The sequence below is a fragment of the Salarias fasciatus genome, chromosome 17, assembly GCF_902148845.1.
Source record: "Salarias fasciatus chromosome 17, fSalaFa1.1, whole genome shotgun sequence".
Lineage (NCBI taxonomy): Eukaryota > Metazoa > Chordata > Actinopteri > Blenniiformes > Blenniidae > Salarias > Salarias fasciatus.
Genome location: NC_043761.1, coordinates 11,693,081 through 11,754,028, shown reverse-complemented (window position 1 = coordinate 11,754,028; position 60,948 = coordinate 11,693,081). Strand labels below are relative to the sequence as shown.

The window sequence follows — 60,948 nt, the reverse complement described above, 5'->3', positions numbered from 1 at the left end:
ATGGATTACAGTAAAAGCTGATCACAACAACACATGTTTTGGAAAAAGAAAATTATATCTTGAACCAGATTAACTGGACTTTTTTTTAAAAAAACTGAAACATTGTCTCCTGCATTGGTTTTGTGTTCAGCTCTTCTTTAACCTGCTTTCACTGCTATGAAATATTTCCTAAAGCGCACTGTGTTAAAAACACATTACAGTCTAGTAGCTCATAACAGGGTCATTTTGTTACCCAATAACGTATAATCATGTCAAGTCAAAGTTTGTTTAATCAGTGTATTAAAGGCAAATGTCAATGAGGTTGTTTCTGAACTATGTAAGCTATGATAGTGTATAAATATTGTATAATTTTCATCTTTAAATAACCAATAGCATCAAATAAAGCCAATAAAACAAAAATTACTGTTGTGAAATGTAAAAACATTTGGAAATCTGATATACGGTTAATAGAATTGCTTGAACAAGAGTAAATAAAACCTATTATTCTTATTAAATTCAGTTAACCGGAGCACATCGAGATGAAGATAACGCGACAGCCGCAGACTGTCCGTGTCCCGCTCTCTAACCTTAAAATACCTGTTCGTCTTCACTGTGTTTACCAACCAGAGCAGCCTTTTCTGGAGCAGGATTCACTGTCAAACACATCACAGTGGAAGTCTCTGTAAGCCGGGAGGGTAAATAAAACTGTTTGCCTTGAAACTGGAACCATTTTATCTACATTCCGTTCCAGGAAAAAAAGAAAAAAACTGGATAGAGTCACTCTATAGCATAATTGGCATCTTCTGAAGACTCACTGTTTCTAGGAAGCAAAGAATGAAACGGTTTGGCTGATAGATGGCGTGTCTCATGTGAAGCCTTGGTTTCTAGGAACGGTTACAAGAGAGAGGAAAGAAAAAAAAACTCTGCGGGCAGGATAGTTTGTTTAAACCTCCAATTTTGGGATTAACTTGGAAGCCGTTCCTCAAATAGCTCAACAAACGGCACAACAGTCATGAAGCCCGTCACAGGCTGGTAAACAGTTACAGTACGGCAACGATCCCCAAAAGAGGGTGAGGACAGAAGCTGTCCAACCCCACCTGGAACAGGAGAACTCCTTGGCCGGTATCTGGAAAGATTAGAGGAGTTCTGGGAAAGCTTGTCAATGCATCACGTCCTTTCAAACACATTCATCCTTTGTTCGGGAGAAAGCCTCCAACATGTGTGCCAGTAAATTCTGCGGTAAATGGACAAATTGGATACGTTGGCAGGACAAACGTACACAGATTTCTTGTTCATTTTGCCGACTGTCACAACAAATTAGTCTCCCTCATCTGATATTATGGGATGAGACAGATAGAGGCCCCAAAAGCTAACCGACCAGTCTTTTACTTTTGGTGGAAAAGAATGGTGAAATATTGAAACAGAAGTTTGGTGACGTAGACCTTGGAGCAAATCCAACCCTGAAGGACAGCATTTACACTGATCTGTTTTCTAAGTACTATGATCACCTTCGTCAGTTTCCAAACTAGGACAGAGGTGTCAGTACTCTGTGTTCCCTTCACTTTTTCTGAAGAAATGCCCGAGGATTCGTCCTCACAGAGTGTTTCTTCGTGTCTGACAGGTGTCTGCTCCCTTCTAAACAAATTGTGTCCTAAAGCGGCGCACTTCTCAGGCTGTTTCCTCAAATAATCCTCCCCTGCATGTTTTGGATGGTTTCCCTGCTCCTGCAGACCCGATTTGACTGAAAGGGTCATTGGCAGGTTTCTGCGGGGGCTGATTGATGATCTGTTTATCTGAATGAGGTGATCCGGGGAAGGGGGACACCTCGGCTATGCGAGACAGGTGGACCCAGAAACACCGCGGATGAGTATTTGAGGAAAAAGACATGACGAGTGCGTGAGGAGGAAAATAAATCAAGCACGATGTGACACACCTGTCCTTTATCGTTGGGTCGCTGTAACACAGTCTGGAGTCTCCCGCTTTACAGAGCTGTAAAGTCTCAACAGTGGAGCCTCAGTACTTTAACGGGAACGCGTCTGACCTCAGTTAATGGGACAGAAATACGGCGAAACTGTTTTTGTTGAGCAAGCAGGCACAAATAGACACAAGTCTGACTCCACAGTGGCTGCTGATGGTTTGCCGTCGGTCCGTCGCCCAAAAATAGCCAAGGCTTTCAGCAAGTTTTCACATTTGGACAATATTTGCCTGGTTTTCAAAATCATGCTGGGTTTATTATACAGAGTGCTGTTGGAAAAAAAGGCTGAAAGAGTGCAAAGTGAGAGACGGGGTGGAGAGAGGGAGGCCGGCATGGGGTGAATAAGGCGTTTGTTTGTCCCTCCGTTGTCGTCCCTGGCCTTGCCTGGTGCTCGGTGCCTGGCGTCCAGGGCGAGTTCCCTTCACAACGACCCCTGCCATCCTTGCATTAGCATTTTCGCTGCCGTGAGGGCAACGCTCGAGCGTGCGAGTGTGTGTGAGTGAGTGTGCACGTTCGGTCGCCTGTTTGCTACGCGCCTTATTATGCAGGGAATGGGGAAAACGGAGCGAGGAGAGCAGGGCCGAGACATCGACCTGACATCGCTGAGATCCACCATGCCAGCCGGCGGCCCTCTGCAGGTTAGTGAAGCCAAAAAGACGGGAAATCGGTGTGAAAACAGGCAGAAAGGGGGGGGGGGGGGGGGGGGGGGGGGGAGAGTCAGGTGAGGACATGCACTGAAAGAGGACCGGTTGAAGGGAAACAGAAGGAGGACGATTTCTTTTTTTTGGTATAGTCGTGACCTCTCCTACCTCTTCCCTCCCTTCTCTCTTAACTTCACTCTTTCATCTCCCTTCTCCGCCATTCCTGGTGTAGCTGTTACCCTGAATCACTGCTCCCATCTCTGCTTCGCCACCCAGCTGTGGTATGTTCTGCCTACGTGAGAGCTGAGGATCAGAGGACTCCTCTGAGGCTCTCCGAGCTGGGCTGAGTGTCTGGACTCTATTCGAAGACCAAAAATACGATCACGACATCCATCAAATATCAATTAGGGCCTGGGTGCGAAGGCTAATAAAGTCCTCCCATGCAGTTATGGGTTAAAGCACCGAGGATTCACCGATGCCAAGGAAAAGGGGTCAACGCAGGGTTGGAGACCTGAGGAGTGGGTTTTCCTTAGCGGGTGCTTCTAAAAAACAGGCATTCACTCATTTTCAAGCCATTTTGTTGAGTCTATCAATGATTTTCTTTGGTTTTGTTCCACATTGTGTGAAAGGTTTCACACTGCTCTCTCGCTGAGACATTTGCTCCCGCCATTGGGATGCTCATCGCCTCCACACACACACACACACACACACACACACGTCCGCTGCTAGTCGCCGTGTGTATCAGTATCAGGGGCAACAGTGTCCCTGCCTGTCAAACAGTGGGACTATCAGTTACTGGTATATTTAGCTGCACAGTCTCAAAGTGAACAAAGTGCGATTGCTCAAGACTTGTTCCAAGTGTGTGTGTGTGAGTGTGTGTGTCATGGTGACAAAATCAACAGAAAAGGGTCAGGCTAAGTCTACATGTACTTGTAGATTTTCAAGTCAGCACTACACGCAGATATAAATATATTTATATATTGACTCTAGACAGCTACTTTTCTTGTAGCCGGCACAGACGCAACAGAGAGTCACCTTTTTATAAATTCTAAAACAGGGGTGTAAGACATTTGGCCCGCGAGACACATCCGGCGCTCTGCTGTTTCTAATTAGTTCACTCGGGGCTGCTCAGTTTCAGGCAGGACAGCACACACAGCACAGCACCGAGCCAGACGCTTTACTCGAAAGGTCGCAGAGAGCCGTGACTTTATGGAAACACGCGGAAGGACACAGGAAACCGCGTTCTGAGAAACGACGGGCGAATAACAATCTTTTAACAGATTTGTGGCCTAAATACTAAACATTCTAGCCGTAGAGGGAATAATGTGTTCATAATCAGCTACCTCAGTAGCTGAGTTTGATATTTTAAATATTGTAGTAGCAGTTATCAGGAATGAAAGCGTCTGACTTGGACTGTCAGCGATGAAGCGACGGCGGCGGCCTGAAGAGAAACGGACTGCAATCTTAAGCACAGATAAGCGGAGGACCCACGCTGCCATTTGGCCACAATTTGCCACGAGCTCAGGCCATAACGACCATATCATGTGACTCAGAATGTAAATGTTTACACACACGGATGCCAAGTCGCGGCCGCAACTATTCATTTCCACCCCAGCGGCGTGGGAGAGATGTGCGATCGGAAGAAAAAAAGGAAGCGAGAGCGCGAGTGTGTGTGTGTGCACATATGTTGTCGTGTCGGTCTGGGAATCGCTCCATCAGCGTGGTGCGCGCCGTGCACGGCTGTGCCTGCTCACAGCTTGTCCGTGCATGATGGATTCTATCATCAGATGGATTTGCAGTGTGGCTTTAGCAGCCAGATGAGGGTCTGGTTGCAGAAACAGTCTGATTCTGAGGTTCAGCAGGTGCTGAGGTGTATATGTTACAGAAATGGCGTGAAAAGAAGTATTCCGTGTTACACTATATAATAAGATGTGGTTCTGCTGTTTGTCACACAGGACTTCCACTTTATCATATTTTCTTCCTCAAAATCCAGAAAAAAAGAAAAAAAAAAAAATCTGCTTCGAACCAAATTCGAAGAGAAGCATGTAATTTGCTGAAATGGGATTCGTGAGGTTTCCACGCGGCGTCCGTGTGAAGCTGTCATGATGAATCTATTTCCACGGCGCGAGGGCTTTACACCTCCGGGCCGCTCTATGTATAGAGCACGGCGGCAGGGTGCGGAGCGGCGGTGCAGAGTTAGGAGGAATCACACGGGCTCTCTAGGCTTTACAGCCGTGTTCAAAGACGGCGAGTCTCAGGAGAGGCTCGCGGCCAAGTTTGGCATCTCGTTGCTATTTGACATGATCGGTTTGATGTTTGCCATTTGATCGCGGACGTCACCTGAGATCATGTGAGGCGGCATGGTTATACAAATGTACCATCACATGTAATCCATAGGTAATGCGTGTAACAGGTCGTTTAAGGTTGCTTCTCAGAAATGTGCAGGCCCGGACGGGCCGTGCTGTAAATTTGCCAGCAGGCCACTTTTGCGGCGCATCTCACATGTCGCTCACAGCCAACATCAACAGCAGTGATAGATGGCTTAATCCCAGCGATTAAACTAAGAACACAGGCTTATACGAGTTTGAATAACTCTATCAACTGTACTTGACTGGATGCTCAACTGTACGATTCTTTGTTTTACCCGAAAAGTTTATCAGTGGTTCCTCTGCTTCCTCCGTCTGTGTGTGTGTGTGTGTGTGTGTGTGTGCGTTTGCATGTGTGCGTTTGCATGTGTGTAACCTCTCCCTGGCCCCTACGAGGCAAATGCCACATTCTGAGTGTAGGTGTGACGTACGAGAAAGCGTGCGTGCGGGATTCTGGGAACTTTCATCTGACACCCTCATCTTTAAATGACACAAGACGTTTAAGTAATAGTGGTTGCGTAACGACTCATGCTGCGCTGTGCCACCGGTGTGTAATGTAGTGACTCTTTGAAAGCTAGAACTGGTGCATGAGGCTCGTTTTTTATCAGTTCTCATGTGTTATTCTTGTTTTAGAAATATTAGCTAATATAGGTAAAGAATATCTTATGAACTTTCTGCAGCTGTTTTGATCTCGTGCATCTCGTTTGAAGGAGTTTTTCCTCACTTGGGTTTACTGACGGTACGCATTCAAGGCAAGTTCTCATCTTAGAAGCAGTAGTTTCAAAAAGCTCAGCTTTTATTGCAGCTTTAGAAAATAGCTGAAGCCCTGCTATAAAACACTTCGTTAAGTGCAGAAATTATATGCTCTTTCTAGCTGGTTATATATACGTATACACACCATACATCTGCGTTTGTTTCTGCTCCTGTTGACACTCCAAAGTGTTTGGACTCTGTGTCTGTTTAACAGATGAAACCTGGAGTAGGAAATAAGAATCTGAAGGCATTGGGTGTAGAAGGCACAAGTCCTGCTTTTTTTTCTTCTTCTTCTTCTTTTCCTCAGCCAGATTTAAACAGTGAGTTTGAGAATGTAACCTTCGACCTTCTCACTTGCTCATCTGTTCCCCTGTCATCCAGCTGCAGTAAAACATGGCAGCTGTAGAGAGATCAATTCACCTCAGAACATATCATTTGACTCTTTTACGACTGGGAGGCCCAGAGCCATTTTGATGTAGAATATTCAGAATGGGAAAGAAAATGCTAACAAATGACTCGATATAGTATGAACGTGTATTACGAATATCTTGTTTTCACTAGTTCACACTCCATTTATCAACTTTTCTACACACCTACGACACTGATTCCAGATCACACATGTGATGACTTCATTAAAATATCTGTATTATTATGGGCTGATACATTTAAAGCATAATTTTTTAAGTCTCTTTTTCTGTCTTTTCTTGACTCAATACACCATCTTGTGGTTGAAACTGGTATTACTGAAGGATCAGCACTTTGCTGTGGCTTTATTGTAATTTAGAAACAGTATAATTTTTGCAGTTTCAACTGAAATTAAAGTGCTTTGTCTCCAATTTTCAACACATTGTTTTGATCTCTTTTCTTGCTTTATTTTATTCCATCCATCCATCTTCTATAACACTTTCTTCATGATTCTGCTCCCTTTTCTCCTTCACACACTTTGTTTTCCTCCCTCCCTCTTTTCTTTATAACTTCATTCCTATTTCCGCTTCGCTGTTTCTCTTTTTTTTTTCTTTGTCTCTTCTCCGTCCAGGGGGGGATTTTGTGTTTTCTTTTCATTTTAGTGGGGAAATGACAGCCGACTCCATCTAAATCTGAAACAGCTTTATAGGAGTTGTCTCCAATTTGTGTGCGCATGAGTGTGCGTAAGTGTGTGGATTAAAAAAAAAAAGTGAAAAAAAGTCTTTAAAGAGTTTAAGGAGAGTGCATGTGCAAATAAAGAATAGATGAGTGATACCAGATGAAGCTTTAGAGGATCACACACACGTGAACCAGTCTCTCCTCAATCTGTCACAAAAATCCTGTTCCTTTTTCATTTCATCCACTCGCCGCATGAATGTCACAGCATCCCCAGAACTTGATTCCCATTTGAAATAAATCACTCGGAACAGCCTTACAGGTAGACAAACTTGTGTCGCACTGCTCATCTAGCTTGTTCCTGTCGTGTTCGCCAGGTAAAAGCAGGAACCCCTCACTGGGACTCCATCACACACACACACACACACACAAACACACACATGCATAAATCACAAACACAGCAGACATCTAAAATCCCCGTGTACACGCCCTTCTCATAAAACGACGTGTAGCTCTTTAAATCTTTTCATAAAAATGGATTCATTATCAGATTGTGTGAACTGAATCCTTCAGAGATTGAAGCCAAACACTCATGAAGCGACGTGTTGTTGAAGTATAAATAAAAAAATAAATACAAGCGTGCTCAGTGTCCAAAGATCCAGCTTTTCTCACTCTTTTTTAATTACAACAGCTCCAATAAACGATTTGTTTAGAAGCGGAAAGTGATCGAAAGCACAGGAAAAGACAGGTTGGAGGACAGGAGGGGGAAACGTTGTCTGGCATGTAGGAAGCCAGCAAGAAAAAAAAAATGTAATCAGACTACAGCAGACACTCGGCGAAGTGAGGCCTCGTGTTTGTTTATGGCGCTTGGCGCTATGCGGCTGATAAGCGGCCAGAGAGGAGCGCGCATGCACGCTGATTCTGGGGTGACGTGGAGGTGAACACAGATACACTCCGGGTCTATCTGCAGTTTCTCTCCCTCCTCAGACAACGTGAGCGTGGGAAAGAAGCCCTAATTTTTTTCTGCCATGTGTGTGCATATATATGTGTAAGAAAAGAGCGATATCATGAATATTGTGAATATCGTGTGAGAATTTCACCAACTGTAAGTGTTTAAAAGGACACAATAGTGCTTCTATGTGCTACTGGATCATAATAGGGCCACTTTAATGAAGCTGTTACAGTGGCATGAGGTATCCATGCGAGGTCACGTGGGATTTTCAGTGTGCTTAAAGCAGAAGATGGAGCGAGACGGTATGGATTCAGAGAAAGTGTAAATGTGTGAGGGGGGAGTGTCTGCCCGGCCTTACCTCATCCTGTCCGCCCGGTGCCTGCGGTGCTCGTGGGACTATTGTTGAATTCGACACAATGAGATCGTGCTGAATGCGAAACAAAAGCCGCCCTGTTATTAACTGTTCTCCGTGTGACAGTGACACACTGTTAACCCTTGAGGGCCAAGTGCCTGCAGCCCAACTATTATATCAGAGTGAATCCAATTTGTAGTTATAAGAAAGGGGAGCAGCTACTTCGCCAGCTGTGGTCAATTCAACACGATAGAAAGTTGATATTTCTCATTTACTTTATCCTACTTTACTCAAAGTATCAGATCCAACTGTCCAGGGTCTGGCTCTCTTGTTTTTGAGTATTTTCAGTATGCAGTTACATTCTTTAGAATTACATTTTAATCACAATGATACATTTTTTTATGAATAATTTTATCAGGAATAAAATCTGTTGACCGCAGCTTTCTGCCTGAACATTAAGTTGTCAAAGAAACACAATTGCCAGTAAATAAAAGTATACGATGCTGATAAGGGCTTTTCCTGCAGGCTGGACTCTGGGGTCTTGTATTCTGACGTCTCCCCAGCGGCGAAACGTGAACAAGCTCCACACGATTCCTCGCTCATGTTTTCTGTCTACATAAGCCGACGCTCAACAAACAGCTATGCATCATATTTATGAGTGTCCGGGGAGGGGATGATGCTTGCCCATATCCACGTTTACTCAGCTTTACTGTTGTGCGCTCATTGTGTGTCCAGCCGTGTGAGTGTGTGTGTGTGTTGCCTGTTCAGGAATATCCTTCAAAATTAACTCCTGAAACTTTTACCTCTTTGGAAAAATAAACATCTATTAACTTTGCTGAAGTAGTCATAAATACACACACACACAGGAATGAGTGATTGTAAACAGCTCAGAGCTGCAGCAGGGATATACTGTGCACAGCAGTTCGATTCCAAGAAAACGGGGGCAATAATATCTGAACCAATGAAGAAAGTGAATTAAAGATCAAACTAATGAAGACTGGAGAATTATAGAAATGATTTCATCAAAAAAAAAAAATCTGCTCATAACAAAGCAGCTAAATTAGATCTGTATAATGAGCCTTTAATGAAAGAGAACAGAATCTTTTGAACAAGCTCCGTGCCGATCACTCTTTCTGAAGCAGCTCTAATGCAAACGCGTATTGTTCCTGTTTTTTTTTTTTTCCCAATTTTTTTTAACCCTGCACATGCTGACAGAGCAACAATCTTCACAGTCGTTTTGGTGATTACAACACATTGTCACACTGCCTGCTATAGCTACTAACATGAAATGAAGAAATTTGCAGTCGTGAAAGCATGATTTAAAAAGACGAAACCCGTGTGTGCATACAGGCTTATATGCAAATACTCATCAGCTCAGCTACAGTTTGCACAGTTATGTTCCAGGTAAAACCGTTCTTTTGTTCCTGTCTGTTTTCCATGGATATCTTTACATATGTGCTTCCACCGAACACGCGTCAGGCACACTTTTCCACACATATCACTGACTTGTGCTTTCGTCCTTCCAGAAATACACAAAAAGTCAAACAGTCTCAGTCGACAGGTGCGCGTAAACACGGATCGGGACCTTTGCTGCAGGGCCGGTCGTGTCTGACTGGTTCGACAGGCGCCCGCTGGCTCGGCGACACCGTTTTAATTACGTCCTCAGTAGATTTCCACATGTCACATCTTGAGTAAACAAAACATTGGCAGAGACATAAATCTGCTCGCCGACTATACGTGGACACGCCCTGCTGGAGTTGTAGCTCCTCATTCATAATGTGTTGTATCCTGTCAAAATTTTGGATTCAGTTTCATGGGTTTTCACAGGCTCTGTGCAGATTATAATCCTAATTAACTTAATGCAATGGAGTGTTTTTAATGCTATTTTTTCGTCCTGACATGGTCTATGTGCCACGTTTTTTTCATTCAAAGTCAACACGAGCTCTGTAGCTCCGACTAGTGGCAGGGAGCATCATGGTGGCCTCGATAAACAAATATTTCTGGGTGTGAGCAGCGAGGGAGTGGATTTGTTTACCTGTTTTGTTGCTGCAACTGTCAAAGTTCAGAAGAGACATAAACAGGTTCCTGATCACACGCAAAAAAATGAAGCTCAGGCGATGAAAATAGTAATAATTTCATTTTGTGTTTTGGTTTCGGTTGATTTCTGGAGCGTTTCTCTGACCTCGGTCCGTGTTTACCTCGGCCTATCTCTTCGTGTGACTCACGTGTTGCAGCCTCGGCACAATAAAAGCCGCTTTCGTGGAACTCAGGAAGCGGGCCGTGCCCGCAAAGCGCTCGCACACTCGGAGGAAGGAAGTGTGCGCTGGGGACGGTGATGAAGGGCGAGCCATTAAGGCCAGGAAGCCTCCGGGAGGAATGTCCTGCGCCGCCACACATGGCCGAGGCCTGAGAGCCCGACGGCCCGAGCGGGGGGGAATTCAACCCCCAACATCCGTGGAAAAACACTCTTCAGAGAGAGTGACACGACAGAGGAAGAACACTCTGAAGTGTCACTCTCCCATCTTGAGAGCTTTCCTTTTATTTATTTTCTCTTTTTTTTTTTGGGATACACCTGCTCACACCCTCATCCCTCCAGGCGCGACTCGAAAGTGTTTTTACTTTGCAGGTATTTACAGTATACACTCGCGTATCCTGCATCGCCGCGTCCCTCCCGCACTCATCTTTATTTGCTTTGGATACTGATACACCGGTTTGACTGCAAGCCAACATCGTATTGTGTCAAATTGATTTTTCTGATTCGGCGAATTGTAATTGCGCAAAACCGCGAGAACCGTTTCGGCTTGTCGTGCAGTCGCAGGCTCAGACGACTCACTGGTCTTTCTGATAAATTTCAACAACTCTGCTGCTGTTTGTGATGCTTCGGTGTCTTTGTACTCTTGCCAGGTTATGCCACACACAGAGCGCACGCTTTTTTCTATAGAAAAAAGATTTGATTCCAGTGAATGAGTCACAATCGGGTTCTCAATGAAGATCTCAGATAAAGTTTCACGGTTCATGCTGTCCTTCCGCCTGCGGGCGGTTTGGTGTAATAAAACGTTTTAGCTTTCAGGGGAAAGAGAGAAACCAAACAATACATGTAGTTTATTATTATTTTTTAATTTATTTCCTTTTTCTATCTTTTTTTTTAAATTATTTTTAAAGGAAATCTAATTATATGAATATTAATTTATTCCAAAAGGTTTGGAAATGGCTTAAAAAGAGTTTGCAAGATGTGAACATTTTTGCACTAAAATATAGGGAACATTTTCAATTTGTCATTTTGTTTGTTCATGATTTTTTTTTTTTTCGGCTGCAGATTCGGCTGAATGTGGCCTCTGAACTCTTTTGAGTTTTCCTTTTCTGCCATATATGGACAAAAGCATCGGAACACCCCATAAAGAATGAACCCAGGAGTTTCGTTCGGTCCTTCTGACACTAGCATGTATATATATATATATGTGTGTGTGTGTGGACTGTTTTCAGAAACACTTATGAGAGAATGACAACACAACAAAGTGGAAGTTTCATTCCAAAAACCCTCACGCCTTTCTCTCGAGTGTAAAAACAAAGACTCGGCAGCTTCTTCAAACTCTCACGTGAATGTTTAAATCTGAACATCGCCGGCAGAATGCAGCACAGCCGCATTGCTGTGACGACACCATCCAGATATCAGTCTCACCGAGGAAAAACACGCATATCGTGAAAACAGTCCACATATTGTTCGGCGGAGCGCCGGAGTCTCGAACATCCAGCGTCCTGCAGCAGCAGCCGTGAGCTGGCACGGCGTCTGAAGACGGCATTCCTCTGAACGGAGGGTCTGAGAAGCTCCAGCAGTAGCAAGCATCTGCTCCCCGAGGGGCTCTTGCACAACTCGCCGCCGACCCATGACCCCGTTAAACATGCAAAAAGATTTACCTTTTCAACGTGATACCCAGGTCTTTTTCCGATGACAGTTAATTTAAAAGATTTATATCGACACTTCGTCTGCTCATTGATGTTTTCTGCTTCTTCCTTTTTTTTTTAACCAAAAGCTTTTTACGACGTGCTTCACTGAGATAGAATTCCTGGAATTGAAGGTTTACGTTCACCGATGTCCATCCTCCCGCCAACCTGTAATAACCTCAAGCAAACGCTCAACAATGAGTAATATATTTTTAACAGCTCTACAAATCATGCAAAGGGGCGAGCGGGTCATTTTACACTCCATTGTGTATAAAGTACAAGTGTGTTTCCTCCAGTAATCACACATTGTGGAGTATAACTCTGTTTACATACATTACGGGGGGGCCAGCCTTACTCTTAGAGATCAGACAAAAATCCCCAGACTGTAAATCATCCAATTTTAGTAAGGGGAAACCACTGAACAAAGGAGAGACATTTCACTGAAGGTGTGTGTCTGTGTGTGTGTTACCTTCAGGAAGAAAGATGAGCAGTCACTCCAAAGAAAGGAGAAACTGATCGGAGAAACAGATGGCTATTTTGCAGTGTCATGTAGAAACAAATTTCAAGTGTAAGATATAAAAAAAATTAATCAAGTAAGTTTTAATTAACTGATGGAATTTGAATCGAATTCAGTTTTTCAATTCAAACTGATTTTCGTGGCTGAATGAATCCTGTGATCGATCTGACTGAAGCAGGCGATCAGAGGGGTTCGCCCCGCCTCTGCATACCTGTCGTTCCCGCTCCTCAACGCTGAACCTGACCTCAGAAAAAAGCCTTGCAGAGAGCGCCAGCGAACTCCTGTTTACGTGTGTGTTTGCCGTGTTGCTATGACAGCGTGTAGGGGGGCTTGCGAACACACACATACACGACTGCATGTGTTACATACCAATATCTCTCTCTCTCTCTCTCTTGCACACACACACACACACACCTGGCCAACATTTTTTCTCAAAGGTTTCTGGCATTACCGTCCTTTAACAGTAAGCTAAATAAATCTACCCGTTATACAACAGATTGTTGCTGAGGGACTGACGTCAGAGGAGGGCCAGCTGTTTATGGACACTTTTTCACACCATTCCACACACACACATGCACACACGCACGCACAGTACCTGTAGAGACCATCAAGACCTTCACAGGACATTCGTACTCTGGATGCCTTAAAGAGACCATTTGATTTTAACAATATACTCAGTTTACACGGCTTTTTCCTTCTCGCCTGTAAAGCCTAAAATAATAACCAAAAGTTCTTGGTTGCAGTGATTTCTTCATGCTGCGGCCAGGTATTAAGTTTCAGAAGCTTTTTCCCATCACTGAATAACCATCTTTGTCAAACTTGGCCATTTTTAAATATTAGAAATTCAAATACAAGAGGTGTTTGTCCAACAGGGGGAGCACTGTTTCATAAAGTAGAGATCATAACATATTAATTTGCAAGAAAAAATTATCCATAAAAGCTGATTTTGCCATGCAACCTGAGGACTTCTTTCATATCAGCCAGAAATAGAAACGCTTTTATGAGATGGTTTTGAGATTGCACTTTTTTATTTGGAAAATTTGAGGTTGTTCATAATAGATCTTGTTGGCACTGCAATACTACTGAGGAAAAACTTTTTATATTACTTTAGAGTTCCAGCCCCTCAAGCTAAAATGGCTTTAACAATCCTGGTACAAAAAGCACAAAAAACAGATTTTCTTTTGAATTCTAATCGCATAAAACCTGTTCATTTCACATTGCTGCCATCATGTTTGAATCTCTACACTTTACTCCAATTCTTTAGCTTCTATTGTGAAATCAAGGGCCAACGTTTGAATACAACACAATTATCCTGAATTATTCCTGAAAGAGAGAGCAGACGTCTCCTAAATTCCTCGAATCTGTGAGCAAAGTGCCACATTTCTGCACTTCACTGTGGTGAGCCGGTCGCACCAGAGTCTGGGCTTTGCATCCAATCTGCGGTGAGGTTTGAGCAACAGAAACTTTGGCAAGCTAAGAGAAAGGCCATGGTTTTGGCTTGATATAAATTTGTACAGCGTGTCTCAAGTCACTGTGGACTTCCTCCGTTCCAAACTGTAACCACACTGTGAGCGCCAAAAAAAAAAAACAAACAACAACCAAAAAAGTGCACCGCTGTGACTAGAATTAAACATTTCACTGCTGGATCAAATACTGATACAAAGATTTAAATAATGAATTTCAGAAAAAATCCTGCTACAACCAAGTTTATTTCAATATAAAAAAAAAACAGATTTATTTAATCTGTATTTATTAAAAGACACTGGTGGTCAAGTGCAGGCGCTCAGTGACAGCAGTGTAATGCATGTTGTCTCCAACTGTGAGTAACAAACACGCATGCACTGCGCGCGCGCGCGTGTTTGTGTGTGTGTGTGTGTGTGTGAGATTTCATAGTTTACATCTTGAACATTGTTTCCTCTCATGCGGATGTCTCTGGAGAACTGTGTGCAGGGTTGGGATGCGGTTCTCAGGTTGCCTCTTTTTAAAAAAAAAAGCTTTGCAGCCTTTAAATGAATGAAAATTTGTTCATGAATCTTAAGGTGTGAAAAACACAAAGATAATCTATTTCATAATAAAAGTCAGTAATGAGCAATGATTAATTTTTTTGGTAGCACTTTATAATACGGCCCGCGTCTTACAGAGTAACTTCCCTTCTCTTACAGTGTAGTTTCCTCAACTGTGAAGGTAACTGTCGAACATGTACAAGTTATTTCGCGGAACCCGAGGAGTACTTACACTTGTGTCTGACAGCGTAAGTGCGGTTGTCTTACAGTGTAGTTTGATGTGTCTTAATAGGTAATTTCCTAAAGTGTGGGGGTAACTTTCATAAATGTAGCATGACATTTTACAGACTCTTATGGGGTACTTACGTACGTGTTTACAGTGTAAGTTCTGAAGTCTTACACGGTAGTTTCCTGTGTTTTACCATATAGCTACTTGTCAAGACAGTGTAATTTTCCTGAACATATGTGTTGCTCCCGTAGTCCCCGGCAATGAAGATCCACAGGATGGATTTTTAATAGATAGATTTTATTTTCGATTCCGAACAAGATTCATGACGTCTCCTCAGCTTCAACTGCTCTCCGACACTCTCAATGTGTAGTTCAAAGACGCTCGTTTTTCTGTGAGGCATTCAATGACATTCAGTGCCTCCAGAAACAATAAAATAAAATAAAATAAAAACACAGGATATGAATTAAACAAATATGGGGTGCCTACGAACAGCAAAAAACATTAACAATGGTTCACCCACTCTTGAAATAGCAAAAACTGTTCATATCTCTCACATATGCTTTTACTGTACAACCTTGATGTGCCACTTCCTCCTAAGAATCACCATGGACCCCTACAGATTGTGTGACCAATGACAAACTGAAATACTGTAACGTACTGATTAAAATGTGTTTCACATAATAATGACAAGACATGCAGACGTGCAAAACATCTTTATTTAATGTCTTCATTTTTCAGATACACCAATTCACCTTCTAAAGTTACCCAGCCCTGAAGATCACCCCTGTCTTTCCTTACTGTCTAACTATCCGGTACTTCCACTGCAACTACCGAGTACTTATCAGGTACTTCCACTGCAACTACCGAGTACTTACCTGTAACTACTGCTCAACGACAGGGAACCGGGCCGTATTCTAAAGCGAACACTTGTGTTCTTCACTTACTGTGCAACTACCGAGTACTTACCTGTAACTACTGCTCAACGACAGGGAACCGGGCCGTATTCTAAAGCGAACACTTGTTGGCTTCACTTACTGTGCAACTACCGAGTACTTACCTGTAACTACTGCTCAACAACAGGGAACCGGGCCGTATTCTAAAGCGAACACTTGTGTTCTTCACTTACTGTGCAACTACCGAGTACTTACCTGTAACTACTGCTCAACAACAGGGAACCGGGCCGTATTCTAAAGCGAACACTTGTGTTCTTCACTTACTGTGCAACTACCGAGTACTTACCTGTAACTACTGCTCAACGACAGGGAACCGGGCCGCATTCTAAAGCGAACACTTGTGTTCTTCACTTACTGTGCAACTACCGAGTACTTACCTGTAACTACTGCTCAACGACAGGGAACCGGGCCGTATTCTAAAGCGAACACTTGTTGGCTTCACTTACTGTGCAACTACTGAGTACTATGCCAGTAACTACCTTCCCTACCTATGCAGGTACCGGGTACTTACACTCAAAGTACCCAAGACTTACCTGTACGGGTTCTGTGATATTGCTTCCATTATTAAAGACATTTATTTTCAAAATAACCAATTCACAAATCAGAGTAAAATAATCAAAACATGATGCACTATTGATAACTTTTACTTTTAAGAAATAATATTATATTTATTTAAACTAACAATTGGAAACTACTACAAAAGCTAAACCACTATATAAATAATATTCAACTACTATATATTAAAGTACTGCTAATTTTCACAAAAAACATTGTTGTGCCCAATTCAACAAAATAAAAGTGCCACACAAACTCCACTAAAACATAGAAAATTACAACTGCAACAATAGTTTTTCATTCACATAGATAGTCTACTTCTTAGACCTTTTCTTTTTTGATTTCTGCTTTTTCTTCTTTTTTTTCTTGGGCTTCTTCTTCTTGGCTCCTTCTTCTTCTTCCTTTCATCCTCTGATGAGAAAGATATTGACGACGATCTAGTTGAGATGTCTTTTGGTTTTGCTGTTGTGAGTAGAAAAAAACAATACATCTTAATTAATGTCATCAATGTATTACAGCCTGATCAATGACCACATCACATGTTTAAGGCTTACAAGTATGTGTGCTTCTGTTACATCCTGTAAAGGGATAGTTAAGGAAAAACACAGACACGCTGCTTCTTGAATCATATCCAAAGTATCTTTATAATGACTTAAGTCAAATTTAAACTATACAGTCTGAGTGTTTCCTATGGACTGACATTTTACATCTGCTAAAATTTACATATACCGTACTGAAAATATCAATTTTAGTCATGTATAGCTGTCATAACCAAAGTAATATCAGCATTTTACCCATAAAATATAAACACAGAAGCATGAAACACATTTTCTTATCAAATATGTACTCATCAAATGCTTAACAGTTCACAGCAAAATTATAAGCATTGCTCAGAACGCTGCTTGTGCCGCCAAGCAGTCAGCAAGGACTCTACAATGAGTGTGACGTTCACTTTGACTCTGAAAGTTACTGCAGACACCAGTATCTTACTTTCCACGTTTCTCTTAACAAACAGAAAACATAAATACTTCTACACATGCATTATCATGACGCTTCTTACCTGTAAAGGGGATAATAAAGGAAAAACACAGACACGCTGCTCCTTGAGTCATATCCGGTGGAATCATGGATGAACGGAAGCAGCGCGCTTCCCTCCACAGTTGAGCTCAGACATAAACAATCAAACCCCGATCATTGAGCACAGAAACAACTTTCAAAGAAAAAAACTTGTTGAAACTTCAATTGCTTGAATTCATGAAAGTACCTGGTTAAAAATAACACTTCATCAAAGGTTGAAAAAGATTAAGGTAAAAATCATCGTGACCTGTTGATTGAGTTATCTGTCTTGTTTTACTCTGGTCTCCCATTCAAACAAGCACAGTGTTCAGCCAAACAGGGATAATCTGTGTTTTAGCATAATTTAATGTGTGAGATAATTTCGAAAGATGTATTCGGTTCCTATTTAATGATGTTTTCTGCAGTGTTTCCGTTTCCACAATTTTATTTCTTTGAAAGTTATTTTTTTGTGTGTTCAATGATCGGGGTTTGATTGCTCATGTCTGAGCTGAACTGTGGAAAGAAACGTGCTGCTTCGTTCATCAGCAGCGTGTCTGTGTTTTTCCTTTATTATCCCCTTTACAGGTAAGAAACGTCATGATAATGCATGTGTAGAAGTATTTATGTTTTCTGTTTGTTAAGAGAAACGTGGAAAGTAAGATACTGGTGTCTGCAGTAACTTTCAGAGTCAAAGTGAACGTCACACTCATTGTAGAGTCCTTGCTGACTGCTTGGCGGCACAAGCAGCGTTCTGAGCAATGCTTATAATTTTGCTGTGAACTGTTAAGCATTTGATGAGTACATATTTGATAAGAAAATGTGTTTCATGCTTCTGTGTTTATATTTTATGGGTAAAATGCTGATATTACTTTGGTTATGACAGCTATACATGACTAAAATTGATATTTTCAGTACGGTATATGTAAATTTTAGCAGATGTAAAATGTCAGTCCATAGGAAACACTCAGACTGTATAGTTTAAATTTGACTTAAGTCATTATAAAGATACTTTGGATATGATTCAAGAAGCAGCGTGTCTGTGTTTTTCCTTAACTATCCCTTTACAGGATGTAACAGAAGCACACATACTTGTAAGCCTTAAACATGTGATGTGGTCATTGATCAGGCTGTAATACATTGATGACATTAATTAAGATGTATTGTTTTTTTCTACTCACAACAGCAAAACCAAAAGACATCTCAACTAGATCGTCGTCAATATCTTTCTCATCAGAGGATGAAAGGAAGAAGAAGAAGGAGCCAAGAAGAAGAAGCCCAAGAAAAAAAAAGAAGAAAAAGCAGAAATCAAAAAAGAAAAGGTCTAAGAAGTAGACTATCTATGTGAATGAAAAACTATTGTTGCAGTTGTAATTTTCTATGTTTTAGTGGAGTTTGTGTGGCACTTTTATTTTGTTGAATTGGGCACAACAATGTTTTTTGTGAAAATTAGCAGTACTTTCATATATAGTAGTTGAATATTATTTATATAGTGGTTTAGCTTTTGTAGTAGTTTCCAATTGTTAGTTTAAATAAATATAATATTATTTCTTAAAATAAAAGTTATCAATAGTGCATCATGTTTTGATTATTTTACTCTGATTTGTGAATTAGTAATTTTGAAAATAAATGTCTTTAATAATGGAAGCAATATCACAGAACCCGTACAGGTAAGTCTTGGGTACTTTGAGTGTAAGTACCCGGTACCTGCATAGGTAGGGAAGGTAGTTACTGGCATAGTACTCAGTAGTTGCACAGTAAGTGAAGCCAACAAGTGTTCGCTTTAGAATACGGCCCGGTTCCCTGTCGTTGAGCAGTAGTTACAGGTAAGTACTCGGTAGTTGCACAGTAAGTGAAGCCCACAAGTGTTCGCCTTAGAATACGGCCCGGTTCCCTGTCGTTGAGCAGTAGTTACAGGTAAGTACTCGGTAGTTGCACAGTAAGTGAAGAACACAAGTGTTCGCTTTAGAATACGGCCCGGTTCCCTGTTGTTGAGCAGTAGTTAAAGGTAAGTACTCGGTAGTTGCACAGTAAGTGAAGAACACAAGTGTTCGCTTTAGAATGCGGCCCGGTTCCCTGTCGTTGAGCAGTAGTTACAGGTAAGTACTCGGTAGTTGCACAGTAAGTGAAGAACACAAGTGTTCGCTTTAGAATACGGCCCGGTTCCCTGTCGTTGAGCAGTAGTTACAGGTAAGTACTCGGTAGTTGCACAGTAAGTGAAGAACACAAGTGTTCGCTTTAGAATACGGCCCGGTTCCCTGTTGTTGAGCAGTAGTTACAGGTAAGTACTCGGTAGTTGCACAGTAAGTGAAGAACACAAGTGTTCGCTTTAGAATACGGCCCGGTTCCCTGTTGTTGAGCAGTAGTTAAAGGTAAGTACTCGGTAGTTGCACAGTAAGTGAAGAACACAAGTGTTCGCTTTAGAATGCGGCCCGGTTCCCTGTCGTTGAGCAGTAGTTACAGGTAAGTACTCGGTAGTTGCACAGTAAGTGAAGAACACAAGTGTTCGCTTTAGAATACGGCCCGGTTCCCTGTTGTTGAGCAGTAGTTACAGGTAAGTACTCGGTAGTTGCACAGTAAGTGAAGAACACAAGTGTTCGCTTTAGAATACGGCCCGGTTCCCTGTCGTTGAGCAGTAGTTACAGGTAAGTACTCGGTAGTTGCACAGTAAGTGAAGAACACAAGTGTTCGCTTTAGAATACGGCCCGGTTCCCTGTTGTTGAGCAGTAGTTACAGGTAAGTACTCGGTAGTTGCACAGTAAGTGAAGAACACAAGTGTTCGCTTTAGAATACGGCCCGGTTCCCTGTTGTTGAGCAGTAGTTACAGGTAAGTACTCGGTAGTTGCACAGTAAGTGAAGAACACAAGTGTTCGCTTTAGAATACGGCCCGGTTCCCTGTCGTTGAGCAGTAGTTACAGGTAAGTACTCGGTAGTTGCAGTGGAAGTACCTGATAAGTACTCGGTAGTTGCAGTGGAAGTACCGGATAGTTAGACAGTAAGGAAAGACAGGGGTGATCTTCAGGGCTGGGTAACTTTAAAAGGTGAATTGGTGTATCTGAAAAATGAAGACATTAAATAAAGATGTTTTGCGCGTCTGCATGTCTTGTCATTATTATGTGAAACACATTTTAATCAGTACGTTACAGTATTTCAGTTTGTCATTGGTCACACAATCTGTAGGGGTCCATGGTGATTCTTAGGAGGAAGTGGCACATCAAGGTTGTACAGTAAAAGCATATGTGAGAGATATGAACAGTTTTTGCTATTTCAAGAGTGGGTGAACCATTGTTAATGTTTTTTGCTGTTCGTAGGCACCCCATATTTGTTTAATTCATATCCTGTGTTTTTATTTTATTTTATTTTGTTGTTTCTGGAGGCACTGAATGTCATTGAATGCCTCACAGAAAAACGAGCGTCTTTGAACTACACATTGAGAGTGTCGGAGAGCAGTTGAAGCTGAGGAGACGTCATGAATCTTGTTCGGAAACGAAAATAAAATCTATTAAAAATCCATCCTGTGGATCTTCATTGCCGGGGACTACGGGAGCAACACATATGTTCAGGAAAATTACACTGTCTTGACAAGTAGCTATATGGTAAAACACAGGAAACTACCGTGTAAGACTTCAGAACTTACACTGTAAACACGTACGTAAGTACCCCATAAGAGTCTGTAAAATGTCATGCTACATTTATGAAAGTTACCCCCACACTTTAGGAAATTACCTATTAAGACACATCAAACTACACTGTAAGACAACCGCACTTACGCTGTCAGACACAAGTGTAAGTACTCCTCGGGTTCCGCGAAATAACTTGTACATGTCCGACAGTTACCTTCACAGTTGAGGAAACTACACTGTAAGAGAAGGGAAGTTACTCTGTAAGACGCGGGCCGTATTATAAAGTGCTACCATTTTTTTTTTCTTACAATGATTCATATGATTTTCTGCAAGTATTCGGGATTCACTGTGAGGACCAAAACTCAATATTATATTCAAAAGGTAGTGCAGTATGAACAGAAACTGCAATAACTGTTTCTTTTTTTAGCAAAAATGTGAAGAGTTAAAGACCTTTTATGTAGCAGTGGTCCCCTTTAACAGAAACCGTTGAAAGTCATCTTTAAAAGGCACCATATTGATTACATTTTTTGCTGTTTTTTCATCTTTTCTTCTGGGTCTGGAAGAAACATCTGTTTTATAAGCATTCAAAGATTTTAAAAAGCTTCATCTCAATAACTTTGAATGATAGAGAGGGTGGTGGAGCAGGCAGAACCAACGCATTAGAGAAGGATTAGATCTGTCCAAGGAATACACTGAGGATACTGCCGATCCTTATTTTCATTCATTTTTAATTTTTTTTAAATAGTTTTTTGGCAACTTTTTTTTCTTTTTTAATGAAGACTTTATAAAAATATATGCTCAACTCATACCTGTATGTTTTCAGTTCCTCTAAAGACGTCGAAGTCCCGCCCCAACTAATGTGCAAGTATGTTGGCCTTCTCAGAAGTCAGAGACTGAACAAAAGCCAAGTCTCCGTCCGCTTTCAAACCATCCGATGCTCTTTGATTGAAGTGTGAATGCAGCAGAGATTAAAGGTTTTCAAAGAGACCGAACGTGAACGCGTCAGGTGTTGGATCAGGTGTCGCCTCGCAGCCGCCGCTCCTTCTCTTTCCACGTCGGATTGAGCAATGAAGGAATTTTAGTAAAACGAGAGCATGAAATCCGATAAACACAAGATGTGACTGCTTTAATGCTTTAATGAGAATATATTCAGTTACATTGAGAAAAAAAAAAATCCACATTTCCTCCAATATCTTTCCTCAAGTTGAGTTTTTTAATCTGTGCTTTGAGTCCAAAGTGTGTGAAGTGAAGCCAGGAGCCAGGGGTTGATTTACGTGGCAGAGAGCAGTACGTGAAGAAACAACATGAAGGGAAGGTTTGAAGAAAAAGCACCAAAAAGGTTACGTCCGGTGTGCTGAAGTGACATGTGGGTTGACTCAGTGGTGCCATAAATGACAGCGGGGAACGTGCTTATTAGCGAGACAGACGGTAATGCACGACTATTGGAATGTGCTCATTTACTCATTGGGCCCTATCATCAAGGAAACACATGTCTCCCAATGTTAGACCAAGCAGCATCCTTGTGTTCTGTAGTCTGGGGCTTACTTTATTAAAAACACACATTCGCTATTCTCAGAACTAGGCTCAGTCGAGCCAACCCAAGATCTGAACAGTCGAGCTTGTTGCCTCTTTTCCGCTACAGTCAGTTTCAGACCTTTTTGCTCAAAAAGGTTTCATGCTGTGTCGGGAAACATTGTTAAAATGCTCAGCGATACTATAAAACTGTACAACTGAGAGCTTAAACTAGGAGTCGTGCTTTTCAGATCATTCAACTCACTATAAAAATACAATTCAGTAGAGTTTTAACTGATAAACCTAAAATATAGGCTTATATGTACATTTTTCATATTTCAGTGAACTGCATTTGTTTGAGTTAACGGCAGTGTGGATGCTGCTTCTATAGATGACGGGATGGACAAGACACCATCACCTCCTTTAATGCCGTCTCTTCTTTCTACCATCATTTTATTAGTTCATTTAACATCCCGCTGTTCTTCCACTCTCTCACTCTGAATGGAAATTACCTAGAAAACCAAACAGAAAGACAATGCCTTAAGGACGACAGAAGCTCGGAAAAATGATCTGCTCTGCTCCTAGTTGGGATATTTGTGTTATTGGCTATTAGTGCGACCAATAGGAGCTCAGGGGAGGAGCACTTCCTGTTAAGCATGAGTGGGAAGGGGCTTCCCATGTGCTCCAATGTGTGTGTGTGTGTAAATATGAGTAATTCTGTAGCCATGTTTTCACTTTATAGTTGGAACAAACATACATAACACTGAAAAGTTTTCACATGCGCCTCGGGCAGATATACAACCAGCACTGAGTGTGTGTGTACTGTGAGTGTTTAGGCAGCGGCTGTGTTTGGGTGTGGGTCGTCGTGTACATTGTGTTATACGACCCAGGCTCCACGGCTGGGGATCAGCGAATTTCAGGAATGGGAGTTTTACGAGAGCCCGGCATTTCTAGGAAAAGTTCACTGTATAAATAGAATCCATGAAAACCAGCAGAGTAAACAAGACTTCTTGCGAACGGAGGACCAGTTTACTGACCCAACATAAAATAGTTCATCACAGCTCCTAATGTTAGAGGTAAAAGCCAGTTCTAATTAGAAAAGACCTTTTCTAAATATGGAGAAACCGCTGGAGTTGTATTATTTACAGTGAAAGTGCTGAGGCTTGAAAACAAAAATAAAAAAAGACAAGAGCTGCTCCTCTTATCTGCCTGCTGAAACAAAGGCTTGGAATCAATTTATGAGCACATCTTGATGAATTGAGCTAAGTGCAGATTAAGAATGATAAAAGTACAGTCAGTACATTTAGAGACACTCCTCTAACTGAACACACATGGCCCGTAAAAACTGTACAGGCCACTCCAGTGTTTTGGTTGTGGTGTGTGTGTGTGTGTGTGTGTGGGTGAGTGTGTGTGCTTTGGCGACGTGCCCAAGGCTGATGTTGATAAAGTGCGACCACGAGTCCCCAAAGGAGAAAAAGTGGAGCCATGCCAGCATATATACATACTTTCTCTCTCCCTCGCTCGGTTTCTCAAGCTGTCTTTTCCCTCCTCATCACTTCCTCACAACCCTCTCTGTCTTTTTCTCCCTTTTTTTTTTCCCCACTCTTTCTTCTTTTTCTCTGTCCCCTCACATTCTCATAAAAATAACACACACAAAAGGCCAGGGTACATGCGTTCACAGTGTTTTGACAGAACTGCAGTTCGAGGAATATGGTTTCGCTTCTTAGAGATTAAGCAAGACGGGATCAGACTGTGCTGCGATTCGGGCTGTGAGGAGGATTAAATCTAGATTTGTGGCTTCAATGTGCTCACATGTACTGAATCAAAGTGTCATGACCCCAAACCCTATGGTTATCTCACAGCACTTCGTCTGGGCGAAGTTTAAGACGTCAGCTATACGGGCTCAGGTCGGAGACTTTCTGTTCTTGGTGCGCAAATTTTCACCAAAAATCCAAAAAATATGTGAAGATGCCAAAGATCCCAATGAGACTGTCTCTCTGTTTTGGTTTAAGAAGCCAAAGACAACGCCTGAATATGTCAACATTACCTGTTCCTTTCGCCTTTTATGCACTAATTGAAATTCTTCAATACTAAATCAATATTATATGTCAAGTATGTGCAACAAAAGTGACTGTATTACATTTTAGAGCTTTAATGAGATATATTTTGTGAATAAACGTAAAATTTTACACGTGTAAAGACATGGGAGCATGGGCACTCAATGCCCACTTTATTAGGAACACCTGATCAAATGATTATTAATGCAACTCAAAGGTATCTAGACATGACAACATGGTAAAGATGAGAAATTGAGGTTTGAAATTAGCCTGAGGATGACGAAGAAAGGTGATTGGGTGACTATGAATGTGACATTGTTGGGCTTTTCCCACACAACCATCTCCAGGGTTTATATCACCTCCAGCATTTTGTTTTGAACGGTCACTTCACTGGACTCAAGAGGCCTCCGTCCCCACCAGATTTTATTGTTTTTAATTATTTTCAAGTTAAAAAATACGAAAAAAGCTCTGTAACTCTTTGACAGACCTCAGTTTCTGATAGATTGTAAGAAATGTGAAGAAAGCTCAGAGGAATGAAGGGTTAAGACGTTGCGACACAGTTCTGATGATCCACAGAGCTCCTATGAGCAGGATCTGTAAAAGTAATTTGTTACCAGAGTGTTCTCCGCGCCGGAGGAAGCTCGCCAGCACTGAAGCGGAGGGAAGTGGATGTAAACACAGCGCCGGAGCTGCCGGCGGACCGACGCTCAAGAGTTTGAGGAAGACGCTCACACGCATGACCTCAGCCTGTAGGAACGCCATGTTTACATCGTCCATAGTATCACAGTGTGCACGTGTCCAGTGTTTACATGTCCCGGAGCAGTACCATGTGTACAGAGGGAGGGGGCAAAAAAAGAAAAAAAAGATTGTGTAAAGGATGACGAAAGCCTGTTATGGTTCATCGACACGGTTACAATAATAAATAATTGGCCTAAGTGTGGGGAATAATTGTGGTCACGGTCTCGCTGTGTTCGCTCAAAATGGAAAATTAAATCAAAAACTCAATTCAGACACAAACAATGGAGCCGAAGGGAGAATGAATTATAAAAGCAGACATGCTGACAAGCTGCAGCGCTGAACATTTACCGAGCATGTACAACGTTTTGGAAAAGCACATTATAGCACAATGAGGTCATGAAGTACAATGTGTCCCCGGTGTGCGCGCCACTGACTTCATGCTCTGTTATGAGACATACGTCTTCTTTAAATACAACTCTGTGCAGCCTGGAGGAAGAAAAACGGATTCAAGATGCACTGACGCTGCCGGAGGGAAAATGATCCATTTGTGGACAAGAGCACTTTAATCTATAGCTCAGTGTTAAGTAATCCAATATGTGCGTCTGCGGCCGCTCCTCCGTACGGGGACAATAATTACATCTCGAAAACTTTAGTCCCAACATGAGCTGTGAGTCATCAACTGGGGCTTTATGTAATGATGGTCAGTGTTATCTTTTCCTTCGATTGTCTTGTCCAAACACACACACACCATCTCAGCTGGCTGTTTGCCAAAAAGGCTCACAATACTAAATCTGATTAAGTAATTACACGGCTGTTCTCTCCTTGAAAAGTGAAAGAAATCTTGAGGAAAACACTATCTCTGAATTTTAAATGTTTGTGGAGCATTCACTGTCGAACAATTGACAGACCACAACACTGAAATCTGAACAATACAATGGAATCGATTCAGTGAAAGCTATTTATTCAGGCATTTTCATCAGTTAACATTAAATAAAAAAGAATCTTATATTTAATGGTAAATTTAGACTCAATATTGCACAATTGTTGCACATCTGCTATTACCAAACTCGTGCACTGTAAGTTTGATCTTTGCTTCCCTCTTCAGGTCACTCTCCAGAATGCGCCTGTGTTTTGACTTCTGGATTTTGTCTCTTTTTCAGGGAGGCTCGACCTCCAACCTGAACATGAACCTGTACGCCACCAAGAAGACGGCAGCAGAGGGGATGCTGGACATCGCTCTGTTCCTGGCTAACATCACCCACATGAAGACCGTCATCGAGCAGGGAGCTGGATACAGGTCAGATACGTTTGTGCACGGTGGTGCAGTGGTTTGGCTCTTGTTGTGTTGTTGCCAGCCGGTAGGATTGGTTTTGCACTTAAGCATGGCTGCCAAACCAACATTGATTTGCACCAGTGTGTGCATCAGTATGCAAAAGCAAGAAAAAAGTAATCAGAACTCTCTAAGTTGATTATGTCTGCAGCAATAATAGATTTGATCAAATGAAAGGTCCTTCAATATTTGCTTTTCCCCTCTTCTTGCCAGGTACTACGCTGCAGTGCTGACACTCATTTCCTTCTCCCTGGCTCTTCAGATCGTGGCTGGAGTCCTGATCATAATAATAGGTGAGCACTACAAAATGTGCGTTCAAAATCCATCTTTCATGTTTCTAACCTGTCATATTAACAAATTAATACACTGACACACATAAGCAAGGTGCCAAATATGTCTACTCAGCACTATGGGCAACAGAAAAGAAGAAGAAGAAGAAGAGTGTATTTCTGTTGGCTTCGTGTGGGATTTTGTTCTTGTTTTGTCGTTACGTTTGGTGTGTGTTTGTACACGTGTGTTGCAGGCCGGCGGGACCTGAACGACGAGGCCAATCACAAGCGCCTGGACAGCCTGAACAACTATGTGACTATTCTCATCTTCTTCATCTTCGTCACCAACATCTTCATCTCGGTGATGGGGATGGAGCGCACCGGCCTCTTTGCCAGGATGCATTTCTGACTTTCTGATGTAGGGAGTGATTCTAACATGAGGGGCTTTACTTTGGAGAAAAACATATTTCAATCACAAAAACTACTCACTAATCAACTACAGCAACTACTCTGATTTTATTCTGAATGAATGGATGGACTGGACCAAGGCACCAACAAGATTTGTGTGTCTGTCTCTATTTTTCTGTCCGTGTGCATGTGTTGGTTATCTGTGTGTGTGTGTCTGTGTGTGTGTGTGTGTGTGGGCACAGCTCGTCTGGAGCTGACCGTCCTCCAGTCTTGTCGGCGGTGGTTAAACTGCCTGAACAACCTGGTTACCGGCATCATCTTCCTCACCTTCATTGTCAACATCATAAAAGCAGCTTTCGGCACGCAGCGCAGCTGCTTCCTGCGATGGCTCCTCCAGCGCTTCATTCTATGAGACACACTTCACAGATATTCCGACGCACATCAGTCGTGTTTGTATTTTAACTCACTTTTGAAAAAGATAAAGTCAAAATAAAGAGCCAGAGATAGCATTTTTATATCTATTATAGTATACACCAAATGTATCTTTAAAATAAATCAGATTTAAAGATAGCCTACTCTTTAATTAGGTGGTTCCTGATAGCTATGAACTAAGCTGTATTGTAGTTTTCCAATCAGCCATCAGATGGCAGCAACGTGCAGCTGCTGCAAATTCTGCACTAAACATCTTTGAGCGAACACATTTTCTATCACATCAAAATCCTTAAAAAAATCTAAATTATTCAGAATTTTGGTTAATGACAGTTATATTATAATTTCAAAAACATCTGCATATGCTATTGAGCACCAATTACCCACCCTGCAATATCCCATTACACCACATGGGGGTGTGGTGAGTTATTCTGTAATCTTCGAGACTGACTTTACTCAGTTCACACCAAATAAAATGCCCTTATAGTTACAAAACATGTTAAACCTTTAACATGAAGAAATCCCAGCTTATACGCTTGTATTTAAACTTTTGCTGGATCGACCAAAACTGTAGCTAATTTTGAATTTTTGGTCACAAGGAACAATAATTCAGAGTAGATGACTCAAAGGTTTTAAGTATTTAAATAGATTCTCTTTTTCACCCCAATATTTTTAGTGATTTAAGTCATTTTAGTTTTTATGAAACTTCAACAATTTTTACCCTTGTCAGCGGTTTTGGTGATTTTAGACATTTTATCAATTGTAACTTAAAAAAAACAATTTAGAAATATTGACTAATTTAATTTATTTAGCCACTATTAGCTGTGAATGTCATTTCAGCTGTTTTAGCTATTCCAGCAGACATTTTTCCAGTTTTGACCATTTTGGTAGATTTACCTTTTGTATCTTTTCATAGACATTTTATCCATTTTTAAGGTTTACTAATTTCATAAGAACATTTTTAATCATCAGTTTCTATTTAGAAAGTATGCTAGATGCTATAGTGACTCATTACTGCCACTCAATGCACAGGAATGGAATTACAAGTATTGCATCCTTGATATTCATCTAGTCAAGCAGACAAATTAACCTTAGCAGCTAAAAATTGAATCCATTTGTCGACACATTGAATTTACAGTGTGATTAAGTCAATTAAAATAAAGCACATGAAGCTGGAGGGCTGATTGAATGGCTCTGCTGTTTGGGTTAATGTGAGTGTGTGTGTGTGTGTATGTGTTTGGATGTGTGTTTGCAAGCACCAACTGTACGTGTGTGTAGATGGGTGAAACGTTTGAAACCATGTGTGTCTGTCTGCGTGTGTGTGTGTGTGCATGTGCTGTAGCCCGCAGGGACCTAAACCTGGTGTCCAATCAGAAACGACTCGACTACCTGAACAACCTCGCCACAGGCGTCATCTTCGTCACCACGGTGATTAACTTCTTCATCAGCTTCTTCGGCTCCAAGAGGACCGGCTTCTTTCGCTGGCTGCTGGCCCGACTCCACTTCTGATGCACCCACATGTCGAACACACACATGTGAACCGATACTTTGTTTACACACAGACGCACAAACACCAATGTAACCAAATGATTTGTCTTTGTCAAAGGAAAACATTTCACTTTGTATTGATCCATGCTTGATTACATACTAATTATCCTTGCTCTAAAAAGTCATTTACACTGTAATCGACTGCAATGCAAATGTGCTTCATTGAATTAACTGCAGTTGTGCTGTGGAGAATTGTGCCTGCTGTTCATTGTATGTATACCAACATTTTTTTACTTGTTTAAACTGTTGGGATTATAAACCTTGTTTTTTTTTCTTCGAAGCCGGATTTACTTCAAAGTGTGTGTGAGACATAAAAGTGGCTTTGAGGTTCAGTATCAGTCGAAAGCAGGGTGTATGTGTGTCACAATCCCTTCCAAAAAGCTGAATAAATTTGGTGTTTAAACAAAATCCTGTGGTTCGTGCATCGTGTTTCTATCCCACATGGTGTGATTGTTAGATCTTAGCTTGAGGTGGAGTTCATGTGTGTATCATTGGGTGACAATCAGTGAAGGAAGCCAAGTTTTTGAATCATTTTAACATCTTACACATGAACTTCTCTGTCGGTGTGTAGACGCGTATTTTGGTCTGAACCGCCTCTTTCTCTACTTCCTATGTGTGTGTTTGTGGGTGACGCAGGCCGTCGAGACCTGAACAACTCCACTCTGCAGAAGCGTCTGGACTACCTGAACAACGTGACGACCATCATCGTCTTCATCACCACGGCCCTGAACCTCTTCATCAGTACGTTTGGCATGCAGAGAACGGGATACTTCCCCTGGCTTATGATGCGAATTCATTGACAAAACCTCAACGACTACTGAACAAAGACACTCACAATTTATAATCCTCACACTTAGCCTGTGCTTTGAAACAAAATCTGTCACCATTTAATGAATAACCTACATATATGTGATTTGTTGGTAATTTTTACATGTTTACAATTTGCTTAAAGAGGCATACATGGTTGTTGTGCTGTTGAACTCTGACTTTAAAACAGAAATGATTTCTTTGCTGCAATAATAAACTATCAAAAATGCAGTCTTTGTTGTTATGTTCCACATCATCAGTGTGATCCATCTCATTTTTATACTGCCGAATCAGGATCAGCTGAAGGGTTCGCGGTGTACAAGTCAGTATCAGGCAGTGGACACCCTGGACAGGCCCTCTAGTCCATCATAGGTCAAATACAGACAACCACATTTTCAATTTGTTGTGGAAAATCAACCACAGTTGAGTGCCCCCCCCCCCCGCCCCCGCCACACACACACACACACACACACACACACACACACACACACACACACACACACACACACACACACACACTGGGAAAGTCTGCACAGAAAACCTCCTGGACTCGAACTGTGGATTATCTCGCTGTGAGGGAAGTTTGCTAACCACTAAACCTTTGGACAGTGAGAATGTCATTTGTCACACAAAATACAATGGCGCCATCCAGTGACAGCAGTCACCATCACTGCCTGGTTAGCTTCATCCATCTGCTGCATTCTTCCTAAATCACAAAAAAAAAAAAAACCTACTGCAAATTAAACATGAGCATAAATATTGATAATAATTGATCAGGATGTCAATTGTGTTATCAAGACATATTGGAAATATCTCATATTTCTACAGATTTTGGGCTACACAACCAACTGAAAGGGCACATGTTGAATTTTACAATGAATCTCCCATCAATATATTTTGACACTGTATTTATGTCATTACATTATTTACTGGCTATAAGACTATTGAAGTAGCATTTTCTCCCACAATTCTTTGAAAGTGATACATATTGTTGTCAATTCTTCAGTCAGAAAACCTCTAAATTTGTCATCATCCAATTTGTTTAGTCACTCATTTGCATATCTGGGTCAAATGAGACGATGACGTCATCAAAACAGATACATTGTTGCCAATTCTTCAGCCAGGACAGTTCCACATACGTCATCACCTAATTTGCATATCTGCTCAAATTGAGCTTTATCGTCAATTACATTATCCACATTTTATTACATTAATAGCAACTTTTTAACTGTATTTACTATATTAAACTTAACACTGACAAAATAATTACATACTATCCACGACTGTAATTGACAATATGAAAGATTATTATGACTTTAGCGTGAAATTCACACCCTAGAATAATGCAGGGACATTGTCAAAAATATGTACAACATGGAACAAATTGAAACCCTGCTGAAGTGTGATGGATACATCACACAGCGATGATATTCATAGTATCATGTAATGGTGAAACTCAAATTCGAATAACTTAGAAACAAAAACGGTTAATTATATTTTGTGAAAAGGAATCCTTTGGTTTAAAAAAAAAAAGAACAGTGCTGCCAATGACTGCATTGTTCAAAAGTAATAAAGATGGGGGGGGGGGGGGGGGGGGGGGGGGGTTCTGTTTAACATATTTGGACGAAAACTTTCAGGAAAGAGAAAGGAGTGAAACACTGCCCCAGTGAGGGCAGATATGGGTTTACTCACTCAGATTTTCCAGAAGGGGAGGAGGACATGACTCGATCATTTCAGGAAAACGAAAGCCAACGCAGAGCTCACGCCCAAAGCAAAACCTTACTTACAGGCGTCTTGGTAGGTAAAATTTAGTTAATCGTCCTCCTTTTTACAGTGCGGATTTTCCTGGAACCGTTGTCTGCTACTGTTTTGAATCGTTAATAATTTATTTTAAAATGCAATAACACTGAAGCCACGTTGTGCCAGTTTGTCAAGGTTGCTTTTCCTGTGTTGTTTTTAGCTGCTAATTCGCACGTTTACTGGTGAGTTCAGATGATTTCTTCAAGCTTTGGTTGGGAAATTATTATTTATTCAAAGCCGGCATGTTACAGTAACGTTCAACTTAATTGCTAGTAACCTATGTTGAGCTCCTTGCTGAACTACTTTCTTCCACCAAAAGACTTTATATGACCTGCAGTGCCAAACGCACGTCAATATGGCCAATTATTCTTCATTTTCAAATAAATAATTCTTTCTGAGTGAACCTGATCCTTTTAACAAACTCAAATGAAATATCCAAGTATAGGCATATAACGACAGCTTAACCCCCCCCAAATAGTCCCTCAATTCTCATATACCTTGATGTATTCACTTCCTGAAGGTGAAAACAACCCACAAAAACCCAGATGACGTACAGATTAACATTGCCATTACAACTATAGATATATAAATAGTAAATATAACTCAAACACAAGATTGATTTATTCATGTTTTAGGTGAATTTTTTATTGTAGCATTGATTTGACGTTTTAGGATGTTATATCATGTTAAAAAAATGAAATGTGTGCTATAATTGTTTTCCTTAATGCTTAAAGTTCATTGTGGTATAGTTCTAATCGCACAAAAGAAGCATAACATTTAGTATTCTGTCAAATGTTGCCTACATTTTGTCCATAGCAACCACTGATCCACATGGTCACATTTAAGTTTGTATGTTTTTGACTGCAACAGGCCAGGTGGGATGATGCAATTTGGAAAATCACATCGATGACTTAAAAAAAATGGTCCTCAAAGTTTAAGATAATCACTTTAATAATCAACTTCATGCCTTTCTTTTTCTCTAGCGATGGCCTCAGATGGCAGCCTCCCTGAAGAGCAGTTCCTGTGTTCAATCTGTCTGGATATGTTCTCTGATCCAGTCTCTACTCCCTGTGGTCACAACTACTGCAAGACATGTATCACAGGGTACTGGGACAGCAGCGGCCAAATACAGTGTCCCATCTGTAAGCAAAGCTTCGGCAGTCGACCACAGCTCCAGGTCAACACAGGCTTCAGGGATATGGTGAAGCATCTCAAGAGCATGAGGGTGAAGGCGGAAGGTGAGATACTTGTCAGACCAGGAGAAGTGCCTTGTGACATCTGCGTCGGACCAAAGCTCAAAGCCCAGAAGACGTGTCTGGTGTGTTTGGCTTCGTACTGCGAGGGTCACCTCGAGCCTCACCTGCGGGTGGCAAGTTTCAAGAAGCACAAGCTGACCGAGCCCGTGCCAAACCTGGAGGACAGGGTGTGTACGAAGCACGACAAGATGCTGGAGCTCTTCTGTCAACCAGACCAGGTGTGCATTTGTTTCATGTGTTTGAAAGACGACCATGTGGGTCATAAAGCTGTTCCACTCGAGCAAGCCCACAGGGAAAAGGCAGCACAGCTCCAGAGTGCAACGTCAGGGATGAAAATAATGGAAGAAGCTAAATCCAGTACTGTTAAAGAAGTCAAAGACTCAATCCAGCAGAGGAGGGTTAAGTCAGACAGTGATATATCGAGCATCAATGCATTTTTCGCGCTTCTGGTGGCCTCTTTGAAATGTAGGCAGTCAGAGCTGATTGGGGTGATCCAGGAGAAGCAGAAAGAAGCAGAGACGGAAGCCGAAAGGCGAGTCGCACAGCTGGAGCAGGAACTTGCCGAGTTGAGGAGGAGAAGATCTAAAATGGAGCAGCTTTTACAAACAGAGGACAATCTCCACCTGCTGCAGAACTGGCCATCCCTTCACCTACCCACACACACTGAGGACCTTTTCAGCCCTGCACCACAGCAACTTCCTGATAGCAGTCCTCAGATCTATGCGGGGATTGTGAAAAAAGCCGTGGAACGGATGGGAAAGGCAATCACTAATGAGATGGAGTTGCTCCTCCATGAGGTCAGGCTGTCTGATAGCTGTGAGGTACCTAAAACAGAAGATGCAACTGAAGAACCGATGATGGCTGTTGCTTTCATTCAGGATTTGTCGAAACCTGAGGATAAGCTGGCGATGATTCAGCAGTGCCATACAGTGAACGTGAAATTGAATGTGTTCACGGTCTCCACTGGACTTGCGCTGTCTGAGGATGGGAAGCGGCTGGGATTTCATCAGGACACGTGGGTTTACCCTGCTGATCTCACTTATAATTCTGAACAACCCCCTTTTGTCCTGGCGACTGAGGGTTATTCCTCAGGCAAGTTCTACTATGAGGTTCAAGTCCATGGCGTTGGCAACTTTTGGGTGGGTGTGGTCAATCCGACCGTGTCAAACAAAGGATGCTGGATACTTGCATTGTACACCACCAGTTGGGAGTGCTATTCAGTTTTTGACACATCTCGCTCAGAAACCCTGTTCCTGAGACAGAAACCGGAGAGAGTTGGAGTGTTTGTGGATTATGAAAACAAAGAGGTGTCCTTCTATGACATGGATGCCAAGACTTTGATCTACTCCTTCACCGGATGCAATTTCACTGACGCTTCCATACTGAGGTCTTTTCTCAGTTCGATGGCCGGTGGTTTTTTAAATTCAAGGCAAAAGCTCTTTCCTGCCTTTTCGATTTTTGGGGCTGCTAACGGCAGTGAACTAGTAATCACACATGTAGCTGAAACACCTTAAAGTTCCTCCAGAACAAAGGCCCGTAATTGGACTGACCAACTTCTATTCAGGACAACACCCATTCTACATAAGGACACAAAATAATTTGAACCAGCATACATCAACAGAACATCTTTGGTTTTTCATGGAGTTCCTGCTTAGTTCCTTAAAAAATCTGCAGGTTGCAAAATTGTTTCGAAAGCATCAAGTGGGCATACCAAACTTTGTTCCTTCCTTCTGATTTTTTTTATCCTGAACTTTTTACAAACATATAGATCAAATGTACAGTCAGGTAAAGTCAAAAGAGAACAAAACATGAAAAAAAACTGAAAAACAGCAACAATAACATGGAGAAATACTTTTGCTTGTGTGATTTTTTTTTTCATAGTAATGTGCCTGCAGGCAGGATGCAATGTAGGTGTTTGACCAGAAGGTGGCACCATTATTTATTAATCAAGGGTCTGCTCAACTTATATTCTTATATCTATATTCTTTCTTTATATCACTTTATCCAGTGTAGGGCCATCAGGGGCTGATGCTGCTGGCTGCAGTTTAATTCAACTTACACTATGTACAGATCCTCAGTTCATCACATGGACCCAACACACACTCACAGAGAGATAATCACACACGCATTCACAGCTTTAGGCATGTCAGAGTCAGTAATTAGCTGCAAATGCATGTTTCTGGACTGGACATTGGAGCACCTGAGAGAACATGCAAACTCCACTCAAAAGATCAAACTCAAATTTGGAGATTTTCACTAGTAGGTGGGAATACTAGCTCCTAATCCACTACTATGTGGTCTTTATGTAAAAATGAAGTGATAACAACTGTCAATGATGGCGATTTTTTTCTCACAGTTAATAAGTGTATATCTAAGCATTAATTTTGGAACACATTCTTTTTTTTGCGTCATTTGATTGAATTTAACTAGAGTATCATAAGCAATATATCATTTCTTGTACTTCTGTCAGCCTTTTGCAGCTATTTAATCACTTCTCTGTTTTTAAAAAAATATGGTTATGAATGCAAGGCAATGCAATAATCAGAATGCTTGAACAAAAATACAATACAACAGCTTTAAAACGTGTTTTACTTCTGTTGAAAATGTTATGTAAGATGCTACTCAGAATTCACGTCTGTTCTGTTACATTACAGTGAGTTACATGATTTTGTTCTCCTTTTTGTTTCGTAATTGCATGACTTTCTGTTCAGATCTGCAGAATTAAAGCCCCAATATAAAAGCAATAAAACTGCCGCAAACAAAGAATTTTGTATGTATTTTTATTTCAGAACTCTACTTGAAGTCTTCACTGTGAGAGAAAACAGAGAAAGAAGTCAACACAGTGAATAAATCCTCACTGTTCATTAGGATAGCAGAAGATTGCATTGGTCCGTCGCTCCTAATGTGTTTCTGTAAAGGGGAACTTTAGCCAGCGCACTTTTTATACCTCAACTGGCTGACTGACTGGCGCCCAGGGAACTGGGACACAGTGTATGTTTGTGTTGGTCTGCGTATGTGTGTGTGTGTGTGTGTCATTTTTACATGTTTACAATTTGCTTAAAGAGGCATACATGGTTGTTGTGCTGTTGAACTCTGACTTTAAAACAGAAATGATTTCTTTGCTGCAATAATAAACTATCAAAAATGCAGTCTTTGTTATTATGTTCCACATCATCAGTGTGATCCATCTCATTTTTATACTGCCAAATCAGGATCAGCTGAAGGGTTCGAGGTGTACAAGTCAGTATGAGGCAGTGGACACCCTGGACAGGTCCTCTAGTCCATCACAAGTCAAATACAGACAACCACATTTTCAATTTGTTGTGGAAAATCAACCTCAACCACAGGTGACTGCCACAAACACACACACACACACACACTGGGAAAGTCTGCTCAGAAAACCTCCTGGACTCGAACTGGGGATTATCTCGCTGTGAGGGAAGTTTGCTAACTATACCTCTGGAAAGTGAGAATGTCATTTGTCACACACAATGTAATGGTGCCATCCAGTGACAGCAGTCACCATCACTGTCTGGTTAGCTTCATCTATCTGTTAAATTCTTCCAAAATCACCAAAAAAGGCAAAAAAAAAAAAACTACTGCAAATAAACAGGAGCATGAATATTGCTAATAATTGATCGGGATATTTACTGTGTTATGAAGTCATATTGGAAATACCTGATTTTGCTGCAGATTTTGAGCTGCACAGTCAATTGAAAGGACACTTGTTATTTTACAATTCATCTATCATCAACATTTTGACAGTATATTTATCTCATTGCATTACTGACTGGCTGTAAGACTATTGAAGTAGCATTTTCTCCCACAATTCTTTGAAACCGATACATTGTTGCCAATTCTTCAGTCAGAAAACCTCTAAATTAAGTCATCATCTAATTTGTATGGCTGCTCATTTGCATATCTAGGTCAAATCAGACGATGACGTCATCAAAACAGATACATTGTTGCAAACTCTTCAGTCAGGAAAGTTCTACACTACGTCATCGCCTAATTTGGCTAGATATTCATTTGCATATCCAGGTCAAATTGAGCTTTATCGTCAAATACTTTTACCACATTTTACTACTATTACGATTAGATTTTTTTTTCTTGCATTTACTATCTTAAACTTTAACTGAAAAAATAATTAGATATTGTCCACGACTGTGCTGAATCTTTTATAATATGAAAGATTATTATGTCTTTAGAGTGAAATTCCCACCGTAGAATAATGCAGGGACATTGTCGAAAATATGAAAAACAGCATGGAACAAACTGAAACCCTGTTGACGTGTGATATATACCTGTTCATGATATCATGTAATAATTAAAACACAATCCGAATAATAATAGAAACAAAAACGGTTAACAATGTTTTCTTGTGAAAAGGAATCCTTTGACAAAACACCAGCTAGGTGCTGTCAATGACTTCGCTGTTCAAACATAATAAAGATGGGGGAAAAAGAGAAAAGAAGTTTCTGGTTTAACATATTTGGACGAAAACTTTCTGTTGGAAAGAGAAAGGAGTGAAATACTGCCCCAGTGAGGGCAGATATGGGTTTACTCCCGCAGTTTTTTTTCCAGAAGGGGATGAGGACTGACTCGATGGACTGACGAATCATGTCAGGAAGACGAAAGTCAAGTCGGAGCTCACGACCAAAGCAAAACCTTGCTGACAGGCGTCTTGGTAGGTAAAATTTAGTTAATCTTCCTCCTTTTTACAGTGCAGATTTGCCTGGAACAGTTGTCTGCGACTCTTTCGAATCGTTAATACTTTCATTTCAAACGCAATAACATTGAAGCCACTCTGCCAGTTTGTCAAGGTTGCTTTTCCTGTGTTATTTTTAGCTGTGAATTCGCACGTTTACTGGTCAGCTCAGAGGATTTCTTCAAGCTTTTTTTTGGAAAATTATTATTTATTCAAAGCCAGCATGTTACAAAGCCTTTACCTTAACTGTCAGTAACCCATTTTGAACTACTTTCTTCCACCAAAGAGTTTATAAGACCTATAGTAACAAACCCACGTCAGTATGGTCAATTATTCTTCATTTTCAAATAAATAACTCTTTCTGAGGAAACCTGATCCTTTTAAAATACTGAAATACCCCAAGTATAGATATCAAAGAACAACTTACAGCCCCCACATAGTCTCTTAATCCTCATGTACCTTCATTTATTCACTTTATGAAAGTAAAAAACCCAGATGACCTACAGAATAACATTGCTATTCTATTATATTACAATATTTGTAGCTGTCAATTTAATGGAGAGCGACATTGTAGCAGGTTAGAAATTTATAAAACTGTTTAAAAAAATCCCATTTTGTTGGTGCCTTTACTTTGGAATGCCTCCCCATAATTGTATAGCAAAAGTAAATATAACTCAAACAAAAGAGCAATTTATTTGTATTTTAGGTAAGTTTTTTTGTGCCATTGATTTCACTTTTAGGATGTTCTATCTTGTTAAAAGATGAAATATGTGCTATAAGTGTTCTCCTCAATGCGTAAAGTGAGTAGTGATATAGTTCTAATTGTAAAAAACAAGTATAACATTTAGTATTCTGTCAAATGTTGCCTACATTTAGTCCATAGCAGCCATTGATCCAAATGGTCACACTGACGTTTGTAAGTTTTTGACTGCAACAGGTCAAATGGGATGATTTAATGTGGAAAATCACATTAAAGACTGAAAAAATAGTCTAAAAAGTGTAGGATAACTACTTTAATAAAAAACTTCATGTCTTTCTTTTCTCTAGCGATGGCCTCAGGTGGCACCCTCCCTGAAGAACAGTTCCTGTGTTCAATCTGTCTGGATGTGTTCACTGATCCAGTCTCTACTCCCTGTGGTCACAACTACTGCAAGGCATGTATCACAGGGTACTGGAACTGCAGCGGCCAAATACAGTGTCCCATCTGTAAGCAAAGCTTCGGCAGTCGACCACAGCTCCAGGTCAACACTGACTTCAGGGATATGGTGAAGCTTTTTAAGAGCATGAGGGTGAAGGCGGAAGGTGAGATATTTGTCAGACCAGGAGAAGTGCCATGTGACATCTGCGTCGGACCAAAGCTCAAAGCCCAGAAGACGTGTCTGGTGTGTTTGGCTTCGTACTGCGAGGGTCACCTGGATCCTCATCTGCGGGTGGCAAGTCTCAGGAAGCACAAGCTGACTGAGCCCGTGTCAAACCTGGAGGACAGGGTGTGTACGAAGCACGACAAGATGCTGGAGCTCTTCTGTCAACCAGACCAGGTGTGCATTTGTTTCAAGTGTTTGAAAGACGACCATGTGGGTCATAAAGCTGTTCCACTCGAGCAAGCCCACAGGGAAAAGGCAGCACAGCTCCAGAGTGCAACGTCAGGGATGAAAATAATGGAAGAAGCTAAATCCAATACTGTTAAAGAAGTCAAAGACTCCATCCAGCAGAGCAGAGAGGAGTCAGACAGTGATATATCGAGCATCAATGCATTTTTCGCGTTTCTGGTGGACTCTCTGAAATGTAGGCAGTCAGAGCTGATTGGGGTGATCCAGGAGAAGCAGAAAGAAGCAGAGACGGAAGCCGAAGGGCGAGTCGCACAGCTGGAGAAGGAACTTGCCAAGTTGAGGAGGAGAAGATCTAAAATGGAGCAGCTTTTACAAACAGAGGACCATCTCCTCCTGCTGCAGAACTGGCCATCCCTTCACCTACCCACACACACTGAGGACCTCTTCAGCCCTGCACCACAGCAACTTCCTGATAGCAGTCCTCAGATCTATGCGGGGATTGTGAAAAAAGCAGTGGAACGGATGGAAAAGGCTATCACTAATGAGATGGAGTTGCTCCTCCATGAGGTCAGGCTGTCTGATAGCTGTGAACCAGAAGATGCAACTGAAGGACCGATGATGGCTGATGGTTTCATTCAGGATTTGTCGAAACCTGAGGACAAGCTGGCGATGATTCAGCAGTGCCATGCAGTGAACGTGCAAATGAACGCGTTCACGCTGTCCCTTGGACTTGCGTTGTCTGAGGATGGGAAGCGGCTGGGTTTTCATCAAAACATATGGAATTACCTTGCTGGGCTCGTGTGTAGTCTTGAACAAGCCCCTTTTGTCCTGGCGACTGAGGGTTATTCTTCAGGCAAGTTCTACTATGAGGTTCAAGTCAGTGGCCTTGACAACTTTCAGGTGGGTGTGGTCAATCCGACCGTGTCAAACAAAACATGCTGGATCTTTGCACTGTACACCACCCTTTGGGAGTGCTATTCAGTTTTTGACTCATCTCGCTCAGAAACCCTGTTCCTGAGACAGAAACCGGAGAGAGTTGGAGTGTTTGTGGATTATGAAAACAAAGAGGTCTCCTTCTACGACGTGGATGCCAGGACTTTGATCTACTCCTTCACCGGATGCAATTTCACTGGCGCTTCAATGCTAAGGTCTTTTCTCAGTTCGATGGTTGGTGGTTTTTTAAATCCAAGACAAAAGCTCTTTCCTGCCTTTTCGATTTTTGGGGCTGCTCGTGACAGTGAACTAGTAATCACACCTGTAGCTCAAACACCCTGACGTGCCTCCAGAACAAAGGCCCATAATTGGACTGATCGGCTTCTATTCAAGAGAACACCTATTCTACATAAAAACACAAAATAATTTGAGCCAGCATACAGCAGCAGAAGATCTTTGGTTTTTCATGGAGTTCCTGCTTTGTTCCTTAAAAAACCTGCAGGTTGCAAAATTGTTTTGAAGCCAACAAGTGGGCGTACCAAACTTTGTTCCTTTCTTCTGATTTCTTTTTATCTTTTTATTGGTCTTTTACAAATATATAGATCAAATGTACAATTGGGTGAAGTGAAAACATGGAAAAAACCCCATTGAAAAACAGCAAAAAGGACATGGAGAAATACTTTTGTTTGTTCTTGTGTGATTTTTTTTATACAGTTTTTCTCCATTGGTTTGGCTCATTTCTTGAAACAGAAATTACATTTTGAAAACTCTAAGATAATTTACTGGTAGTAAAACGGTCTTACAGTTCAGCTCAACGCCATAGTTCACTCGCAAAACCTCATATCTTTACCAAAACTGTTCACTCATGTTTGAAAGCTACATTTCTTTTCTATATAAATAGTCAGTGCCACCAAAATGCAAAGATCCTTCTCAGTGGTTTTGACTCATTTCTCTAAACAGGCTGGGCGCTATCAGTTCTCTTGGTTCCCTTGTCAAAAACAACCTGGACAATTCAGCATAACCACACAGTTCACCTGTCAAAGCTCTCTTTCAAAATAGTTCATTCGGGTGGCAAAACTACATTTCTTTTTCAAACAAATGGTCGATGCCCTCAAAATGCTTTGTTCTTTTCGTATTGTGTGAGCACTGAAAGTCAGAATGTTTACTTTGTCATTAAGGCAGAAAATAATTGATATATTCCTCGTCTACCTTTCTGTCTGAGCCCAGTCCTTCATTCACAACGATTCCTGCACTAGTTTTTCTTCTTTTTTTTTGGCCGAGGGCGTTCTTTTGCTGACAGAATCCATATTGTATCACAAAATAATAAAAAAGGATTTTACAGTAAGAAGAACCTTCAGCTTTTGACTTCACATATTGCATTCATACTTCCAAGGAAATGATCATTTTGATTCACTCACAAAGTCAGAGTTCCATCAGAGTTTAATATACTGTAAAGCAAACACAAAGAAACAAAAAAAAAAAGAGGAAAATTGCATGTAGCCCACATTACACTGAAAATTAATCATTGTAAGTCGACATGATCTATTCACTTGGAAATTGTGCTAAATCTAGCCTTACTGATCATTTGCAAAGATGTTCTGAGACATTGAGACATGTACCAAGATATTTGCAATTTGATGAAATGAATGGCAAATGCTGTTCTGTTGTGAGCAGTTGCAGAGTAGCTTGGAGAAATGTCTATGTTGTTTTGAGAATGTAATTTCTGTTTCAAGAAATTAGCAAAATCAATGGAGGAAAACTGTATGCCTGCAGGCAGAATGCAATATATGCCTTTGACCAGAAGGTGGCACCATTATTTAATGAAGTTTCTGCTCGACTTTACCTTTTTTCTTTATTCCACTTTATCCAGTGTAGAACCATCAGGGGCTGATTCCGCCAACTACGGTTTAATTCAACTTACACGATGTACAGATCCCCAGCTCATCACATGGACCCAACACAGAGAGATAATCACACACTCATTCACGGCTATGGGCATTTCAGAGTCAATAATTAGCCCTGAATGCATGTTTTTGGACTGGAAACTAGAGCACCAGAGAAAACATGCAAACTCCACACAAAAAACCCAAAAGATCGAACTCAAATTTGGATATATTCACTAGTAGGTAGGAATAGTAGGCCCTAATCCACTGTGCAATCTCTAGGTGGAAAATCAAGTGATTAACACTATCAATGGTGGTGATTTTTTTTCTCACAACTAATAAGTCTGCATTTTCAATTTGGAGTACATTTTTGGTTTTTGAGTAATTTCATTGAATTTAAGTTGAAGATCAGCAGTGTATTTTTTTGTGCTCCTATCAGCCTTTTGCAGCTATTTAATCACTTCTCTGTTTTTAAAACAAAGTGGTTATGAACGCAAGGCAATGCAATAATCAGAATGCTTGAACAAAAATACAATACAACAGCTTTAAAACGTGTTTTACTTCTGTTGAAAATGTTTTGTAAGATGCTACTCAGGATTCACGTCTGTTCTGTTACATTACAGTGAGTTACATGATTTTGTTCTCCTCCTTTTTGTTTTGTAATTGCATGACTTTCTGTTCAGATCTGCAGAATTAAAGCCCCAATATAAAAGCAATAAAACTGCCGCAAACAAAGCATTTTGAATGTATTTTCATTTCAGAACTCTACTTGAAGTCTTCACTGTGAGAGAAAACAGAAAGACGCCAACACAGTGAATAAATCCTCACTGTTCGTTAGGATAGCAGAAGATTGCATTGGTCCGTCGCTCCTGATGTGTTTCTCTCAAGGGGAACTTTAGCCAGCGCACTATTTATACCTCAGCTGGCTGACTGACTGGCGCCCAGGGAACTGGGACACAGTGTATGTTTGTGTTGGTCTGCATGTGTGTGTGTGTCAGTGCCTTTTTGTCAGTGTCTTGTTGGTCGAAATAAAATCTTCAGGATGATTTAGAACTGTGTGTTGGATTGACACTGAAGGAAGGAAGGGAAACCTCAGAGGTCAGACTGGCCAGGATTTATTATATACACCACATACTGACGTATGTAGGTCATTTAGTCATCAAACATACAGCCTGTGGACTCTAAACCTGCCAGACATCTGATATCTAACCATCACTGCACATCATTGAACAGACAAGTGAAAGTGAACAAATCAGTGACTACAACACATCAAGCGTAAAGGTTTACCATCACTGTAGACCGAACTCACGCAGTTTTGCATGTTTTATGCTTGCAAAGTAGTTAAATAGCTTATGGTTTTTTTCTTAAAACATAAAATATAGCATTTTATTTCCACCATCTGATTTTTATTCTTTTTTTTTTTCAATTTTATCATACATTTGAATTAGCAGTTTACTAGAAAAAATGAGAGATTGTGTGATTATCATTTGTTTTTGTGAGATATCCATTTAACCCCATTCCTTTTGTGGATCCAAGCTTTAAAAGTTGGTCCATGTCATCCTCCAGGGGTACACAACTCTGGGCCTTGAGTGCCACAGTCCTGCGTGTTTTATGTCTCTCCCAATGGCACCACACCTGATTGCAATTAGAGCTCGTTACTGAGCTTCTTCACAAGCTTGATGAAGAAGTCAATATCAGGTTGAGGTGTGCTAAAGCAGGGAGACTTCTAGAACATGCAGGACATGGACACTCAAAGACCAAATAGTCAGGAGCAAGTTTTTAAGGGCCACTATTTAAAAAGTTCAGTCATGCCAATGTTGTACATAAGGAGGCAGTGTTGATTCTTTTTCGTCTGTCCTCCAGCTGGTTTCAGGTTTGGTTCTTCTCTGGTTAGTAATCGTCCAAATATGTTCGAAAGTGTGCACATTTTTATTTTTTAGCTTTTCCCAACATTATTTGGATGATTTGAAAATGAGTATTTAAATACAAACCTGTGGAATCCACTCAGAATTTCAAAAACTCTAATCAGGTTCAATGCAAGAAATGATCCACTTCCCAGTAATTTTCAAATGAATTCATAAAAAAGCAATTATACTTGACTGGAACTTTTAACTGTACGTGTTGCTTGGTATGAAAAATGAAGAAAAAAGTTTGAAATTTCAGGTTGTTCCATGAAACCAGTAAATGTGCTTCAGAAAAGCCCGCCCTCCCAAAAAACAAAAACAAACAAAAACACAGGTACAAAGGAATGTTTTTTTTGTGATAGATGAATGATGACAGTGTTGCATTCAGATTAGGGCTACAAATATAATGGAACCCTGGGTGGATAAAGTAACAATAGTGACAGCTAGACAGCATGTATGTGTGTGTACGTTCGTATATCAATTGGTTAGTTAAACTATTTATTATCATGGAATATAGTTTGTTCTTTGTTATAAACTATAATGTAATATATTGTTTGTATTGTTTATTTTTTTCCAAATAAAGTTCTTAAAAATGCAGTGCTCATTAACTATATTTCACGGGTTTATGGTTATGAACATTGTGGTATTCATTTGGATGAACTTTTGAAGACATTTTTTTAAACAATGTTTTTATTTTCAATTATAATTAATTGGTCGCATATTTAAGTAATTATTTCATGATATGTTTATTTATTTATTACAGTTTTGGGCACTTTTAATCCTCCATATTTTTGTCCCATAAAGGCTTCACTTTAAAAATAGATTATCAGATTACCGTGCACGCGCGCCCGCGAGGAAAGCGAGAGGGGGGGATTTGACGTGTCGGGGGCGCGCGCTCCACCGTCGTGACGTCACGGGAGCGCCCGAGCGGAGCGCCGGGGAAAGCCGCCAGCGGTGGAAAAGACGGAAAAGAGGGAAAGAGAGAGGAGCGAGAGACGAGGGACGGAGAGACAGATACGGAGGAGGGAGGGACCCCCGAAACGGAGCCGCTCACCTCGACTGACCGTCTGTTACCTCACGAGGCGTCACTTTGTAGGTTGACAGCGGCAGGAGAACTGAGGAGGAGAAGGAGGAGGAGGAGGAGGGGGATATGTGACTGGCCTTTTTCTTTTGGAAACACGGACCTTGTTCCAGAGCCGCAGTGAGTATGGCAACTTCAACACGCCAGTGTTACCGCGTGCACATGCATGCTTTATTACACAGGGCCTAGTGTGTGTGTGGTTGTGTGTGTGTGTTGCCACTTCTCGGAGATATGTACAGTGTGTGTATGTGTGTGCCTCCACGCTTTGGAGGACCTGAGCAGGAACAATAACAGTTAAAATGTGATGGCTGCAGATGCTGGCTGTGCGCTCGGCTCGGGCTGTCACACTGTGAGCGCACACAGCTGAGCTTTTCCCCTCGTCTCCGGTCGTGGCCGCGCAGCCAGAGGCTTTCCCCTGGAATAGCAGGCTAATAACTGCACGTCCAGTCTCCGCTCCTCCAAATGCGATTACGAGACCGTCCGCTGTGTTGCAGACGAAGCCTCTGACAGCCTTTCTCCAAACCACTGGCGCGCGCATTCCTGGAATATTTTGCACCGCCTGTTTGCTGACATTATTGCCTTTTATAATCTCCGGTGTTATCACGAAAACTCCCGCTTAACGAGAACCTGCGGATGTCAATGTGAAGGTTTAAGTCGCATCTTTTAGCACTTTTTAGCTGCGTTGTAATTTTTCCTGCAGGGTCTCTCAAGTTCTGCAGCCAGCTGACAGATTGCAGAACTGCTCATATCAGACTAAAAGATCCATCGATAACAACATTATCTGTCAGCCAGATGAACTGCAGCAGAGCATAAACGTGCCATGATGAAGGTGGAGGAGTGAAGGGGGCAGTCGGAGCCCGTGACTTCCTTCTTGTTCCGCCCTCAGCTCCATTTTTCCCAACTTTTTCTGCACGGCCCCTCCTCCGGGAACATCCAGTCAGGGAACTGGGCTGCTTCCGTTCACTGAGGTGATTGTAAACATGTTTAAATGCCCAGACTCTGCACACCTCAGTCTTGGCATTGGGTTAGGGTTGCTTGGGGATGTTTAAACTTTTTTTCTCCGGTGGAATCCTTTTGCAAAACTTTGCAGAGGCCTAGCCCATTCTCCCCGCTGCATATCTGCACTTTTGATCCCCAGTGAACCTTTGTGCACACTATTCAAAGTCCTCTCCTTTGTCTGAAGGCTTTTTGTGAAAGGTAAAAACAACTTGCCCTCAAGCAGTGGTTTTCAGTGTGCAGTGTGGACCGCCCACAAAATCTGATGGTCAGGGAAATGCATTTTTCCTTATAGTTTTTTAGAATGAATCATTCAATCATTAATTAATCACCACGTCAATATCAAAACACAGATATTTCATTCCAATCTGATATAAAATTTGGTAGAAAGCCAGTGAAGATACAGCATAATAAGCTATTAAATCTGGCAACTCCAAAATTTCCCTTTCATTTTGTGTAAAAAACAAAGTAAAGTAACAATCCTATAATAATCCAACACTTCTCTATTTTTAAAGATCACAGTACAAAAAGTATATCAGGGAATCATCCTGAAAAATGCTAAGACATGAAGAAATGGGATAAAACTATATGGTGGAATAAATGTCAATGATCACTCCTGCAATTCTGCCTCTCAGAGATGCATTACATCGGCTGATCTTGCCACAAGCGAGCATTGCATCAACATCAAGTACTGTTAGTGAAAAATAGTGTTTTTTACAAACTCATCTCGTGAACCAGATGGGAGCTTTTGTTGGAGACATTAATTAGAGATCAGATAAACTCTCAACTCAGGGATCCAACCCAGAGCTACTAACCAATACACCACAACATGACCAAAACCAGATTTTTCAATTAAAAGCAATTCACCAGCATGAGAAGAGTTACTTGTTTTATTGGATGGAAATATTCTCCTAAACTTATGTAACACATTTCAGCAACAACACAGATCAAAGTGCTTTACATTTGCACACACTTTATGTACTTTATGTATTTTCCTTTTTAATATATTCTGTATGTTTGTTGTTATTTATTCATTAAAGTTTTTGGTAATTGCTTTGCTATGGCAGGATCTATTTATATGTCGTCACAGCGAGAGTGACTGTTTATTGATAGACGCTTCAGAGGATGCCTGGGGTCACCTTCTCCTTTTATTCTCATTTAACCTGGCCTCGCGCTGATTGTACGAGCACATTCCTCTTTGCAGGATGAGCCTGGGGGAGTTACGCTCTCACTTTTTCTCCTATTAACTGCTACACACTTCGGAATTAGTTTCGTGCTTCCCTGCCTTTATGCTAATTGTGGAGTCTCGGCGGTCCACTTTCCATATTTGTTATGTGGGCAGCAGCAGCCAGCGTTAGATAAGTGTGATGTGTGTTTCTGCATGTGCGTGACATCCCTGTGTTTTTGTGCGTCATTGCGTTTGTGTACATGGATTTGTGTGTGTGTGTGTGAGAACTCCTGATTGCATATGCATTTTGTTTGCTCAGCCTACATCGGAGATTAATTTCCTGTGACACACAATAGAGTGGAGCTGATGCTATCTGTCCCGTATCAGTGTTGTGCTTTCCAGTGTCGCAAAAACATATTATATATGTACAGATAGGACCGGTAGACATCATCTGGTTCTTGCTTACTGTCACAGTGTTTAATGAGTGTCATTTAGGAATTAAAAAAAAAAGAAAAGAAGGTCTTACTGTGACAATCATAAATATTCTTCCTTCAAGATTTCTACCCAAATTATAAAGGGCTTTACTTGTGTTGTAATGAAGTAGATAATACATAACTCAGAATCAGATTGCGCTCATATTTTGGCGTCAATAATATACCTTGGATTCAGGCCAAACTGCCAATATTGAACCTGCTTTAAAACAAACAACACCACAGTACGACCTGTGTACTGTGCCAAATCAGTATCAGAGAAACCGGTTTACAGAAGGAAGCTTATCTTTCACGTTTGCTGATGACATTAGTTATATGTGCAGTCTTTCAGTAGCAGTATGACGTTGATATGTTTGTGGATTTCTTTCTGTTCTATGATCCATTTACAGACAAAAGTGCACAGTATTTATTTTTTTGAATACACGTGCATCTGAAGTTCTGACCTGCAGCGATGCAGAAGCAGAGCAGTTTGCTGCTTTTGTCGTTTTCAGTTATTTCCCCTTCTTTTCTGTGCTTCTGTGCGTTGGATTTACCAAATATGTTGACATGCAGAGCATGAACACATAGAAATGTATAATTTATTACAGCCCAGCCCATCTTATGTGTGTTGTGAATGTTGATATAGCAGCAGCAAGAACATTTATAAGATATCAAGCAACCCTCGTAAAAATATAAACTTTAAAGTTAGGTAAGACTGGATCACATGTTTCCTATGTATTAAAACATTTAGTACATAAATCTTTTAAGTTGGCTCTACAGAATGAAACCTTGGTGTCTATGTAAACCAGACACTGCCACAAGACAAAAAAATAAAACCTTTAGGAAGGAAACAGCCGACAAACAACAAAACACAGAACAACATAGCATCACTGCAGCCATCAGAAGAATAACTGGCACAGCAGTCCCAGTGGAAGACGCCACAGATTTCCAGAAGCACGTTGCTTCAGTGCAATCAGGAGGCTGAAAACAGGTGACAGAAAATGGCAAAGTGTTTCTATCTGTTCCTTTGTATGATACTGCATAGTGCAAGAATCATTCATTTTTAGCAGAAAAAAAAAACCCAACATACACAACACTTGACCCTAAAACTGAATGCCAGATGTGAACAGTTCCTGCAGTAATGCAACACAGTGAATGCTACCTGGAGTTGGTGAAATGAACTGCATGCTGAAGGAATAGTGCAGCCAAGAAATGCAGAGTGCAAAGTTGGATTTCAGCTCAATCATGTTTCTAAAGATATTTCAGTCTATAAGCATTGCCAGACAAGCCATGGCAGCCTCCACTGTGGACTGTAGCTAGTTTTTATGTAGCATGCTGTTTCTCCCAGAACTGCAACCTGAACCCAGATACATCATGCTCGGTGCTCTACTAACAGGAGGACACGAGTTGTGTTCTGTTAAAAAAAGTGTTATTGTATGTGATTCTTTTCTTAAGTTTCTCATTCTTGAAGTCTTGGATTTGTAGTTATATATTAGTTATTCTGTTGAAGCAGCTGGAAACAAAGCGGAAAGTATGTGGCCCCTGAGCTAAAAAGAGTTTGACACACGTGGCTAAAAAGATAAAGCTGCTGCCACGCCTAGCATCAACAGTGATTCTAATATGGTCCTCCATAATCCCAATTTTATTCGCATTATCATCATGTGAAATGCACGTTTGGTAAAAGGCAGAAGAATAAATTATGTTCCAATGCACTCATGCTCCGGAAAGTCTAAATGAAAGAATTGCGAACATGAAAGTGATTAATCGTAATTAATTGAAATACCAGTAGCTGGAAACTGGTGTCTCAGTGAGATTGCCTGTATACATAGAGGTTAAAAAAAAAGTGAAAATTTGCTCTAGTTATTTGCGTCGGTACTGGGAAAAGAAACCTCACAACATGACCCAGTCAAAGTGGGTGAGAATTAGAGGCAAGAGAAAGAGCACTGGTATTTTCAACAACAAATCCCAAAGCAGAAATCATTTCTAATGTCAGGAAACCGCGTCCAACACTGGAGTAGAATTAGGCCAAAGGATGAGCAGCTCACAAGGACTGCAAGCGACTACAGGTGAGGCTGAGGCGTTTCACGTAATGTAATATTGTTGTTGTAGTGAATAAAGATGCCACGAAAAGCTGAATCCAGTGAACGGCGGGTCACCCCCTTAAAATCTTCACACAGATTAGGTTCAGACTGAGCGCGCCTCTCCCCTTCAGCAGCGCTGTCGAGACGACTCTCGGTGAGATGTGCGTAAACCCGGACAGCACCAGCGAGTCCTTTCCAGCCAGATCAGATCAGAGCGGGGCAGACAGAGCAACGGAGAGCGGCGATATTGTGGACTTAATGTGTTTTCATGAGCCCCGATCGCCGGGCGAGAGGAGAACTTTGTCAAATTTAGCCGCCACGCTCAAACACCAGTTGGCTAAGTATAGGCTGAGTGTGTGCGTGTGTGTGTGTGTGTGTGTGTGTGTGTGTGTGTGTGTGTGTGTGTGTGCCACACTGTAGGGAGCAACAGACGGATGTGGGGTTGTCACATAAATAGAACATGATGAACACCTTCAGGAATGCTGATGTTGAGTGAGAGAGTCCGCAGGAAGAAGTGAAAGCATCACGGAGGGGAGGAGGAGGAAGGTGAAGAGCAGAAGAATCAGACATTTATCTGTAAACATGCATCTGAAAATCATCTTTAATGATCATAAACCTCTCTTTAATGGTACAGTATGGGAGGTTTTTAGCTTTGAGAACTGGAAAACGACCCATGTCAATAAATGAAAAATGCAGGAGCATTTTGCCGCAGAAATCCATGAATAAATGATAATCATTCTTGTGCTTCAAGAACAAGTTAGCTGCATCAACATCAAGTTGACATAGTTAAAATTTACAGGTTAGTTCTACTGAAAAATTCCACTGCAATAGGTGATAACTTTAATATTATCTGCTGTCCATTCTGGCTACACACAATGTTCTGGATATTAATGCGAACAGAGGAGATGTGTCTCCTTTGGATTGTTTAGTAGACTTTAAAGTTTTAGTTGTCAGATTGATTTTCAGTCCTGGTTCACAATCAAAAACAGAAGGTTTTTTTGATTCCATTGGAGCATTTCTAAAGGTTTACTTTAATCTTATCACAGATTTTAGTCTGTTGGTTTTTAATTGATTGTGATAAAAAATGAATCTTAAAAGAGTTTTGTTTTCCGTGACATTGATTTTTTTTTTTTTTTTTTTTACCACTGACAAGCCGAAACCAAGAAATTTGAAAATGTCATGATAACCTCTGGGAAAAATTTTTAGTGATTCACTGCTATTTGAAAGTTCCAACGATTATCAGAGAAAATGAGCAACCAGTTGTTGATTTGGATTTGCTCACAAATTTAGGTAACATTGCCAATCATGGAACTAAATCTGCTAAAAATGTCAATCACCAATTCTTTTCAGTTTCTTTGAAATTCACCAAACTGCATCTGTGGATGACAAGTAAGAAACTAGGTAGAGAGTAACTCGAGTGAAGATTTACTGTCTCTCAGGTCGACGTTGAACTTCTGTGAACTCACATCGCTGCGCTGCTTCACAGATGTTTCTTCCAGCATTTTTTCTTCACAGTTGTGTGAAACGATGCTGAGCCTGCAGACGGGTCTGTTTTCGGACCGTCATATGCTGGATCTCCCCGGATCCCATGATGCCTCCTGCGTCACTGGTGTGTTTGTGTGTAGCCGGTGGTGTTCTTACTTTGTTTCTGGTTTTCTTTGAAATCTAAGACATTTGTGTTTAACTTGAAGCCCAGTAAACCACCACAGATAACGTCTGCCCCGAACACAACACAGTGTGTCTTGTGCTTTCCACAAAGCCCTTTTTAAGATTAAAATAAATAGTGTGAAAAGCCTTTGAGCACATCGGTTACTGTTTTAATAAATACTGTATTTATAACTGTTTAACCTGAAACCATCATATACGAACAGGCTTTAGTGTGTGTTCAATAAATGCTTCAGTGAAATCTAAAGAAGCAGGGCATTTTTGCATCATAATGAAAATTGGGACATGAGTGTATCCATTATATACAGGTCAGCAGGCCTGCAGGGGGGAGGAGGACGAGGAGGAAAGCCCCAGACTCACTTCTCCTCTCTGCAGTGTAACACTGATACCAATGAGGCGTCAGATCGGTGTGTGTTTGTGTGTGTGTGGACGTGATCACTCACGGCCACTGAACTGATGTGCGTGTGTGTGTGTCCTTCCGTTAATGTTGGGTTCAGGGTCTGTTTGCTCGGGGGTTGATCTATCTGTGTTTGTGTATTTGTTTTAGATCGTGGAGATCACATATGCTGAGTGTTCTGCTCCCCTGTGCGCTCGTACATGTGAGCCAGTATCATGTAAGTGTGTGTGTGTGTGTGCATGTGCCTGGGCTGGAGGCAGGGTCCTGGCCTGTTTCTGTCCAGGTGTGCGCTTTTGGCCCAAAGGGAGCCGGAGCAGATGGTCCCTGTTTACGTTTCAGCGTGTGTGAGTGTGTTGCTGGAACTGACTGGCTGTCGGTAGCGTCTCCCCAGCCTTAGATCTCTGCTTCTCAGATACCAGGAAACAGGAGAGGGCGACCCCATTCTGACTGTGTTTGTTTAACTTTGATCAGTGGCGTCCACGAGCTGCCCCGACGCTCGTGATCGTCTGCTTAATAAGTGCCGAATTTATTTGTTTAAGTCAAACAGCAGCTTTAAGGTCAAAACACTCAGCCATGAATTCCTGCTTAAATAATGAGGGTTTTTCTCCCTTGTGTCTGCTGACTGGTTGCAAGGGGAGAGTGTGGATCAAATGACCAGTGTGTGTGAGTCCAACAGGTCATGTGTCTGCAGGCACAATGATTTCTGTCTCCATGGACACTCAGCAACACAACCATAACCCCAGATCTACACCAGACATCTACACCGAAGCTGAAATTAGATAAATCTTAAATTTTCTCCATTTTTCAATTCTTCCAATGTTGTTCATACAAATATGCATACTTCATGAGCACCTGGGATATTACAGCATTCAGAATCGCTGCGAGCTCAAAATTTACAGCAACCCCCGTGACGTTCTCCAGAAACACATGTGCTCCCATGAATTATGCTCATCGTGTGCAAAAGGAGGCAACATTTCTGTGAGCTGAGTGTGCGAGGGTAAGACGGGATTGGAAAGATTCATTAACCTGACTGGGTTAATTGGTTTTATTATTGAGGTTATTTAATCCAACACGCACACACTGTTTCTAGGCAGAATACTATTTGATCGTTCAGTTTCATCCAAGACACAGAATTACAGTTTGTATTTTTAGCGTCTATAGCTGTTCTTTAGCTGATAGATGATTCATCCCTCGCTTTATTCCATGTCTTACCATTGAGATAATACGATCTTTTGTTTTTGGATGTGTAAATAGAAAGAGAAAAAGAAGCGGATTAGACTCCTTGGACTGTGTCTTTGTTTTGCGCCGTTTAAAGATCTGTATCGGCCTGTGCAGAAAATAATGCATTGGTGTTCCTTGTGTGTTGTTGTTCAGCTCAGTGAGTCATTTTTTACTTACATAAAGCAGATAGAAAAAAAAAAAAACAAGGCAAAGAAGTGACACAAGTACTATTCCCAAATGAGCAGGCATGAGGGATGTTGGAGAGGACGAACTTCCTTTTGACAGGAAGAAGCCTTCAAACAGAGCCTGGCTCAGTGGTGGCACCATCTGTCTCCACCAGTTGGAGTCTGACAGCAAAGACAGAAAAGAACAGAATAGAGAATGTCAAACTGTTAGTGCACGCTGATAGGATGGAGGACCTCAACTTTTAGCTCCAAAGACAGAGATATCTGCGGGAAACCTAAGAGAAATAAAAACAACGGCATACTGAGTGAAGTGGTTTGATACGAAAGCCTTGAGAGTTTGAGGACAGGAGTGAAGCTCGGTGCATTAAAGAAGGAGTCTGTTCAGGGAGGGGACTGACCTTCAGCCACCCTAAGTTAAATAAATAAATGGTAGAAGATGGATCTATGTCATTTTACAGTAATCTGGCCAGTGTGAGAGCATGAGGCCAGAAACCAGAATCAAAAAATCGATTTGCTCCGAAACACAGAGATGTTTATCTGACGGGACGGGGAATAAACAGTGTCTGCTTTAAGTCACACTCAGCTGGTAAACACTTGCTGATTAAGTCAAACTACGCACATGTTTTCTATCTTCGGTGCAGCACGTCTTTGTTCATGTGATCACAGGTCTTTCTTTGTTTTTTTTCCAGGTGATCTCGTCATCCTTCTCATCGCCTTCCACCTAAAGGGATTTGTGATTGATTACTGCTCTCTAGCAAAGCCCATGGATTACAACGAGGTTTTGGAAAGGCCTTGATCACAGCTGTGTCAACACTATGACATTTTTAAATTCGAGAAGAGCTACACCAGAAGACTGACCAGAATTTCTTTTAGCAGAGATTCAGCTTCAAGTTTCAGTTTTTTTTGGGAAATCCAGCTGATAATCACTGCTTTCACTCATCTGTATTTTGTGTGATTTTCGAGGATGTTTTTTGGGTGAACCTTATTCAGTCCTTTGATTCTTACATATCCACCGTATACGCCCAGCACTATCTCGCCATGTATGGAAGCTCGCGGTCCGTCTCCAAGCTGGACGTCGTGGGATCCAATGGGAACGGCTCGATGTCCGGGAGTCCAGGCCGCTCGCCGCGCCTCCCTCGTTCCCCGCGTCTGGGGCACCGCAGAAACAGCAGCAGCAGCTCCACCGGAGGACTCACTGGCACCGGAAAGACCCTGTCCATGGAGAACATCCAGTCTCTGAACGCTGCCTACGCCACCGGGGGGCCCATGTACTTCACCGACACGGCCGAGGACCCGGTGGGCATCGGGAGTCTGGGCAGCGGCCTGAATCCCTCGTTACCCAAAAGCACCATGACCCTGGGCAGGGCCGGAGCCAGGGTCCCGTACGGGGTCAGGGCGGCCATCATGGGGAGCAGCCCGAACATCAACACTGGAGGAAGCGGCGGTGGAGCCCTGATGGCCAGCGACGCCATCGCTTTTGGAGGGGAACTGCAGAATCAGCCCCCACAGGCGGCCACAGTGCCCCACTCCATGAGACAGGTGAAGCATCCCGCTCTGTTATTTCTTATCGGTGCTAGCTCGAAGCAAACAGTGTGTGAAGGTTAAAGTGTGCAGCATGAAGTAGCCAAAGTACTCTGATATATGCACTCTGATCACAGCGTGTGTGAATCTTTACTTCTGTAATGTGTAATAGAACTTAAAGTAGAGCTACAATGTCTTTAAATTTGCAGTTTTCAGAGAACGATGCATGCTAATTTCAATACTGGCTGAACAAAAATCTTAATTAAGGCTTATAGACAAGTTAAAAAGAGGAAAACATTCATCAAAACAGTGAGAATTATTATCAATTCACAGTGAAGTTTTTTAACGATTGTCCCAGAAAATACTGAACATGCCTCAGAACAATATGAGTCTGGGTGGGTGTGGAGCCAGTGTGTCATGCAGGCTGAGGGTGGTTATCATGGGGAGGAGTCCTAATGCAAACACTGGAGGAGGAAGAGGAGGAGGTGATCGTGCCATCACGTCCCGCAATAACATTTGGTGGGCAGCTGCAAAATTAGCTTAGAAAAGAAGCATGAATTCTTAATCCATGGCAGTAATATTTATATGCTTTTGTTTTTCTTGGTGTATTCCGGCTCCACAATAACTTCCTAAAGCCTTAAAAAGTTAGGATCAAGCATATCTTGTCATGATGAGGTGTGTTATTGTCTCAGACTGGGCAGGTCAGTGCAGGATAGTGTACTGGTATGGATGAATTTTGTCACAGTTTTTTATTTTCTAGACAAAAAGCACAGAAGGTCTCCCTGCAGAGGGCTTCTGTCTGACCACTAGTGATGGGCGGCTGCATGACAGCTAACCAGCGCCTTGTGCATGAATAAAACACCGGCCTACTAATATTTCTGGAGCTGACTAGCGAGGGAGAGACGGGTGTTTAATCATTTAGGTGACTAGTCACACGCATCCCCAATGTGAATATATAAAAAATATGCATACATTCTTGTTGTTTTTCATTCTGAAGTCTATTTGATTTAATTGAGAAGCAATGCAGCATTTCAGGACACGTGCTTGGAGATCCAGCTCCGAACATCCTGTTCATTTGAATAAAAAATTACATTGTCAGGGCAGAATCAGCTGGAGTCGGCGACTAAATACTTTCTCCTCCAGATACACTTCATGCTTGCTCACTGTGGATTGAGGGTGAGGGGAGGTTTTGAGCTGGCTTTAGCAAACTGTTTAACGCTTACTATTTTCTTCTTAAGTCGCCCCTTCGACCAAATAAAACAAGAACAGTGTGGGCATTCACACAGCAAGTTTAAATAGAGCGAGGTCTGCCGTCCCACTCCCTCTGCACCATTAGTCACAGGAGGAGCTCATCTCTGGAAGAGGTTGTTCTCCTCCTCCGATTCCTCCTTCCTCCTTAAACAGAAATTTCTCGAGCATTTCTACTTGTCATTGATTACTTTCACACATTTTGAAGATTTCACTCTGTACTCAGGCAGAGACATGAAAAATAAACTTTTCAAAGTCAACGCAGATTCATTAAAATACGTGTAATATGAAAATTCCTGAAATATCTTGCTAAGTGCCATAAAACTGACCAATTAACGCATTATATCTTCAGTTTACTTTGCTAAACCTATCCCTCTGTGTCTGTCTAGCCTGACTAATAATCGAAGATCACAAACATGTATGAGAGCTGCTGGTGTTTTCTTCTCTTGTGTTGTGACCAGGTGAGAGACGGCGCGATGTCAGACCTGCAGACTCAGTTAAGAGAAGTGCTGAGAGAGAACGAGCTGCTGCGCAGAGAAGTAAGGACGCCGATACATCTCTGGATCAATCCATCAATTTTTACTTTATATGAGTAAAATATCAACTCTGCTGTTTGGCTTCACTGTATAATGAGCCAGAAACTGAAAGCAGTAGAGAGAGTCAAGTTACTCTCTGAATTTAATTGTAGACTTTTTGCCAAATAATGAAAATGAAATTAAATGTTTGTTTCTAATAGCTGGAAGCCAAAGAGTCCAAACTGAGCTCCTCCATGAACTCCATCAAGACGTTCTGGAGTCCGGAGCTGAAGAAGGAGAGAGCGCTGAGGAAGGACGAAGCCACCAAGATGACGGTGTGGAAGGAGCAATACAGAGTGGTGCAGGACGAAACGCAGGTAAGGACGCCTCGCAAAGTGCATGTGCGTGTGTGTGTGTGTGTGTGTGTGTGTGTGTGTGTGTGTTTCTGTGACGCACCATCTCCCCGCAGTGAGCTCCTGTTATTTTTATCTGTGGACTGGCTGCCTTCGCTTGTTGCTCAGTCCAAGAACAAATTAAGCGATGGAGGGGAGTCAGTACGTCAGATGTAATATCCTGTTCATTTCACCAGCCCACCCAGGACCTGGATTTCCTCTAAACTTCAGAAAGCCAGGAGACCAAGTTAGAGGTTTCCCTTTAGCCCAAATTTATTTAGCATCACTGTTGGATTTGGGAGTTTTTCTTTCTTTTTTTCCTTTTTTGTATCCTTACCTACCTGCAGTTTAGGCGCTCAGTTCAGTTCAGACTTCTTGCATGTAAAAACTTTGTGAGTGGCACATGGCCCGTTCTGGTGGGTTTGTCTGGTCACTATAAGAAGGCCCTGCAGATAGGTGAGCAGATGAAACAGGCCGCCTGGTCGGGGACTCCCAGCTGTCTGTTGGTACCGAGGCCATCTGGAAGAGACAGAGACTCCGCTTGTCTGGCAGCAGCCTGAAATATTATACAAGAGATGACATGCACGCACGCTCGCAGCCGCTCGCCGCTTCCCGGCGCCTCATTTCGCACATTGTCATCATGAAACCAGCGCACAAAGTCCTCGGTGATTGCTCCTTTGGTTTTTTTTTTTTTTTTAATTGAGGAAAATCACATTTGCATTTTGGTCTCCTTCACCTGCTCGTGCGTGGGCTTGCATGGAGTTTTATTTAAGGCTTTGATGGCGTTCCCAAAACTCCAGCGTGCATCTCCACGCTGAATGTATATAAACTGGGGGTGCTGTCGCTGTGAGTTGGGAGCACATTCATTCAAGCGAGCGCTCAAGTGAGAGCAGATCAGACGAACGATGGAAAAGATCATTGCTTGATAAATCTATCATGTCGTGGGCCAGCTGCCAGCAAAAGAAAAATCCTCTCGTCCTTCACACTTGCATGCTGTGTGAGTGAGTGTGTGTGTGTGTGTGTGTGAGTGTGTGTGCGTGCGTGCGCCGTACCAGAGTCACTACACATGTCAGGACTTGCAGGAATATTTTCTGATCTCTAATGTCTCTCCTGAATGCTCTCTGTCATAGTTCCTTTCACTTTCAGTTGTTCCCTTCATTTCCTGCTTTCACTCTCTCACTCGGCTGATTTCTTGGCTTTTTTGCGTTTCTCCTTTTATTTCAAACTTTCTGAGTCATTCTCCGTTTTTTTTTTTTTTTTTCCCCGTTTCTGTCATCACATGCTAAGTCATCCCTCCCTCTCTCCTCCCTCCTCCGCCCCTCTGTCTTCACCATCTTCTGTGTGTTAGGAATTGAATTAAGTTACCTCCAAGTAATTTTTCTGGATATGTGAGTTCAGATACACACACGCACACACACACACCCACGCCGGCTCACGCCCCTTCTGAGGAATGCTCATTTCTCCTCCACCCTCTCTCTCTCTCTCTCTCCTCCCTCCTTTCCTTTCTTTCCTCCACACTTCCTCGCTGATTCACCTCCTCCTTCATGCTCGGCCCACTATCTTCACCTCTCTTCCGCCAGCTGCCGTCTTTATCTCTTCCTCATCTTTTTTTTTCTTCCTATTCTTTGTGTCTGTTAGTGTAGCTACAGCACCAGCCCAACAAAACTCTCCATTCTTCTCAGGTTTATAAATCTGAGATGAAATTAGTAAATAATTGATTGTATTGTTGAGCCTGATGTGTAACAGGACCATAAAAAGACCATTTTAATGAAAAATACATGAGGAGGAAGTTTGATCTTGAAATGTGGGTCAAAATTAAAGTAAAATGTTAGTATTGAAGTGAAAATGCAGTGCTGTCAAATGAGTTTAACTCAATTCTTGACATTTTATTAATTCAAAATTGATCAATTTGTACGGTTTCTCAATTATTATTAGACTAATACTGAGAACTAAATAATAATCAGACTGTTTTTACTATCCAAAAGCTGTGAAACCTACTAGCATTTGATGAACTACAACTTGTCAACCTTTTTTGAATTCAGTGATTTTTATTATTATTATTATTATTATTATTATTATTATTATTTTATTTTTTTTTACATAAAAATACTTTAATTACCACATAATTGTATTGTGTGGCCTGTTGGGTAAAGCACAATTAGCAGTAAACACAACATAAACACATTAACACAGTTTAGAAAACACAGTTAACATGGAACTGAAAAACCAAATAAAAAAAATTGTCTTAACCTTGAGGGTAGGAAACCTTTTGAAAAACGCCTGCCTTAAAAACTGCCAAGTCTATGACTAGCTTAGTTGAACCTTATGAACAGAAGTGCACAATTATACATTTATAAACCAAATTAAGTAAGAATTTGATCAAAAACAGCCATCTTAAAAACTGTATGGGTTTCCTGTTTTCATTTAAGTCTTGTTGCACCGCATGATGAAGGGGAATGAAGTAGAAGCAGCAGATAGTAAGACCAGAACATTTGTTGATGATTGCACATCCAGGCAAACATTAACTTGAATCAAATTACTGAAAAAGGTGAGAACTGGACTGAGAACAATGTGAGAGCCTCTTTGCATAAGTGGCATTATTATCTGATGTATTGTATCCAAAAGAAATCTTGAGTCTCCTTCTGGGCACAGTTAACATTATACTTTTAGTTTACTGTTTTTGTTTTTTTCTTGCTCAGTAATTAAAGATATATATTTGTTGCCATGTCTGTTCCGGTGTCAGTCTCCTCATTGCTCTGTTTTAGATGATCATTCCCTCCTATCTGTACGAGCTGTTACTGTGTTACGTTACCATCCCACACCTCACGCTCACTTCTTGCTTGCCTCTGTTTTGCTGTGTTCCCATTTCTCTCCCACTGTCAGCCTCCCTCCCCCCTCCCCCCTCTCTCCATCTGGGCCTGTGGAGCAGGTTCGCCACAGAACTCATCTAAACAGAACGGACGTGCCGTCGTCGGACAAACGCAAACGTCTTTATACTGCCGTCCGCTCTGCTCAGCGCTGTGTGTGTGTGTGTGTCATTTGTCCCTTTCAGTCCCCTGAAACCTGCTTTAGTCTCTCTTGTCATTTGCGGGAGTGCGTGTGTGTGAACGTGTTCACTGCATTCGTTCCACCTCTTTGATCACAGCAGGTACATACAATGTCTCACGCTGGAAAAAAAGGCGAATCCCTCACTGAAAAAAAAAAAAAAAGAAAAAATACAAAGGAATGTCCAGAATGCCAAAGGAAAGCTTCTAAAACTTTCTAAACTTCTTTGTATCAATTTCTGATGCAAAAAAAAATCAGCGTTAGTCTTTTTGCATCTTGTTTTGTTATCCTTCTGTTCTATAAATAAACAACAGGACTCTACCCACGGCATCAAGGGTTTAATGCAGCATTATGAAAAGATGCGGTGCGGTTAAAATATCGAGTGCACTCTAGTTAATACACTTAACTAAATTAAGTTTTTTTTTCCGCTCCTCGCTCTTTGTGCACGATTTGTCCCGGCGCTGAATCGCACAGGCCTGAACAGTAACGGCACTGTATGCTTCTTTCTGGGGTCGCTGGCTGCGATCTACCATCTCGTGACGTCAGACGCAGCAAGTCGCTGAATGTGTGTGACTGACACTGAGCGAGGGAGGGCGGGGGGGTGTCTGTGTGGAAGCTGTTGGATTGCTTGCGGTTGTTAACATATAGCAGGGTTTTTTTTTTTTCTGAGACAAGATAGGCGTGTGTGTTTGCGTACGCTCTGTTTCTTGTATGTATGCAGGCTGCCGTTGAGATTTTATAGCGTGATTGATGTGAGCGAGAGCAGCGAGTACCAGGGGGGAATCTGCCTCCTGGTTGGCAGGCTCACATATGTGTCCGGACAATGGGGCTTTTGTATACACAACTGTGCGTCTGTGG

General features: G+C 41.6%; 4 protein-coding genes across 14 annotated transcripts in view; all 4 read left to right on the top strand.

The window, feature by feature from the left end:
- The first annotated feature begins 2,444 nt into the window (after positions 1–2,444).
- On the top strand, positions 2,445–36,507 carry LOC115404359 (ninjurin-2-like). Of its 5 annotated transcripts, none has more exons than XM_030113659.1 (5): positions 2,445–2,592; positions 26,441–26,577; positions 26,824–26,903; positions 29,059–29,236; positions 36,485–36,507. In XM_030113659.1, the coding sequence occupies exons 1-4, from the start codon at positions 2,497–2,499 to the stop codon at positions 29,223–29,225; spliced, it is 480 nt and encodes a 159-aa protein (XP_029969519.1). In that variant the 5' UTR covers positions 2,445–2,496; the 3' UTR covers positions 29,226–29,236; positions 36,485–36,507. The 5 variants fall into 5 exon arrangements, with proteins under 5 accessions (XP_029969519.1, XP_029969520.1, XP_029969521.1 ...); XM_030113660.1 differs by lacking the exon at positions 36,485–36,507 and adding an exon at positions 30,519–30,544 and having other exon boundaries at positions 29,059–29,233; XM_030113661.1 differs by lacking the exon at positions 36,485–36,507 and adding an exon at positions 29,901–30,034 and having other exon boundaries at positions 29,059–29,144.
- Positions 31,792–36,276, top strand: LOC115404358 (tripartite motif-containing protein 16-like). Of its 2 annotated transcripts, none has more exons than XM_030113654.1 (2): positions 31,792–31,868; positions 32,855–36,276. In XM_030113654.1, the coding sequence occupies exon 2, from the start codon at positions 32,857–32,859 to the stop codon at positions 34,639–34,641; it is 1,785 nt and encodes a 594-aa protein (XP_029969514.1). In that variant the 5' UTR covers positions 31,792–31,868; positions 32,855–32,856; the 3' UTR covers positions 34,642–36,276. The 2 variants fall into 2 exon arrangements, with proteins under 2 accessions (XP_029969514.1, XP_029969515.1); XM_030113655.1 differs by lacking the exon at positions 31,792–31,868 and adding an exon at positions 31,878–32,053.
- Positions 36,508–37,718: 1,211 nt separating the features above from the next.
- On the top strand, positions 37,719–41,246 carry LOC115404357 (E3 ubiquitin-protein ligase TRIM39-like). The gene is made up of 2 exons (XM_030113653.1): positions 37,719–37,814; positions 38,883–41,246. Exons 1-2 carry the CDS (start codon positions 37,748–37,750, stop codon positions 40,658–40,660), a joined length of 1,845 nt encoding a protein of 614 aa, XP_029969513.1. The 5' UTR covers positions 37,719–37,747; the 3' UTR covers positions 40,661–41,246.
- Positions 41,247–45,078: 3,832 nt separating this feature from the next.
- LOC115404391 (ELKS/Rab6-interacting/CAST family member 1-like) overlaps positions 45,079–60,948 on the top strand; it is a 112,728-nt gene continuing 96,858 nt past the window's right edge. For 2 of the 6 annotated variants that reach the window (XM_030113694.1, XM_030113693.1), the window contains exons 1-4: positions 45,080–45,306; positions 54,059–54,908; positions 56,600–56,677; positions 56,875–57,030. In XM_030113694.1, the coding sequence (XP_029969554.1) occupies positions 54,408–54,908; positions 56,600–56,677; positions 56,875–57,030 (735 nt within the window). In that variant the 5' untranslated portion in view covers positions 45,080–45,306; positions 54,059–54,407. Of the gene's footprint in view, positions 45,307–54,058; positions 54,909–56,599; positions 56,678–56,874; positions 57,031–60,948 lie in introns of all 6 variants that reach the window. The other 4 variants (XM_030113697.1, XM_030113695.1, XM_030113692.1 and 1 more) reach the window with 3 other exon arrangements.

Excerpts from the sequence above, each read along its gene's own strand:
- LOC115404359 (XM_030113657.1), top strand. The coding sequence starts at position 2,497 with ATGCAGGGAATGGGGAAAACGGAGCGAGGAGAGCAGGGCCGAGACATC. Across the intron at positions 2,593-26,440 it reads CAGCCGGCGGCCCTCTGCAG|GGAGGCTCGACCTCCAACCT; the intron begins GTTAGTGAAGCC and ends TCTCTTTTTCAG. Across the intron at positions 26,578-26,823 it reads GAGCAGGGAGCTGGATACAG|GTACTACGCTGCAGTGCTGA; the intron begins GTCAGATACGTT and ends TCTTCTTGCCAG.
- LOC115404358 (XM_030113654.1), top strand. The coding sequence starts at position 32,857 with ATGGCCTCAGATGGCAGCCTCCCTGAAGAGCAGTTCCTGTGTTCAATC.
- LOC115404357 (XM_030113653.1), top strand. The coding sequence starts at position 37,748 with ATGTCAGGAAGACGAAAGTCAAGTCGGAGCTCACGACCAAAGCAAAAC. Across the intron at positions 37,815-38,882 it reads CCTTGCTGACAGGCGTCTTG|CGATGGCCTCAGGTGGCACC; the intron begins GTAGGTAAAATT and ends TCTTTTCTCTAG.